At 41.1% G+C, this 59,302-nt stretch overlaps 4 protein-coding genes across 5 annotated transcripts in view; 3 read left to right on the forward strand and 1 right to left on the reverse strand.

Moving 5' to 3' along the window:
* Positions 1 to 7,003: 7,003 nt before the first annotated feature.
* Positions 7,004 to 39,144, forward strand: skap1 (src kinase associated phosphoprotein 1). Its single transcript, XM_068736811.1, has 13 exons — positions 7,004 to 7,280; positions 8,336 to 8,441; positions 9,026 to 9,054; positions 9,216 to 9,332; positions 22,679 to 22,759; positions 22,844 to 22,927; positions 23,016 to 23,140; positions 24,675 to 24,738; positions 26,820 to 27,041; positions 29,613 to 29,666; positions 29,788 to 29,897; positions 37,960 to 38,062; positions 38,396 to 39,144. Exons 1-12 carry the CDS (start codon positions 7,241 to 7,243, stop codon positions 38,050 to 38,052), a joined length of 1,125 nt encoding a protein of 374 aa, XP_068592912.1. The 5' UTR covers positions 7,004 to 7,240; the 3' UTR covers positions 38,053 to 38,062; positions 38,396 to 39,144.
* Positions 39,145 to 39,252: 108 nt separating this feature from the next.
* snx11 (sorting nexin 11) lies at positions 39,253 to 46,467 on the reverse strand. 2 transcript variants are annotated; one of them, XM_068736810.1, is made up of 7 exons: positions 46,313 to 46,467; positions 45,262 to 45,296; positions 44,816 to 44,902; positions 43,281 to 43,381; positions 43,020 to 43,115; positions 42,711 to 42,935; positions 39,253 to 42,197 (listed from the first exon to the last, which is right to left on the reverse strand). In XM_068736810.1, exons 2-7 carry the CDS (start codon positions 45,283 to 45,285, stop codon positions 40,946 to 40,948), a joined length of 1,785 nt encoding a protein of 594 aa, XP_068592911.1. In that variant the 5' UTR covers positions 45,286 to 45,296; positions 46,313 to 46,467; the 3' UTR covers positions 39,253 to 40,945. The 2 variants fall into 2 exon arrangements, with proteins under 2 accessions (XP_068592911.1, XP_068592910.1); XM_068736809.1 differs by having other exon boundaries at positions 45,262 to 45,301.
* A 2,339-nt stretch (positions 46,468 to 48,806) lies between these two features.
* LOC137891935 (oocyte zinc finger protein XlCOF22-like) lies at positions 48,807 to 52,407 on the forward strand. The gene is made up of 2 exons (XM_068736798.1): positions 48,807 to 49,272; positions 49,873 to 52,407. The coding sequence occupies exons 1-2, from the start codon at positions 49,095 to 49,097 to the stop codon at positions 51,738 to 51,740; spliced, it is 2,046 nt and encodes a 681-aa protein (XP_068592899.1). The 5' UTR covers positions 48,807 to 49,094; the 3' UTR covers positions 51,741 to 52,407.
* Positions 52,408 to 55,595: 3,188 nt separating this feature from the next.
* LOC137891910 (chromobox protein homolog 3-like) overlaps positions 55,596 to 59,302 on the forward strand; it is a 5,277-nt gene continuing 1,570 nt past the window's right edge. The window contains exons 1-2 of the mRNA XM_068736725.1: positions 55,596 to 55,881; positions 58,913 to 59,161. Of these exons, the coding sequence (XP_068592826.1) occupies positions 55,762 to 55,881; positions 58,913 to 59,161 (369 nt within the window). The 5' untranslated portion in view covers positions 55,596 to 55,761. The remainder of the gene's footprint in view (positions 55,882 to 58,912; positions 59,162 to 59,302) is intronic.

Raw genomic sequence — 59,302 nt, forward strand, 5'->3', positions numbered from 1 at the left:
CAGGGCATGTTTCTAGGAAATGAAAAACAGCAATCATTTGAAATGTATCCACATGCAGTTTTCCTCCAACTATATTAAAAATGAATACAGTAGACATACCACACAGCCCATTACTGTAAATTAGAAAAAGGGCTGAGAGGTTTGTTTTCGTGCATTTCTTTGAAAGCCAAAAGCTTACAGAAGAGTCACAAGGCCAAGGACTGGGGAGGTGATGATCGATAAGGTGAATAGTGACAGATCCAACAACAAAAAAAGGGGGACGGTGCAGAAAACAAGTGTGGGACTCCATTCCAGAGGTGTGATCCCTGCCATCTCTGTAGGTAATACCTCAGTGCTCCCAGCGGGCTCTCCATCTGGAGGTGTCAGAGTCGGTGCTGCAGCCAACACTGCGGAGACAGATGTTCAGCATGGGGGAAGAGGAGGAGGATGTTTTTCACCTTCGGATTCAGCTCTTTGCCTTCTGCCGGTAGAATGTAGGGCAAGGAGAGGAGAGGAGAGGAGAGGAGAGGAGAGGATGGTTAATGAACACTGAGGGACAAGAGGGAAGATCATTTATGATGGCAAAAAATAATCAAAAGCTCTGCAGCACGATCACCTGACTGCACAAACACGAGGGCTATTAATACATACGGCAGCCAACCTCTCTCTCCTCAGATATCTTACGCATCTTTAGCCGGCCCGCCTCCCTCTGCACTCTGTTTGAGGTCAACCCGATGCTGTTTGTACCCCATGCTGCTCGCAGTTGTTGCAGGCTCTTTTACAAGTCTATTGCCATGCTCACTTCCTTGGTTTTCTACCAGTTCCTCTGTCGCATGTCACTCTGCAGGGTCCCAGGGCTTCAAAGGGGAACTAGATACAGTATTCATGGGATAACGGGGGGCTGGTCATCTAAGAGATACAACAGTCACTTTTATTGCTAGTTATCAAACACAGCTATTTATGTTATCTATCATATAAACAGTAGATTATTTATGCAGAGCATTATTGTGTTAAATTCATGAAATAAAACACATCAGATCTGATCAGCAATAGAACGATAAAGTCATATTTCCATCATTGTTCCAGTTGCTATATTATCAAGATGGAGAAAAGAATTTAATGGCTGACCAAGAAAAACTGGAACGTAAGAAGCAGAGCTTCAACGATTATCTTCATCATCAATTAAATTAGCAGATTCTTTCCTTGATTAGTCATTTGGTCTCTAACACACCAGAAAAGAGTGATAAAATGCCCATCGCAAAATTTATAGAGCCCAAATTAAAGTCATGAAATGTCAAAAATCCAAATATATTCAATCTACTATATCATAAGATAATTAAAAGCTGGAACCATGATATGTTTGTCGTTTTTGCTTGAAAAAAATGGAATGATTAATCAAAATAGTTGCATATTAATTTTGTGATTACTTGAGTTATTGTAGCAGCTCTAAAAAGAAGTAAAAACGGTACAATTTCAATCAAGAAATCAGCAAATTATTGTTTTTTAAGAAGCTATGCGAGACTCTCAAACCCAACGGTAGCATGACACTGTTCACGAATCGATGGGTTAAAAGGTAAAACACATGATAATGCATTTAGATATCCATATGCTTTATATTATTATTAATTTTAATGGAAACTATACTTGTGGTAAACTGTTGGAAATTAGAAGTACCTAAAGAAATGATGAACAGTCACATATGTGACTTTTATTCTGTAGATATTTATCAATATTAATTTAATATCCTCTGTTGAAGCCTGGTGGAGAGAAATGCTGCCTAGTTATGAATGGCACGCTCTCTTCTTCCTTTGTTGTGGCACTGAGGCTCTTTTTAGCCGAGGCTGGGAGATTCTTGACAACCATCCCCCATCCGAGTTAGGCTCTATTGGATCTGGAAGCGCCGTCCGACCTGAAGCCCCAGCCTCCTGGGTCCCCCCCCCCCGCAACTGCATCCTTTCCCCCTCTCCATCAGCATAGTAACTGAGAGAGACAAGTGACTTGGCCAGGGTTAACGTCTTAATACTCGCTGGGATTGCCTCCAGGATCCAAATGGCTACCCCTAATAGTTTTCCTCCTCCTGTGTGCCTGTCAGTCCGCCATGACTATATGGCGTAAAGAAAAACAAGAGTAGCTGAGAGGCGGCGTAACGAAGCAGCACAATGAAATAATGAGGGGTGGTGAGGAAGAATAGGGGCACCCATGAAAGGTTTTGGTGTGAAGGCTGGAAGACGCTGCCTGCTGCCCACACGCTGACGTCCTGGACACTTTGCATGGAGAGGCTGTACACTTGAAATTAAACTGGCTTCTTCCTTTAGAGCCCAGGAGAGAGGAGGGGGAAAACCAGAACTCAATCAGTGTCACGTCACATGGTTCAAAGCGGCCAATTCGATGCTGCCAGGAGGCTGAGAAATGCAAGGTGACAGTTCATTTTACCAGTGACAGTGTGTCGGTCTCGCTTGCTGGTTCCCCGAGTCAATTCCCAGCGAGCAGTGAAGGTTGAGCGTTGCTGGAGACAGACAGCAGCTATACCCCCCCCCTTCTTCTTCTTCTTTTTCCTCCTCCTCCTCGTCCTCACCACTCTCTCATCGACCCCGCTCTGCTTTGTATTCCAATTAACTGGACAGAGGGAGAGGCGGCGGTGTGCAGGATCACAAGCACAGGCAGACACACTCTCCTGGCGTCCTTCCAGTCTCTTAATCCCTCCGATATCAATAGTGCTGCGCTTCCCTTTTCCCCTTCCCTTCCCTTCTCTTCCCTTCTCTTTTCCCCCCCATCTAGCCGGCTCCTGACAAGGGCCAGTTGTTCCAGGGGGATAATTCACAGATTCTTCTTTAACAACCGCCTCTAGGGACAATGTCTCGGTAATGAAAAATAGGTCCCTCTCCCACATTCATACATCACGTGTAATAGAGGTGTGCAATCACTCAGTCAAGTCAACGCACTGCAAGCTCTAACTGCTCTCCTTAACAGACACCTCAAATAATGCTGAATTAATATTTTGAAATGGCTCATATATCCTAACATAATACAATTTGAATGATTTTCTATTCAATGCTCTCAGGGCTAACATTGATCTGAGTACAAGCTGAGGTAACCCCTTCCGAGTCAGTCAATATGTGGCTCACTGAAGGTTGTAGATTTAGCGCAACACATTTGCTCCTCTGTCTTTTGTGTCCTCAATCTATCATCACTTTTTTTTTTTTTTTACCTCGCCACCACCAAAGCCCCCCCCACCTTACACTGACATATGTTTGAGCAATGGGTGGGTTGGGAATACAATGATACTGAGGAAATCCGAAAAGTAAACTACCTCTTTTTATCTCCTCGAGCAACACAAACATTTGCGACTGACCCTTAAGAATCAGGACAAACACCTTTTTTCTTTTTGTATCAAGGTTTTGAATATGCTGTGACGTGTTTATATTAGGGCCACGTTTGAGCACCAACTTGAGATATTTGCTGTTGGATAAGGTGACACCTATTCTTACTGAGTGATTTATGCTCTTGGTTTAAAAACAAATGGTAATAGTATAGTCTGCAGCCTAAATCTTTACACGATTTTGAATCTTTTAACAGAATCTCGGATGCAAATTCCTCATTTTAAATGAAAAACTTTCCCCTCAATCACATCACTTTCTTTTCTGAAATAAAGATAAAGACAGACAGAGCCTGAAAGACAGGCATGGGTGCTTCACTATTTTTAAAAGAGTTTCTAACTATCTTGAGAATGCAATGTGGTGTGTGTGTGTGTTTTGTAGGACAGGATACACACACTCAAACACACACTCACCCGTCATGCCCTGAGGATCCTCCTGACTCTCTGTCCTGGCTCTATATCAGATCAGAGAGACCCGGTGTCCCTCCCCACACCGCAATGCAAATGAAAAGGAATGCGCTGATAAAAGGCCAGATCCTAAAGATGAGAGGGCAGAAGGAGGACAGAGGCAGCGAATGCTAAAGGGGGGGGGGGGCAGAGAGCCTCTTGGGGAGATGAGAGGTGGCGGAGGAGTCAGTGTTGGTAGTAGCGGGAGATCATAGCCTCAGCTGCGTTTGATACAGGGCTTTTGTCGCTCTTTCAGCGGTGCATTGTTGGGTGGTGTAATCCCCGTCGGATTACAAAGGGCTTCCCTTTTCATATGGGGCTGACCCAGCAGGCAGGTGGCTGGGGCTCTGTGGAGCTGTCAAGGGGAGGGAACCCTTTTTTCCTGGGGAGGGGACCCCAGTTCCTCTTACCTTCACAGGGGCTTTTTGCTGGGAGGCCAGTCAGGCGCAGGTCAACGTGGGGACAATTCTGACATGGGACTCAACTCGCCCTGACCCTGTGGCTTCCTGTAGAGAGGTGACAGCGAAGGAGACCATCGTGAAATATCGAGCAGTCAACACGAAATACAGAAAAATTATAAAAATACGACTATGCACTAAAAGGAAGCGGCTGTTACTCCTGCAGATTCTTTGCTACGTGGGAAAATATAGTTTTATTTGTGAGTAATGCAACACAGGGTACAGTTTAGCTCTAATTCAAGATTTTAAGATTAGTGCAGCACCTAGAAAACATTTCATGTTTCAAGTCTTTTGCCTGCAGGAAAATGTGTTTCAAGCAAATGTGTAAATTATCCAAGCCTTTTATTTCATTACACTTTAGATGCAAAATGTTGCAATCAGACCAATTTCTGTTAAAATACTCAGGCCTGTTAGTCTGTGAAATAGCAATTACTGTTGTGTATGTGTGTGTGATGTTGCTTAGGATATGAAATAATTATCTTACAAGCTTGAATACACATTAGTTCAACCTAGCCTTGACTGATATCCGGTGTATTCTGTCGATGTGAACAGTGTCTGATTGAGCTTTGGTTCCTTGATGGCTTCTCTTGTGTTTCAGTAACACGTGGATCAATAAGGCGATAGTCAGACCCACCACTGTTTCTATTAGTATTACTACTACCACCAATACCTCCTTTAATGTCAGCCACATATATAAAAGCCCCGTCCAGTACATCCGATTGCTGTTCACCCTCTACTGGTAATATAAACCATTCATCCATGCCCTGTCAGATATAGTGAGGGACCAATTTAGTGATGCTGCATTCACGTGCTGTCTGAAATACCCTAATTAGTTTTCAAGCTTAAATCAAAGACCCATTAAAGTGGAGATTGTTGTAATTTAAACAGTGAAAGTGAGAATTTCTGATACCCAATTTGACAACGTGTGCTATTTAGCTATGTATTTATCTGATTTGGTAATTGAGCATTAGCTGTTACATCCTTTTTTTATATGTATAGCTTTGGTAAAACATCAGTTTTATGTATTTTCTTATCTTTTATGCAGCGGTTTGGTTGGATTTCTATTACAGGTTCCTATTACCTTATAATTCTTTAGCGAAACATCACTTGCATGTGAATAACAACACATTCATACCTTAGCATTAGATGTCGAAGTCGTAGAAAAACGTAGTAAGTTTACCATAAAATAGAAAGTCTGTGATTTACGACTTTACAACTTCATTAGCCGGTTGGGACGATATGAGTACTTGAACGCAGCAGAAAGGTAGTGGAGAAATGTATTTAGCTAGTGTACACTCAAGTGAAGCCACTTTTAAAAAACACATAAACTAATTTCACCCTTTGTGTATCGTTAGGTGGTAAATATGAACCTTATGAAGCCGTCAGATGCCAGGTGGTTTAACCTTAAACAAGCTAAGCGTTTACGAGCTAACTTAGCTAATTAGCTAACGGTTTCCAACAGTCAGATAATGCTATGTATGCTAAGTTAGCTCAGCGTTAGCTACAAGTCAGCCTAACGTCAATGTTAAACCGTTGCACGTTGTTTTAATGGTAGACCAGTTCAGGTAAGTACTTAACTATGTTCCAGGAAACCTACACGGTGAGTTTAAAATAAGAATAATATCGCTAAGAATTAATTTCTGGGCTAACGGTCATTGCTAATTAGCAGGTTAGCAGCGGTACTAGCAAGTACTCCTTGAATTAACATTAGCCACATGAAGCTAGCTTAATGTTAACCAAAAGAGGGAAATTATTATGGCTTATAAAACATTACTCTTACCACTGTCAGACGACTTAGTTGAATAAACATGTTGTATTTGTGGCTGTATGAATAATGGTGTAGTACTACTAGTCAAATAATTAATTCAGAACTCCAATAGACCATTTGTTGCACCACAAAACTGGGACATTCTGTATAAACCGGTCACCATTGTGAGAGTCTCTCCACTATTAATTCTGGATGATTACATTTGCACAGACTAAACAATAGTGGCCAGAAGTTTTTTAGGCTAAAAAGAAAACATTCAGGAGCACCTGACAAAAAAACACTAGTTTGTGTCAGAGGTTTTTGATATTATTTCAACAGTTTTGAAGATCTAAATAGGTTTTTTTTCAATACCTAAGGGGCGTCCAATTTTGCTGACAAGTATTTTTCCTTTAACATAATGTGGGACTTTATTGATCCCTGTGGGGAAATGATCTGTTTGGTCTTCCCACTACTTTGCAGGGAGGTCAGCAGGCTGCAGAGGATCAGCAGCAGAGCAGCATATCTGGGGCTGTGTTGCTCAAGGACTCTTCAACAGTCCAGATGCTCTCAACCTCGACATGTGATCCCAGATCATTTGGTTAAAGAGTTGAAGGTATGACTGACGGGATTTTTTTGGGATCATTTAAAGCACTTCTAAATGTAGCTGGACATGGAAAAATGTTGACACAGGGATACATTAGTTGGCAAGTTATACAAACCAAAATATGTTGATATCTTTTATCTATTTCCATTTGATTACGTGGCAGATTGACACGCTAATACAAAGGAAAGCGTAAAAAGAGAGGCAGAGATACATGTTTTACTCAGCAGCAGACAACAGTCATATTCAAAGTTGTCACAATGTTTTTCAAGTGTTTCAGGCCAGACAGAGGGGCTTTCTCTGTGTCAGTCAAACCTTGTCATCAGCCCTCGACTGAGAAACAAGAGTGCAGAGAGGAAGTTGTCATCTGTGCACCTGCTCCACCCCATTTTGTGCAAATCTAGATGCATGCACGGAAGTCTGGTTTCAGAACAAGAGGACACAGGTGGTTAAATGCTAAAAGGCTTTGCCAGGCTCTTCTTTCCGTTTCGGAGCTGTAACAGTATGACAGAGTCTGGGTGCACATAGGCTGCTTTTGTGGAATACGAACCAAAAGAGTGAAGGGACGGAAAAAAAAGGGTGAAAAGTCGGCAAACCGAAAAGTCTGGGAGTTGGACAGGTGAAAGTTAGGGATGGGAACAATACCACCTGACATTAGGCGGCTTTTGGATGGTAATGTCTTTATTTTTTACTGTTAATAATCCTTTTTTTTTACAGTACAGTTCTATCCTTCAATTCTGTGATTAAATACGATTTTTACAACAAAATTACATTTAAAATGTACAAATGATATGATTCTACTGGTTGAGTTGAGAACACAGGGACAGTTAAGTAAGCTAAACCTAAAAATACTAACGTGTCACATCTTTCTTTTTTTTCTTTATTTTGTTGCTCAGAAAAGCCTCGCACCTGCTGTTATTTGTAGTTGCACAAATGGAAAAAACTAGAACATAAAGAAACATATTTCTCCACACTTAGACTGTAAACTGTACAGTAATTTACTACATTTGCATTTACTGCTGCCAGCAAATGGGGCCTCTGGGAGAACATTTGCATGTGTCAGTCCATTTGTGTAACATGGGAGAACATAGAGAAATGGAATCAGATACGTGATGTAGACTGACCAGTTTTACAAACTAGGGTCTTGCTTTACTGGGTAATATTATTATGACTTAATGTATATTACTGTGATCAAGTCTACAGTTTATTACCACAGTGAAATAAAGTAATAACCATGACTTCATCCGTTCTAAAGACATTTGAAAGTGTAATGTCTTACCTCTCTTTGTCTTTGGTTTTCACTTTCACAGGTCACAAGCCACACAAAGAGTAGTTTATGTTTTTAGGCCCTGAAGAAGCAACGTAGTAGTAAAGCTAGTAACAGCCTAAATATTTTAGTCACAAGTTAGCGTTACAGAAACAACCACCAACCACCGCGCTTAATGAGTTTTCGTTTGAATGATGTGTTCAGTACAGGCAGTGGACACCAAAACAAGAAGAAGAAATGAGTTGTGATAATAACTGCAATGTTGTGTCCATCTGCTTTATACTTTTATTTTTAATATTATACTCCAGTGTCATGATATTCAGTGACCTGAGGACAGACAACTCCTAATTATGGGATTTTATCTACAAACATTATAAACATGATCATACAAAGTATGTAGTTTGAATCCTTCAGAACTGTGTCCATGAATGCCACACTCAGTGTTTTCTGTCCTCTTCAGACTGTGAGCTGTTTGTATCAGAGATCCTTCAAGACGAGGTGCTGGGTGAAACTGCCCAAGAGACACGGAAGGTGTTACTGAACAACTTCAGGGTCGTCCACGTCCGGTAGGATTCTCCCTCCAGAAGCAGCATTGCATGAGTGTTTAGGAAAGCTTTACTAGTCAAGTGTCAAAATGTAATTTCACGGCACCGTTATCTAACTTTTGCTGTTAATGCCACACAATAAGCTTAATTATTGCTGTAATTGCTTGAAACACAGTTTGCAAAATTACATTTGAAGGAAGTAATTTAGTGTAATGGTGTCACCTTCAAGACGTCATGCTCGCTCTTATTTATTGTTGTTAAAAGTGTTTAAAGATCTCTGTTTTGATCGGGATTATTAAATCCTGATGTGATATCATTTACAAGCATGATGAACGGCCCATGAACCCCCCCCAAAAAATGGAAACTCTTGCATGAAGTGCGATAGTTCACTCCGGAAACAGCTTCCTGCTCTGCTCGGTATGAGACGCTTGCTCTGGTACAGAAAACTTGTGGTTTCGTGGTGTTCTGTGCAAGAAAAATATTTTTTTCTTTTTTTAAAGCAATACTTTAAAGCTGACGCGTCTGACAAATGAAAGCACAGAAAGCTTTGCAATTCAGTGCAAAAAGATTTTGATATATGCTTATTCAGATTTTTGGTTTTACAGAAACCCTCAAGAATTCCCCTTCCCAACATGTAAGTGAAACTACCCAGAATCTCACATCACACACTGCTGTTTCTACACTGAGCTGTTTCAGCTGTGAGTGTGTGTCTGTGTTTGATTACATACTCTGATAGAATTAAGTGCACAAATTATTTATTTATCATATTTTCGTGTTTTACACACACACATTCAGCGGACTTTAGGGACGACGACGGTTCTGATGACAACCACAGTTCCAGTCTGGGTCGCTCTGCCCCATCGGACGACGCCTCAGTAGCCTCTGATTACCAGGACGATGGAGCCCCTGAGTGTGAGTTAACAATAGTCCTGATTCTGATTCCCTGTGTGTGTGTGTGTGTGTGTGTGTGTGTGTGTGTGTGTGTGTGTGTGTGTGTGTGTGTGTGTGAGAGAGATATATATCTTAGGCTATTTGTGCAGTGCAGAGATCTTAGCTCAAAAAGGCCTAATTCTAAATGTGCGGCAAAGCAGCACTGATGGCTTTTTCTTCACAACATCAAATGAAAAGACAAGAATATTTAATTTGAGCAGCATACATGAACCTAGATTACATTTATATATATATATATATATATATATATATATATATATATATATATATATATATTTTATACCATCTACTTTAATTAAGGACATTTTAACCCTAACAAGGGAACAGACATGTCTATATTATCTGTGTGTGAACATGCTGAAAGGCTACAGCGTGTGAGGAATGCTGCACCAACAAAGGAGAAGGTAAGAAGGAGGTGTCGGTGTCACAGGAGACGATGCGGTATTCCTCTGAGGAAAACTAAACAAATGCAGTTTTAACAAACAACCCTCGCCCGTCCTCGCTGGCACACCTACACCTCGCCACAGGAAGCGCAGTGGAACCCTTCTGCTGTATATTGTTGCTCGTTCTCTTAATTTGAAAGAACAGACAGACCACATCTGTGAACCCCCCCCCCCCCCCCCCCCCACCTCTTTCACTGGCCTCCTACCTCTCTGCCTGGCTCCGGTGACATCAGTGACTCCTCCTCCTCCTGGCCAGTGTAGGCAGGTAGGCCGTCCTGATGCCGGTGAGTTCTCGGAGACCGGATTGGGGACCTAGAGCTCCCTCCAGTGGCGGATCCTCAGCTCCTGATCCGTCCCCTTAAGCTGTGTGTGTGGACTGTGGGAGGCCGGCCACACAGAGAGGAGGCTTTGTAGCTGCAGGCTAATGCCGTGATTGATTGACCCCGAGCCCCTCTATTCTTTCACAACCGGGTTTGAAATACAACACTGTACCTGAGGGGCCATGTGTGTTCCATCCCTCTCTCCCTTTATCAATCTTTCTCTCTATCTTCCCTTCTTGGACTTGCCCTCCCTCTCCCGTTCAGACTTTTTGTATTTCTGACTCTATGTGCCAGTTAATAGCCCTTGACGTGACATGCCTCAGGTGGGCATTTATTGACCCGGCTGCCTCAGGTGCCCGTCTATACCCTCTGCTTTCTTTCTTTTTTTTAAGCTTCTTTCCTGAGGTAAAGCTGGAATCATGTGGAATTTCTCCAATAAGGAAAAAAAGAACATGTCACCTTTTGCAGTCGTTTTGTGATACTGATAGTCGATGCCAGCTGGATGTAGTAAAAAAAAAAAAAAAAAAAAAAAAAAAAAAAAAGATTTCTCCTTTTTTTGGAAATGTCTTAATGAACTCTTCGGTCCTCTGCCCACAGAAGAGTAACTGCTGCCTTTCTCTGCAACTTTGGAAAAATAGAGTAAACAAATCACGGCAGATGGTGGGAAGATAGACCACAAGACAATGCTAATTCATTTCTTTGAATTGTTCATTTTAGAATAAACAAGGCGAGATTTCCTTGGGGAAACAAACAAAATCAAACAATAAAATGCTTTAAAAAAATTCCCTTAAGGCTATAACGATAACATGCCCAACCAAAAACTACGCCGTCTGTTACTGTGGATGCGATAGTTGTTAAAGCTCGAACATTGTGTCGCCCCGTTGTTGGCGTTAAACGTGAGAAATAGCCAATTATGCGCCACTTCCACAATCTTTTTTTTTTCTTTTCATTTGCATTTTGCTTTGAATATCGAATGCCCCTCGACACTAAACTAACTACGAAAAACACATTTTTATTGTTGGATCAATAATCATAACATTTGATTCTGTAAGACGAATTCACACCTCACAGCTCCCGTGTCTTTTTATTGCTGCGACCATGTTGGCGTAGTGAATGGCCTGTGTCCTCACTAAAGAGGGCATGTGGAGTTCATAGTTCATTCTCTGTTCACTGCCGGTTGAAAGAATCGGCTCACACTTCTTCTCTGCTGGGCGGTCGCTTTTCAATGGAAGAGGGAGTGTTTGTGGAAAATAATGGTATGACCACTTTAATGAAATCAGTCGCATTTTCTTTTTGGAGGAACAATCATCCATGGCGACGATTTGAATTTTCTTTTATTCCTTTAAAATGCAAAAATCAGCACCTTTTTGTTTGCTAAAAATGAAAGGTAATTTTGTGATTTAGAGAAAAAAGCATTTGGCTTTAAGGAGAAGGTAGAAAATTGAGGGTTTTTTTCCCCTCTCAAGTTTAATTGTCTCATTTTATTTGAGGCTACTGTACACAAAAGAGACTTTGTGAGTGTGAGAATGTATTATCCGTGGTAATCGACTGCTTGCCTTTAGCTGCTCTCTGTCCCCTAACCAGAGAGTGAGTGAGTGTGGAGTCGATGGCTGCTTCTACAGGAGGAGCCTGTGCCGTTTGATTAGATGCGGTGGCCTGTTGTCTTCAGCGGACTGGGTGACACCAGATTTGTAATGGCTGACGGGAACAGATGGAGCCTCCATTGTTAGCCCGGGTGTCTGCATGGTAATGTGAACTGAGTTTCACCCGCCGACCGCACCGGTGACCTGACCAGCGCATGCAGCCTCACCCCAGCCTCGTCTGCCCCCTTTACCACCCTCCACCTTTCTCTCACTGCCATTCCAATACACTTTACATACATCAACAAATATGTACAATTTTATACCTCCGGCATGTCTCCTTTAACTCACACACACACACACACACACACACACACACACATATATAGACCCCAGGAGACAGCCGGAGATGTGGGGCTTTTAGCCCTGTCATGCTGCTTGCAGGTCAAGTTTACGAAGTTGAAATGGCCTGTTTGTTCTTCTTTGATTGGTGGAGCACTGCTGGGTGCTCGGGGATGTTTGCTTGGAAGCTGCAGTGATGACAGAGCACCGCATGAAAGTGCTTTGTTTCAGGAGGCGTGCAGAAAAAAAAGATGATGCTCTTGATGCGTCTCCCTCGTCTTCTTTGTGATCGTAACGATTCTATTATGGTCTGTGTTTTGCTCAGGTGTGGATGTAGTATTTATTCAGAAAACCTAGATGCCATGTGCATGTTGTGTTCTGCCTCACTCATATCAAGTGACTTTATCTGTATCTGTATATAATCTGGCATATGTTCTCTAATACTTTAGATTGATAAGAAATGTCTTGGAGATCGTTTAATTTGACGTATGGGCAGGTGGGGCTGCAAGTAATGATTGTTTTAATTATCTTCTTGATTAATCATTTCACCAGGTCTATAAAATGTCTGAATATAGTGAGAAATGTTTTCACTATATTTTACATTGCTTCTTTTTGACCCAAACATTTGCAGTTTTTGGACAAAGAAACGCATTTCCTTACATTTTGAGAACTGGGGAATGTTTGACATCTTCACCATAAAAATGACCGATGTGTTTAATCAATGATCAAAATAGTTGCTGATTAATTCCTGCTCATTACTCAGTTAATAGCACCAGCACTAAAGGCAGGTGCGGTCTGTTGTGTTAGCCTATTTAAAGAATGCAGGAATGGGACTCCTGTCAGTGATTACTTTGCCGACCCAATTTCCTAAACCAATTACTTGCAATAGAATGCAGTAGGATAACCAATTTGAATTTATGCCTCGCTGTTGCATATTTCTCATTTGAATATGAGGAGCCAATGCACAGTAACAACATTATTACGCAGTGCTGGTAAATAGAATATTAAATCTAAATTTTTGTCATTTTGGCTGCAGCTTTAAAAAGCTGTATAAAGTGAAGTGCTTTCGAGGGTGCATGCCCGGGTCTCTTGGCCGGTGAAACGGGGGGGAAAGAAAAGTTGCCAGCTGAAGGATTGGTGCTCCATTAGAAGGTTAATCAGCAGTGTTTAAAGGGCCAACTAGCCCCTTGTCTGTGTTTTGAAGGCACAATTAAGTCACGGAGAAAGAGTGTGTTTCTAGGTGCTTCACGGAGGAAGAAATTACATTAAAAGCACAAAAATGTTGAAACATTTATCTCATTTATTTTCTCATTTGCATGCAGCACCTGGGCAGTATTTCATGTCTGCTTAGATGACCTCTTCGCAGGTTTGTTGACCTGTGGTCGTGTTGTCTGCCCATGCGCTGAACTCTCGACTTCTGACCTCTTGCGCGACCAACCTGTGACCCGTCTGCACTCAGTCCAGAGTTGTGTGATTGATTTGGCCTTCCTGTCACACAACGCCCATCAGTCAGGAAGTTTCTCTGGAGTTTCTCTGATGGCTGATCTACTGTATCTACCCGTCAGAAAAATCCGCCTGAAGTGGAGATGAATTTTTCACGGCATTCATCGGTGTATGGATTTCTTGACATTTGGATAGCGGCAGCTCGTTTAGGAAGCGAGGAATATGTTAATGACCTCCAGTTTTCCTCGTTCTCCCTCTCTCCCCTTTCCTCTCCTCTCTCTCTCTCTCTCTCTCTCTCTCTCTCTCTCTCTCTCTCTCTGTTACACACACACACACACACACACACACACACACACACACACACATTACGAGGCAGGAGCAGGCTCTGTGCATCGCTGCGACTGCTCGCCACCAGGGTTCAAAAGTTCACACTATTCCCCGAGGGCTACTGTGCTGCTGCAGATGCTGATAGTCTTTTCTTTCTCTCTTTCCCTGCTGCCTTTCTCTCCCTCTCTCCCTCTCTCCCTCGCTGTTTACACTATTAATCTTATACACTCTCTCTCGCACACTCACTCACGCTGCCTGGCAAGAAGAGAGCGGCTTGAAGGGGGGATTTGGACGTATTTAACCGAAGGGCATCCATCACTCTCATCTCCGGCTTCACCCCCACCACCGAAAGCCACACCGTGTAGTTTTTTTCTTTTTTGCATCCTCTCGTTTTTTGTTTTTTTTAAGCCCCTCTGATGCAGCTCTCCCCTCATTTGCTTTGTTTTATTGTTGCACTGCATATAATTACATCCCTCGGTTGCCTCTGGTGTAGCGCCGTTGTTGAAACCCAGGGAAAACAAGGCGATGGGAAATGTGCAGCAGTCCATCTGTAAAGAGGCACATAGGCAGAATGCAAAGTGGGGAAGCTGGGGCAGGGTGGCTCCTAATCTCCCCCAGAGCTGTCAATGTCACAGACAAATAGCAAAACTATCAGATGTGGCGGGTTCACCCAGAGGTTAGCGTTCCCAGGTACCTCCTGCATTCACTCCCTCTCTTTCTCCCCTTGCCTTGCAAATGAGAATTTGATTTTGCCCTCCACTGGAATCCATTCCTGGAGATGAATGAAGTTTCGATGCCAAGCCCAGGTGGCCCCGCTGATTTCTTAGGGAAATAAATGGAGATGGGAGAGATGTGTTGGCCTGTACACAGACAGTGACACGACGGCTCCCAATGCCTCTGGGATCCCTCTGTTTAATTGTTGCTGTAATGTAGCACTTTAGGGTCATTAACATGCCCTTGTGGAGTTATTTGAGGATGTTGAGGATGCATCCCTCTTTGCGCCGGGACCTCCGCACGGCTGGAAGTAGTCAGAATTGTGTGTGTGTGTGTGTGTATGTGTGTGTGTGTGCCAAGTGGGACAGGGCTGCCGAGGGCTTGTAAGCTGTTGGGAGAATCCTTATCTACAATATATATATATATATATATATATATATATATCTATATATATATACATATATATATATATATTTTTTTTTTAAAATGTTTTTTTATTGATTTGTAGACTAAGTTAGCTTATCTCAAAGAAATGGATTCAGACGCCAGTTGATTGGGGAAACAGTGAGAGTATTGTTAATACTGTTTTGCGATACTAAAACTGTAATGTGTTGTATTTAAACAAAACAATTATGAGATAATTAACTTAAAAATATGATAACAGTTAAAGGGACAACTTAAATAAACTAAATACCAGGCTTAAGTAAACATGGTTGTATTATTGATTTTTATATTTAGTAGGTCAATTTATATTAGTAAATTAAATATCTTCAGTGATGGTAGTTTTTTGCATCTGGTAAAACTGTAAAAAAAAAAAAAAAAAGACGTGCAAACATAATTTAAAAAACTTGAGTATTGTGATTGTTTTATTGTTCGTATTATGTTATATTTTTCTATGTATTTGTATTTTGTCATAAAATCAGGGTTAAATCGCTTCTGCTGCAGTTACTGTCATAGTAACCGTTAAAACGCTCCAACAAAGACTTTATTTTACTTTTTTCAGGTTTATTTATTATTTTGAAACTAATAGAAAATATTAAAAAAAGCTTATGAATTAAAGTTTCTAAATTATAAAACAAATTGTATTGCAATGTCTGTTGTTTTTCCCTCAATTATTAACTTACTTGTGGGTAAATTTCAACCGGTTATAACAAGTAAAATAATATATGTGTGAATTTTAAGTAAGTTAATACTGTTAATACTCATTCTTATTTCCTGTTAATAGGAAAACATGCAAAACAGAATCACAACATTTTTCTGAATTGTTCCAATGACGCCGGATGAAGTAATTTATCAGCTATTACTCATCTTTGTTTATTAAAAACTAAAATGTAAATCTGCTAACATATAGTCAATATACCACAGTATGAATACAATTTAAAGCACAGCATTTAAATACAAAAAAACTATTAAAACTACTAAAGTAAAATGTGTGGTGCCATTTAATGGAAAAGAAAAATCATCTCTAACTGTTGTTTTATTATGTTATTTATGGTTATTTATATGAATCCCAATAAGTAAAAAAAACACAACTTGGCCCACTAAAAATAACATAAATTAGATAAATAATAATAAAAAAATATTCTTATTTTTATGCGAAACCACCTGCTTCAGATTTAAACAAGACTACATTTCGTTTCAGCGTTTTGCTTTATTTTCCTGGACAGAATCATTCTTCTGAAACACCTGTTGCCCATTGGACTTGCTGGTGATTTATGAAAGGTGTCAAAGAACGATAGCATCATATAATTGTTTATTGCCATAATATGTAACAGCAGTGACTATAAAATAAGACCAATTATATCAAAAGATAATAGGCATGTTGCATATTGCTCAGAAAGCACAGTGCAATAACGTGGTCCTCGCCAACATACTAACTTACCATTATTGCTGAAATTATATTTAAAGCATTTTAGTGGAAATAACAGAAGCATTTTAAAGTTGCAATAACTGTACATTCAGAGAGCGAGTGTGTCGATTTCCTCCAAGTGTTCCTCCCTCCAGGCTCTGTCGTTGATTGTGTTATATCCCGCTTTTATCACAGATACGTAGGCTCTCCTGTGGGCCCCAACTCCTCCATTGTTGGTGTTTATATTCTTACTACTGTTTCCTTTTTGTCTGTCTCTGTCAGTGAAGCAGCTGAAAACCATCCCCAGCGATTAGAGGATCATTGTATCTGCAGTTAAGCATTTGAATAGTGGTAGTAAATCTAGAAAAGGGAAATTCAGGGTCGCTGTATACGCTGCTTATGGCTGCCCAGGGGGAAGCCGATGTCACATAGTAAATTTAGCCCCTTAGTGTCTTTACTGTGGCCGGCCTGTGTGCTTGAATGTAGGAATGGAGCCAAACGGAGCCCACAATGACTTGACATCTAATCCTGCGAAAGACGCACAGAAATGTAGTTATTTGATTTTTTTCCCCTTCCAAATTGCATCAAGCGTAACAGAGTAAGTCAGACAATAAAAGAGAGAAACACCAGTTATCTCTGCACTGCATTAAAGCTGCAATACAACCGAATCTCTAGAATCCAACTCTGCAATATCAAATATTTACCTGATCCTCTCTGTGAGTGTATTAAAGTTTTTATCCTTCGCTCAGTCGTAAAGCTTTTATCTCGAGCCAGAGATCTGTTGTTTAACCTGATTGACATCCCTGATCCAAAAACAGAAATCCTTAATCACTCCTGCATAAATTCCCGGTCCCATTAACCATTATGAGACGAGGATACAGGGCATCATGCGGCCTGATATAATGCACTGCATGTTTTCTTTGGTTCAAACACATGCATTAGGAGGTTCTAAACACGGTTTATGAATCGATGACTGAGGTCCTAATCAAATCATGGAGAGGAGAGGATGACATTCTGCCCTTAACCTCAGTTCCTCTCAGTCTCTCTCCTCCCGTCTGTTCGGCCGCCTCGCTGGAGGGACGCGCCGCAAAGGCCTCCTGCTCTAATGAGGAAAAATGTTTCAATTTAGCTCTGGCTTGAGCGCAGATTGAGCGCCGGGTGGGTGAAGGTGCACTGAGTGAGTCCTTTTTCCTAATCAAAGGACAGTATCGAAGAGGGTTGCAGTGTGTCTCTCTCTCTCTCTCTCTCTCTCTCTCTCTCTCTCTCTCTCTCTCTCTCTCTCTCTCTCTCTCTCTCTCTCTCTCTCTCTGTAGAGTCAGCAGCATTCCTCCTCGTAGTCCCCTCAGGAGCCTCTCGCTGCCTTCTGTTTCACCTCATCAGCAGAGTTCACGAGGGGGTCAGGTCCTGCCCCCCTCGATGCTGCATTCAATGCAATACCCCCCCCCCCCCCCCGCACGCTCAAGGAGTCCGAGGACTAAGCACCGGAGAGAGAAGACATATGATAACTCGCTGGTTTTGATTTCTACCTGCGCTGAGAAAAAGGGGGTCACCTCTTCTGCTCGCTCCTAAATACAGAATTTATATTGATCCCATAGAGTGTTAACTGATGTGTTTCCCTATCGCTTAGTTTTGTGATTTTTTGCTGCAGTATTTTGTGTTTTTCTCTGCATAAAAAAAAATCTTTATTTTGTTCATTTATCTACGAGGGACAGCAGACATTAGATAACATTTAAATTAGCCAGATTTAGCCAGAAGTATGATGTCCATCCTTAGTCCTGAGGCGGGATGATGTAACTAATTATAAGAAACAAATAAACAGGCATGATAAAAAAACACAGTGTGGAGCTAAAACAGTTAGTATTAATTAGTGGATAAAGAAAATTAATCAGAAACAGTTTTGATAATCATTTTCAAGTAATTTTGTAATGCAAATATATTTAAAAAACTCATTTATTTGCTTGTTTTCTTCATTCATTTTAATAGAATTATATAAAAAGTGAATATCTTTAAGTGTTGGACTGTTGGTCAGACAAAACAAACAAAGCTGTTTTAGTATGCCAACACAGGGTTAAGGAACCAGTGACATTTTTCACTATCAAACGACATTTTATAGACCAACGTTAGCTGCAACCCTAAAGCAGACATAAAACCATCAAAGCACATGTAGGGAAATATCACATAAAACGATAAGTAGCCCAATAAAAGCTGTTATAGAACAGACGTATATACGGCACTCATGACACATAACTTCACAACAACACATGAGACTAAACATTACAAATATACAGTATAACCTTACAAGCACAAAAGGAACACATAAATATAGACTTCACTCAAAGACTGAGGACACATGACACATTCACTACAATGAAAAACAATGTCACAGACATGCAAATATAATAGAGAGACACACAATTCCTATTTTCATGTCTTTCCAACCATCATAAATACAGCAAGACATCTTCCACATGTGTAGTGTATAATATATTATTAGCATACATCAGCATGATTTTTAGGTAATTAATTGTGATATACAACATTTTCAAAGCATGAAAAAGTGGCGCAGAATAGGAAAAGAAGAACGTAAGGAAAAGCTTTTGTTTCAAGCTTTTTATTCCGATAGCGCTCTTTATTTCCTCCCTCATCTCACTGTCTCTCTCCATGTAACTGGCTGACTTAAATGTGTCTATATGGGGCTTCGATAGTGGTTCAAACCCTCTGGAGGAGCATGTTCCCCTGCCATGGCCGTCGTTCCTCTCACAGAAAAGACACTAAAGCGAGCGCTCACGTTCCATCTTCTGCAGCTCCCATCAACATCTTCAGTGCATTTTTGTGTTTTTCCACAACATCTTTGTTGCATTATGACCGCCGTTAGATCTAATGTAACATATTAGTCCTCCCACCCGACCATTTCCCTTCACTTTGATTCAGTCTCTATCCAGCCTTTGATTGACTTTCAGCCTAAGTAAAGTGGATTTTAATGAGAGAATACATTAACTCCCTCTGGTCATGCTCACATAAATCAGCCTTTTCTTGCGGGATCAACTGCTGAGCTCATAACACCATGCTGAGAGAGTGTGAATAACCAAATGAGAGATTGAGTCTGTGGCAAACCGCTGGCAGCTCAGATGCATTGTTGTGTACCCCCCCCCCCCTCTTCGAGTTTAAAACAAGTTCAGAAAGGCAACAGAACGAGAGCACTTATCAGCACCCAGGTCAGCTCGCTTATGTTAATACCACTTTTGTCCGGATCAATTAAACACAAATCTCCAGTCACTTTCTATTGATTATTTCCTTTCATTTGGAAATGGGGTGACTCGCATCTTTTGTTGCTGATGACCACCGAGAGCAGTTAGATTCAGTTAGCGCAGCCTGCAGCAACTCCTCACCTTGATTTACAAAAGCACGTGACGCACCTCTAACGCCGCATCTATCTGCTTCTCTTTGTTGGTAATTGCACTCAGCTAAATAGGTTACGCTGAAATATCAATAAATTGCCATCAAATTAATGTCAATACCAAAGCTGTGGATGGTGCTAATTAAAAACGCAAAAGGGATGAAAATGAAGTCGTGGCATTGCCCTGAATAATTGATAACGCAATTTATGATTTTTATGAAAGAGTGCCGTCTGTCTGCGATTTTGATGAGGCCTTAATTAGATGCATTAATGTGTCTCTCCGTGCCTGTAGTCAAACTCAAAACTCAAACACCATGATGGTTGTTGGGGTTTTTTAACGCCTTTAATTACACATTTTCAAATAACATTACCTCTTGAATTTCCACTTAAAGCTGCACGGGTCCCAAAGAGGTGTTAGTGTGTAATTTTCATTAAAGGAGGAATGGTTAACTCAGGACCAATCAGGAGTCTGCTTTTGTTTCGGGTGGGATCGGGCACTTGAGCGAGCAGCTTTAAGCAGACGTGATGTTCTCAGGTTGTGCTGCTACCTTGTGGAAGAATCCAGAACTATTGTGCTCATGTTTCCAGGTTTTTTCACTGAAGTCGTACTCATGTTTGAGATTCACACAAAAAGTGGGACAGTGAAGTGAGGTCAGGTCACGCGGCGGTAAAGTGTTAAACACGCATGAATGTGTAATGTTTATTGACTCAAAGCAGATCAGACTGATCCCCGTGTTGACTTTGTACCTCCTCGTCTATTAGCTGGACTCGACCTTTTGAGATAAATGAAGAGCGAGGGAAGCAGACGGATGAGGGGATTAGAAGTGGGCCGCAACAGGGAAGCGGGCCCGGGGAAAAGAAATGGACGGACTGCCGGCGGATAGATGAGGTGGGGGAGCATAATGACCGCTGTTTGTTATGATGTACTGAATCAGGTTCTCTTTGACAAAACAGTCCTTAGCACCTCTGTATTTATAGTGTCACCGGTCAGTCCATCCACAAAGGCAGGCCGATGAAATGTGAGCGTGTTAGTGCCACGAGGTGTCTGGGGCTCTGCTCTGGAACGACCCGCTCATCCGTCAGGCCCACGGGCTGAAGCGCTGCGGGGTTATGGGATCACAGGCTGGATTGTTGTGAACTTAAATCTCTGGAATGTTAGCCAACCACACAAAAAAAGAAAATCAGCTTTATTTGGCTCTCTGGATCAAAGTTATACAGACAAAACCCCCTCAAAACAACAACTTTCAGAGAGAGCGTTGCATAGTTGGAGCGGACATTCAACTGCCTTTTCATGATTTTTATGAATGAGAAAGAGGTTCCTGTTTGTCTAATGTTGGGGGACACTCTTTGTTTAAACCAGAGGACCCAGATGTGGGATGACATGTTTGGTTTTCAGCAGCAGTTAAACGGGGATGGACTCGAGGCATTCCCCTTGTCATCAGTGGTCTGAATCACACTGACTAGTGTAAATGGTCTTTAAATTGTTCCTGTGTTTCAGACTAAAAAGGCGGTTCCTGCTCTCCCTTTGCATTTTTTTTTCTTCTTCCCTGCAAGGCTAATGCCTGTTGAGTAATGCATTCAGGGGAAGCTGAGCTTTGTTTTTGACACATGGAAAAGCTAGGTACCCCATGTTGAAACACGGGGCGGAAGATGGCCCTCGAGGCCGACCTGGGGTCAATTCTACGAGATCCCCTCTAATGGCTAAAGGCTAGAAAACCGGTCAAACAAACTGACGTCTTAAAAGAACTTTGAAACTAACTTAAACATGCAACAGCTGGTTAAAACCAATTCTCTCGAGGCGTCCTGGTGGTCGAGTGGATACCATGTAACGACTGTACAACGTTTCCGGTTAGATTGAGCCATAAATGTGAAAATGCCAAACAAATTCCTTTTAAAGGATAACTACACCCTCATCCCCTGCTTTATGGTCTATTTGACTCTAAATGGACCATAATTTACTAAATGAACATCATGCTGTATTGAAGAAGACTTGAAACTAGAGATTGAGACCATAAACTCATGTTTACAATGTTTACTGAGGTAATAAATCAAGAGAGAAGTAGAGTCATTTTAGACTAGACTTCTATACAACCAGAGGAGTCGCCCCCTGATGGACACTAGAGAGAATGCAGCTTTAACACATGAAGCTTTGACTTCACTTGTCAGAACCAGAGGATTATGTGCATTGTTGGGGAATTTTTTATGTATTAAAATCATAAATCATTGCCAACTGGATTCTATGTGATCAAAAACACTGTTTAGTGCGGACTTCCTCTTTAAAACTTCTTCTCCTCCAGCACAAATGGCACAGTAGGCTAAATACTTTACGAACTGCATTGTCTAAACAACTGCACTAATTAACCAAAGCCTCTTAAGTCTTGCCGTTGCCCTATCATGTTTAAAATTTGACTTTGCAAATTGCAGAGAGATTTCCACAGGAAGGTTGCTCCCATTAAAAGTGCAATGTGAGCAGATGAATGGACTGCAGCGCTCAGCAGCACTGTAAATGTATTGATCCCGGCTTTCTAAAGCCTAGCGGGGATGCATTTGATCCACAGGGTTGGAGACTTTATATTCATGGTGTGTGTTTGTGTGTGGTAATGAGGAACCTTTTAAGTGCAGCTTATTAGGAGTTAGTGCTGAAACAATCAGGCGCTGAATTGATTGGTTGATTGACAGAAACTATTTCGATTATTTTAACTCCTTAAGCAAGAAATATGGCAAACCTTCTCTGGTTCTAGCTTCTCAAATGTGAGGATTTGCTGCTTATCTCTTTTTTTTACATCATAAATGGAATTTCTTTGGTTTTTGGAATGTCAAGACATCTGAAGAAGTTAGTTTTATATTAAAAACTTCCCTTTTTATAGACAAATGAACTGCTTCTGTTCACAGACTTTGGTGACATCCCTCCTGTAGCAGCCCAGGACCTCGGCAACATCTTGAAGCAAGGCCACCTGGAGAAGAAGCGAAGAGGTACAGCAGCATAAAGAGACCAGTGATTGATTTTAAAAATATATTAGAACAATTGTTGTTCATGTGAGTAATTTTATTCTGCAGATCACAGCTTCTTCGGCTCGGAGTGGCAAAAGAGATGGTGTGTTCTGAACAATTCAATATTCTACTACTTTGGGAGTGAAAAAGGTTTGTTTGAAAACGCCAACGAACAGAAACATCACAGGTTCATAAATTAAATCCGATAACATCCTCCCACTTGTGCTCTTCCCGACAGATAAGCAGCAGAAGGGTTCCTTTTATATCATCGACTACAGCGTGCAGCTGGTGACCAACCTGAGAAAAGACTCCAAAAAAATGTCCTGTTTTGAGTTTTTTTGCCCCGGACGGCGATCTTTCCAGGTTTGTATTACCACAAACAAGCCTGTAGAGATTACTAACTAAAAGTGTGTGTTAAGGAATCCAAATAAAGGAATAACGTTTGATAGATATTCTTTTTGAAGACTTTTTGAGGCAGTGGTAGTGTCTTTGTGTACAGAATTAGCCCGTTTCTTATGCAGAAATGTCAATACATCAGCAGATTTCAGCTTCTAGAAGATGTTTTGCTATCTGTGTTTAGTTGTCCAGTAAGTAACAAGACATTGCAGAACATGAATGAGAAAAAAGATTATTTTGAGGTAATTTAAAAACAGTGTCTCCATTACATAGTTGGTCCACTAGAGAGCACTGAGTTGGTTTTCTTCTCTAAAATGTCGCACTCAGTTCATTTCTTGGTCGCAATTCTTTAAAAAATGAATTTAATGGATCCTGCTGAAATAAATATATGTAATGTGAGGGTCATTGTAATTAAAAAATAAATAAATTTCAGGGAGAAGGGTAATATTCTGCGGTCGGAAAATTTGAATATTCTCTGAGATTATCACAAATTTACAAGACATAATAAAATTGTGTTGAAACACATTGCTTCCTTTTTCAACGCTAAACTTTATGGTAATGTGAGTGCAAAGTATATTATTTATATTAGTATTTATTTATGTTACAACATGAAAGAAAATACAGATTTTTCTGGACCTTCGCCTCGCTGAGACCTCACCTCACCGTAAAAACACTACTTGATTGCGACGGCGGCTAGAGTTACCACAGTTTTACATTCGGTGGCTCACGTTTCTCTTAAATTTGTGACTTAAATCTAGAAATATTACCCCTCTCTCCCCTGGCTCTGTAATTACTTTTTTTTTTAACCTATAATGGCTCTAATATGGCGTCATACTTAATCAATTAATCGATCAAAACGAAAATTAACCTGTTAATTAACCTAGTTTGACAGTCGATTAATTGCTTGTCATTAATTAAGCAAGGGTGCCAAAAATGCAGTAGTTCAGACCTTTTAAATGTGACTATTGTCTGCTTCTGTATGTCCTCTATGATATTAAACTAAATATTTTTGGACTAAATATATTTTAGACTGTAGGAAATTGTGATAAAGATTTTTCATTGGTGTGTAAAATGTCAGAAAACAAACAAGTAATTGATTAATTGAGAAAACAATCACCAGATTAAACAATAATTTATATAATAGTGATTGAGTTTAAATGAATAAATATTGGTTATCTAACACTCAAATATTTGCATTGGCTTCAAAGATGCATTATCAGTCGGGCTTTAATCTAAATTTTATCCAGATTTTTATATGGCACATTAGTCATACTGTCTGATTATAATACAGTTATGTCTTAATTGAATATTTTAGATCTGATAATTTTATAGCTACATCAAGAGGGAACATTTCTATTTGCTCTTTTTCTTGCTTGTTAGGCAGCGAGGAGGAGAGTCGGTGTACTGAAGTGAAGATTAAAAATCAGGACTCTTATTTCCATATAAATGCACATTTAGATGTGATGATAATTGTGTGATTATTGCCACTGTTTCCCATTAGTTCACTGCCAGCAGTCCTCAAGAGGCCCGAGAATGGGTGGACCAAATCAATTTTGTACTTCGAGGTAAGCCAGCATCTCTTTGTAATCTCTTCCGGTATTTATTGCAGAGCGTTCTTCGCTTCATTGCTTCTCTTAAAGTTTCTTTTCTGCGTGTCCTTATTTGAATCAAGAGTGTAAGGTTAGAGGATGTCACGTGTTGTTCTGATTCTCAGACAAATTCATTTTGGGTTATAGAAATAAAATTGACTTGAGTTGACTTTTTAAAAGCCACATAGGTTAATTGGAAAATACAGTTAAAGCAGTTCAAAGCGTCCAGCCCTCTTCTTTTCTACATTTTCCACTAAAGTTCTCTTGTGTGTTTTTCGAGGGGCAGAAAGGTCAGAAATGAAAGGGAGCTCTTTATCATCTCTGACTCAGATAAAAAACAACCCGATCCATCACACGCTGCACAGCCGAGTCCTGAATCTCCTCATTCGACATGTCATGTGCACCATCATGTAGCTCTAGATCTACTCCACCCCCCCAACCACTCCTCCCCTAACCCTCCTACCGAATTCCAACTTACAGGAAATTGATTGGTAGATGTTCTGGTTATCCTCCAGTGACATTGATTTCTGCTCGGCCGCTGGTGCACGGCGGAGGACCTGATACCCTGTGTTAGAGCTGCCAGTCGCCTGCAATGAGACGGCTCCTCCATCTGAGCAGGCAGTCCTGTCTTGTCTCCTCTAAAATGGGCCCGGGCCGGGCCACTGATTTGCGGGAAGTAACAGACACTCTGCAGTTTGTCTTACTTCCTTCCAGACGAGTTTTTACTACGAAATGCAGTCCTGATTCAGAACATGTAGATGATTATTATTCACCCTCTTCACCTCCTGAACAACGCTGACCTGTACTCTCAACATGTACTCTCATTTTGTGGTCGCTTCTCCAAGAACTTTGTGGGAATATTATTCTTGGCATTTTGCCGTTATTTAATATTGATAGTAGAGATATGCGTATGCAGGGAGAGAGAAACGGCTTTGACGTACAGCAAAAGATGCCATTAATCACTACAGCGACAGACAACCCAATATTCAGATAAACAGAAGATAAAGAGGAAACATGGGGAAGCATTTTTAGGTTTAAAAAGTAACTTTTCTGCATTAAATTGTCTCAAAACGACTAGATCATCAAACTGGAGAAAAACTGTAATTTTAATCACGGTAACGGTTTCATTTGGCCGCCTGTTTGCGACATCATAACCCCTTTGTGCACGCGTCAGTGTATCAAAATAAGCCACATTATTTTGTTACACTTATTAGATCTTGGTGGTTTTTAACTCTATATTTTAACCTGGATGAAGGATTTTATCTGTCAGACTTCTTGATCTTGAGTTATCAGCGGTAGCTCGGTTGTTTTCTGACATTTTATAGACCATCACAATTTCCTGCAGCCCAAGTTGACGTGCTAAAATATATTTTGAACGTGAAATTGCTTTCTTCACTGTTTTACCAGTTTTAATCACAGGGTCCATTTGTTTTGTAGAGTAAGAGACCTCTACGGATAATTCTGCTCCCTGTCATAAACTGTGAAGGAATCATATCTGGGAGAACATGATGTAAAATGGTGGTGAAAACAACAACTCCCATTATCCCACACTTCTTCCCCGACACCACCAAACTCTGTCTTTCTAAATAACTTAAATGCAATAAATAAATGCAAATATTGTGCGTTATTTGTCAAGCAAAAAATGACAAACAGTTGCTTGTTCTGACTTACCTACATTTTTATAATTTGCTGATTTTGCGTGTTCTATACTGTATAATTGTCCATTAACAATTTTTTAAGCTGTGACTGTTAGTCAGACAAAACAAGGAGTCTGAAGACGTCACCATGGGCCATTTTTCACTCTATTAGACTTTGCAATTAATTGCTTAGTCAAAAAAAAAAGATAAACACATTAATAGATGATGAAGATAATCTATAATTGCAGACAGAATTCAAGCCTCCAGCTTGTCTTTGCTGCTCTGCGATGCGTGTTCTCGCCTGTTGTGCAGTCAGGACCCTTTGAGCATTCCTCTCACTTTACCCTTTAATGTACGTGTGTGTCTTTTGTGCCACGCCATGCTCCATCTTCACGCTAACGCCGCTCCTTCCCTCCGCAGATCTCCGCTCCACCTCCATCCCTTGCGAGGACGACGAGCAGGAGGAGCAGGAGGAAGAGGAGGAGGGGGAAGAGGAGACCTATGATGACATTGATGGGTTGACCGGCCCTCCCTCGTCGCGGCCCGGCGCTGCCCAGGCCTTTCAGAGCGGGAAACTGGGAGGGGGGCACGAGACGGGGGAGGTCTACGAAGAGGACGACGACATCTACGAGGTGCTGCCAGGTATGAGGACGTGGTTACACACACACACACACACACACACACACACACACACACACACACACACACACACACACACACACAGATAAATAGACAGGAGGGCTGCACACAAACTCTCATGATACTCAGTCAGACAAATAAACACACACTCGAGAGCCCTGAGGGATTTTTGCAACAAGAAATATTTGTGATGATCTCCCCTGGCTGTGAAATCTGTGTTGCCAGGTACCTCCCTACCACCGCAACACCCAGACCGATCGCTCATTTTAAATCAAGCAACACTAATAAGCTTGTCAGGACCGAGGTGGCTGCTGCAGGAAGGGAAGACTCTCCTTACACTAGAAATCAGCTCCCTCCTTATCTCACCGAGAGCCATCTGTTGAGAAACAGTTATGTTGTTGAAATCAGCGAGAGCCGGTTGTTCCAAATGCTCCGTCATAGAACGTCCAATTAGCTAATGTTGCCAGGCAACAAATAGCCCACAATTCAATCCGCTAAGCAGAGTTTGGGGCTAAAATTGCCTGGCAACAGCAATTTAGTTGAAAGGAAGCAAAAAACGGCATCTCGCCCGGGCTTAAAATAGTTCTGGAGCTCTTAATGTCACATCTTGAATAGAAATTAGAGTTTGATTGAGAATGTTGCGAGTCAGTGTGTGTGAGTCTCTACTGAGGAGGGGGGGGGGGGGGCAGCCCCAGCCCCAGCCCCAGCCCCATGTGTCAGGGTGGCTACTAGATCCAGAGAAGGACAAAAGGGGTGATCTGATCTTCTCAGGGCCGTCGTCCATCACTCTTTCTATTAAATAAGATACATCAAGATTCTGTTTCACTCACTGAGTACATTACCTTTGCCAAAATCACTGGCGAGAGGGGAATCAGTCTTCAGACTGTCACGCCGGCGTTCACAGCCATCTGGGAAGAGGTACAGACTCTGACCACAGATGGCATATCGAATGACGGGCTCTTTCGTTCACTTTCTCACCCCTTCACTTATCAATCACCCTGCACCTCTCTTTGCTCACTTGCAGCTCTTACACAGTGATTCGACACTGTTACATTATTCGATTTTATGGTTAATGTGACAAAAAAGACGTTTGTATTTGAAGAATCTTCCTTTCTTAACAAATAGAAATATTCCTGGATCGTTTGTCAGACTTTACTTTATTCATTGCTCATATAAACGTTGCAAAAGTTGTTTGAGTTTTCTTTGGATTCCTAAAGTTGTTAAAGGATCATTTTTGCAGATTTTAAACCAGCTTTGTATCGTTGCAAATGAACCGTGTTCGGTTTCCTTCCGTGAAGCCAAGCATCATTCATTTTCACATACAACTCACATTGCAAAGATACAAAGTTTCCCTAAAAACAATAAATGTCTGGAAAATATCAAGAATTTGAAAAATTGCACATCAGATACATTTTAAATGTGGAGTATGAGTGAAGCATCATTCTCCCTGTGATGAGCTCCCTCTGTTTTGTTCGGAGCAAAACTCCAAACATGGCTCAGTTGCAGGCAGAATGCAGAGCGACGGTGGTATCGGCTCTGATGCTGATGACTGATTTTATTGACTGGAAAATTAAATCACATTGATATAGAAACCGTTGGCCCGTAGCGGCGGCCTCTCCACTGAAGGATGCTCTCATGTGCTGCAGTTAAGGAGTGCTGAACAAATGTTTGGACCCTTTGCAAGCAGAATTAAAATCACCCTTTTTTTCCCTCTTTCTGGTGTCGTAACAATGCACGACATTTTAATATTTTATTAGGTAAGCCATAACGTTGAGATTTATAATGATATCTTTTGCATTTTTATATTTGTTTTATTCATGAAATGTGCAACAACCTGAAAGAAAAGCAGCAGAAAAAGATCACTCTTAACCTTTACACATAAAAAACTTCCTGCATCCAAACTGTACACATAACCACAAATATGCATGTGGATATACAGTATGCGTGTGCGTGTGCGTGTGTGTATGTGTGTGTGTGTGTGTGTGTGTGTGTCGTCCGTCCTGGTCTTCCTGGAAGCGGAGGCGCAGGTTGTGCTGGAAGGTGGATAGTGTTGCTGGGTTGTGGCGTGGCTGTCAGCCGGCTGCTGTTAAGGATGGATGTGTGAGACAGAGGGCGTATCACCGTGTCACCTCTCAGACCACCGAGGGCCACGCCCCGCAGTCAATGGCACGTCTGCCTCTGCGACGTCTTTTTCTTCAACTTTTCCTGCCTGCGTCTCTGATGAATGTGAACAAATTGATCCTCACCGAGGAGTTCAGTCTGGTTAAAGGAAAAACAGACGTCTTTTATCTTGTGGAAACACATTAGGCACTGGCTGATGATCCGTTTTATTTATTTATTTATAGTTTTGTTTTTTATCATCATGCTTTTTTTTTTACCCCACATTAGTCCTTAATGTGTGAAACAAAAAGAAACCCTCTGTTTTACTTCAGCAGCAGGTTATGTTTCTCGTCATTATTTTAGATTTTCCCGTTAGATAATGAAATTAAAATGTTTAGGACTTAATATCTATTTATAATGTTCGGTCACAAACCTCATTTTGTTGTGTTTGCTGTGCTTTTTTTTTTTTTTTAGAGGAGGATTTTTCAGATCCGACAGATGAGAGCAGTGAAAAGAACAACAAACCAGGTCAGAACCTCATTACAGTCTACTAATAATGAGGGAAATCTCCAGCTTAATAGTTCGCTGTGGGAAAAGAACCTCTTCTCGCTCTTTTACTTAAATCTGCGGTCTGCATTTCCCATTTCAGCTCGGTCATCAGATTACGCTAATTTCTACCAGGGTTTATGGGATTGCCAGCCCGACGAGCCGGACGAGCTGCCCTTCCAGCGAGGAGATCTCATCTACATCATCAGCAAGGTCAGCAAAAAATAAATAATCCAACCGTTCTAATCAACCTTTTTTTTAAAGTTCTCCCAGAATTCTGTGGTTTCTGGACACACTTTCTCCCAGTCAGTTGAAATGGGAGACCGCCGTTCACCTCTAATGGAAACCATTCCTGATTGCACCCTTGACTCAGAGACATAATTACAAGATCAGTTAAAGTAGTTTGAAATGTGATGCAGATGTGTAGAATATGTAATTATTTGAGGGTTAAACAACATCAATGCCAGTAATCACTTTGCCCCTCGTTTACTCTCCCAACATGCTGATATCCCCAACGTCTTCAGTTAGTGAGCGCTCGTGACTCGGTGCAGCAGCGAAGCACCAACAGCGGCATTGTCTCTTCCCAGGCCACTAGGGTGAAGTGCCATTCGGGCGCTGCGTAATGGTGCTGTTGTTCATTACGGAGCCTCTATCACAGGGGTTAATTGAGTAGGCAGCCATGCGAAGCCCTTCCTTTCTGTTTGACATAAACTGCAGGTGAAGCCATCCTGCATTTCAGCTCTTTTCCTCTCTCTATCTATTTCCTCGTGTTTTATGGCCGTCTTGTAGTTACATGCAGAGTATCTACCAGTGAAAAGCCACCCTACTGGAAATCAATGGCTTGTAATTTGGGCACTTTTGCTCTGCTGCGCGCAGGGACTTGTTTCCCTGGACTGTTTCCATTGGTCGGTTTGAGATTGAATCATCATGTTCTGTGTTTAGGCTAAATTATCTGAAGAGTGGAGGGAGGAAGAATTTACAGTGTATTCGTTTGTTTTTTTTTTGTTGGTAATTATGCAGTAGAGATTGAGAAATGATGTATTCAACCTCATGATTTTCTGCATCTTTAATCAGCAGCTGCAGCCCTTGAATTTTAATTATTTGTGGTGTTTTCCAGTTTTAGTGCAGAAATCAATAATGTTCTCACTTTTTATTGTACATTAAAGAAGTTTAAGATAGATAAACAGACGGCATTCGTTTACGTGGGAGGATATACAGCTCTTTTGTTTGTAAGAGCAGATATGGCACAGGTGAAATATGCTCTTCACACAAGATGGACTTTTAATTGAGGCTCTCTTGGCAGTGCCAGATTAATGAGATGCCAGCCTTCGCTGTCTGTGCGTGCTGGTTGATAGGGGGAAATGTCAAAACAGCCATGTCCATTTTTCACGTAAGGATGACAAAGGCAGCGTACTTGGGGAAACAAAGGGGAGCTGGCTCTGCGCTGCTGATCCGCCTCAGACAGCCTCAGCCTGTATTACTTTTCACTGTATGGATCAGATTATTGCTTCTCCGAAGACCTTAAAAGCCAACTAAGTTCCAGGTTGTATGCAAGACTAGGTGGTAGTATCTCACAATCTTAATGACACAGATTACTCTTGTTTTGTCGAGCTGTACGCTGAAGTCATAACATAGTGACAGACTACGAGAGAGTATTCTAGCTTTTCCTCTAATGGATTTAAAGCCAGGGTCTGGTTGTAAATTATTCAGAGGTGATCTCCGGACGGCTTCCGACTCTTTGGTCCGGTGTGACGACATGACTCCGCCCGCGTCCCATTTTGTCGTCCTAAAAGCGTCACATTTCCCCCCATGAATAGCATTATTTGGATTATAGCCTGTAATCGGCTATTTGTTTTAATGAGCCCTCGGGGAGGGCTTCCCCGCGTCTCCTGTGTGTACAGTCACGCCCCTGTCCACATTCGGGGTTTTTTTTTTTACGGGTGGGGATTCCTGAGAACCCTGACCTCGATGAGTGAAATACGGGCCCTTGGCTAGAACTCAAGTCTGTCGCTTAACTGGGGACCTAGACACATGAAATGGCCGTAATAAAACCAGGGCCCATAAATTCTCTTAGAGGGTGGGAGGCCTGGTTGTCTGTGCTGTTATGTCAACACTGACCATAATTACAAGGTAATAAGGACACGCTCTAAGTGCTAAATCAATGGTGCTAACAAACTGTTATTTTTAAAGCTGGGATGTGATTGACTGCTGAAGTGCAGAATGGGATAGCCACAGGCGCGGTGTCATATGGCTGTGAACTGAGGAGAACATGCCGATTGTATAAAAGGCCCTCATCCATCATTATTGATCTCTCACTTACTGTAAAGTGGGAGCATTTTTACTGTATTTGTGTTATTTTCCCCCTTGTGTGTTGCTCTGTGTGTGTGTGCGCATATCTGTGTGTCCCTGACAAAGTAAATAAATTAGGAACCTCACAACTCATATGAATCCCATTAGTTCTAGAGAATTAATCTCGTCGTGTGCCTCCGCCGCCGCTTCCAGCGATGCCTAACTTGCTTTCCGCAGAGCTCGACGGCGATGCTCAGCGCGCTGATACATGAGGTACAAACACACGGTTGAATCCATCTTGTGAGTTTTGCTCTGGCATTTCATTTCTGAGAGCTTGCATTTTTCTAATGCGCATTATAGCTTATACTCTGACGTTTTAGTGTGTGATGACAAACACTGGCGAGCTCAGTTTTCTGCCACGTCACGCGCTGATATTTTTTTCTTAACTGGATTTAAATTGTTACGGTGTTTCGCTCACATTTTCACTGCATCATGATATGCAACAAGATATCTGTTGTAGGATTTATAACGTGAACGTGGGATTCATTTGTCACGGCGGCTTGAAGCCGTTGTTTCACTTCTCCCTGACACGCGTAGTGCCTGTGTACTTAGTCGGCCATGTTCCACACTGAACCATAAGGTTGTCTTGCATTCTTGCCCTCTAATTTATGTGTCCAGAATCAAAAGGCATGGGCTCTACAGGTCAGCTGTCACATTCCTGTATTCCCACAGGCACTCATGGAGAACGGCGGGGATGGAGTGGGAAGAGATTTATGGCACAAACCCATCCAGGGTCCTTAAAACTCTGGCAAGCGCTGCTGCCACCTCTTCCTCTTTCTCTCCATCGCCCCCGCTCACCTCTCCCCTCTTTCCTACCCGCTGTCCAACCGAAACGCAGAGAGAGGGAGACGAGCCAGCCAATCCCGTGCGTCCCCGAAAGCCCAACGTCACACATCACATTTGGCCAAAGTGTTCAGCTGCAGCTGCTTGTCAGGGAGGAGAGGAGCGTGGACACCACTGACACCTTGTGGCCATTTCTAATAGTTTTTTTTATTATACAACAACTTCTACAAACACCAGAAGCTGATTTACAGCCTTATAGATTTACTTGCTGTGATTTATAGCCTCTTATAAATACAAGTTATGATGTTAAAGATTGAAAAAAGAGATTCTGAAACTCATTGCGCTTAAATGGCCACTTGTTTTCTGTCCGGGCTACCTGTGACAAGGTCATAACAGGCTTCTTCTCTGTTTAACAAGCCGATTTCGGGCCGCTGCCCACAGGTCACATCGACTGAATACAGCCGAAGAAAAGAAAAAGTGGGCAAACAATCAGATGGGAAAAGTCAAGCAAGAGAGACAAAGAGGGTGGATCCTTTTCTTCTTTTGTGTGAACCCTGTCTCCCCCTTCTCCTTTCTCCTTTTCTCTGTCACACCCATTTAAAGACCCCTGGCTGCTATTGTGGCCATAGACACCAAGACGCTATAGACAGGCAAGACATCCTATTTACCACCCAAAGTAGCAGGGGGTGAGTCTGGGGTTTGGGGTCATGCAGGAGGCAGCGGTCAACTCCCGGTCAACTACAGTAGGTCATTATTCAGCCCAAGCCAATAGCCCAGAACCGCGTCCGAGCAACCCACCCCCAATCCATTCTGCCTAATTATTATAAATGAGGGGCGGCGTAAACAGCCATCATTACAGACACTCAGTGGCATACACAAATCCACTTTAAATTGCTATTAAGTTAAGGAGCTATCTGTAATCCCAGGCGTGCATTAGAAAGGAGCGAGTAGGTTTTCTTTTTATTAAATCTCATCGTCCCTGAGATATTTTCAAACGTTCTTATGCTCTGTCATGTTTCCAATTTGAAGCCAATTCACTGATTTAATTAAAAGCCCACTTGGAAAAAAATGGACACTAAGTAGCCATTTCGATCTCTGGTTGTGCAGAATTATCGTCCATATTTCTGGATGGATTTCGACAAGATTACTTTTGGCACAGAGTCCTTGTAACAGCCCCAAAATAAGCATTTCCCCCCCACAGTTTCAGGTCTTATCTGGTCAATTGTTAGCCGTTACCTGTGTGAGCGGGCAGGAGAGCTCGCTAACCTAATAGCGGGTTACAGATCTGTGTTAGAGGTGTCCATGTTTCTTTGTTACAGTGACCAGTGATGGAAGAACTGCAGAGAGCTGCAGTGTATCAGACGAGTCTGATGTAGAGGAGAAAGAAAGGAAAAAAAACAACAGAGAGGATGCAAGTGGAAAGGCTGCTACAGGAGAGATGGAAAGAGAGGATGGGGGGAAAGGAGGGAGGGAGAGATTGTAACACCCAGGCGGCGGGTTCAGCGGCAGGGCAATGAGAGACTTCCTGCGCTCCATCACGCCCAAGGCCTGCCTCAGTCAGCTGGTGGCCGAGGAAAGATGCCTCATGTGTCAGGCTTATTAGCACTCCCCCTAGTTTGTATGCATTTGGGATTGTGTGTGTGTGTGTGTGTGTGTGTGTGTGTGTCATTTGGGAGCATGTGTGTGAGAGAACAGGATGAAGAAGGAAAAGAGGGAAAGAAGAGGACATCTGTCGAATATTTTATATTTTGTCCCCCAAAAAAGCGGTGCTTTTGTCTATTTTCTGATTTTCTTTAAAGCTTGTGTTTTCTTTCGGTTCACGATGGGGATGATGGCGTGTGTCCCCCCCCCCCCCCCGCCACGCCACAACACCCCCGTTGTCTTTTTCGCCGCATCCACCCCAACCCTCGACTCACCTTCTCCCCGCTTCAGGCTCGGAGGGTAGCTGTCAATCCGTCCTCCGGTTTTCGGGAGCGTGAGCGATGGGCCCATCAGAATGCCACCATTAGCCAGCCCCCCCCCTGAGTGGTAAATAAACGATCGCGCCGGTACACTGCAGGTGTTGTCATGGCAACCCACTCTCAGCGCCAGCCCCGCCCACACTCCTCCACCCCTCCTTTTCTCTCGGTGGAGGAGTCACCGGGAGGTCAACGAGTCATCGCGCCGCAGCCGCCACGACACGGCGCTGTTTGGCAACACACACACACACACACACACACACACACACACACACACACACACACCCTCACAGAGTGGGTCTGATCTGCATCCAGGTTGCAGATATGTGTCACCTCTCAGACGACACACTGGGTATCGTGCTACATCTTGTTAATGAGATAAAAACCAGAACTCTCGGGGACGCTTGGCGTTCATCACACAAGCCTGTTCTCTGCCCCTGACGTTGGCATTTCACAGCTCATGATGCAAAATCACACAAAAAAACAAATCAACCTAAGAGAGGAGAACAAACAGAAGGAAGAGGACATTGAGGAGTTTGCATAGTTTTTGTCATTTGGATAATTTACTCTGCGCGCCTCGTGGAATGTCCCTATTACAGCAGGTGTACTCTGGATGAACCCATTTCAAGTATGAGGAAGATGGACTCTGCACGCCTGACAGACTTCCACCGCCATTGGCACCCACTCTGTGATGTAGCAGTTGTATTAAAATGGCGGCGCTGATAATCCAAAAGACCTTTCTCAGGGAGAATTTGAGACCGACTGCACAGATGGGCCGCGGAGATAAATAAAACTCTCTGTCACTACGGTTGGTGGAATAGTGCTGCGACGCCCCCAAGGGAGAGAAAAACTGTTTCGCTCCCTCTCTCTCCGATGCCTCCCCTCCCGTCCGTCTGTCCCCCCCCCCCCCCCCCCCCCCTTTCCTCCTCCTCTGTTCACGTTATCACGAATGGGAACCAGAGCCAGCTTTCCGCAACCGGGCTTTTCCCCCCTCTACGGTCTTATGGGGAGCATAAAAAAGACCATTTCGGACTTAACTTTCTCCTGCTTTATGAGCTCAAACACACACTGAATAGTCAGTCAGAGCCAAGCACACTGGAGCGTCCCACCGTGAGCTGTCAGCCAGGTTTCGTGGGTTAAAACGATGAGGCCTGGATGGACAATCTGCTCGTTGTGGGTACCTGTTTGTGCTGTAAGAACACTTGAGTCTCGCGGTTTTATCACTTTCCTTGAGCGATCCATTCATCGCCGCTGTCCAAACACTTCTCATTAGCTGCAGGCCTCATTCCTCTGGATGGAGGGAGGCTCAACCTTTGACAAAACAATGTCCATCATGTCACAGAATGTGCGTGTTTTCACATCTAAAATACCTGTTAAAGCTAGAAGTGAAATCTGATTTCAATCTCAAGACATGTAGAATGTAAACGTAAGTGTTGCTGATCGCACACACACTTAGCATGTAGCATGTGTGTGTGTGTGTGTGTGTGTGTGTGTGTGTGTGTGCGTGTGATAGCCAAGCGGTTCATCTCCTCCTCAGGGCCGAGACAAACTGTTCACGCAGCCATTCCCAATCTGCTGGAGAACAGAGGAGAAAGATGAGTTCAGGCTCCTCGCTCCATCCAGCTGGTGCCTCCTGTGCTCCCACTGCTGGGCCTCAGCGCCCCTCTGGTCTCTGGCCAAATATTGATCCAGAACAGATCTGGTTAGAGCCCAACTGCTGCGATCGGATGATCACGTTGTTGTTGATGCGATTCCAGTTCCCAAAACGCTTTAAGCACTTTGAACGAGAATGAACGGAAGATTTTGTTATCTCAGTTTTACGTAAAATATCTGCAGGTTTTGGATTCTTTATGAGCCGTAATTGTAGAATTCAATTAATGTCTTGATTATTTAACATAATAACCAAATAATTGTGTATTAGGAGTGTTTTAATTTTATGTGACATGGACTTGATTGTGATTCCTTCACTGATGATTACATGCAACATAAAATCTCACCCACAATTTAATTCAATACATTTCGATACCTCCAAAATGTATATGACGAATGTAAATTCAAAAAAAAGATTCAGCCAACAATAATGAAACGTTAAGCATCTCATTTAAAAGAGTGATATTTATATACAAGGTTACATTTTAAAATAGAAATGTTCAAATTACATTTTAAACATCTTCTTGGAGGACTTTCCTGCTATTTAACTCACAAATTAGTTTTTATTCAGTCAGTTAAAACCAGGACTTTTATTGTATTTTCTTTCTTGTATTTCCACATAAACAGAAATGGAAGTGTTGGGTTTTTAAATGAAAATATATTATTTTATTTTATTTCCTCATTTAATTGATTGGTAGAACTCTTAAATCCATACAAAGAACGCTTTATTTTTAGCTTTCAGTTTATCAGGAGCTTCATCAGAGCATTCGTGGTTCCTAATTTAATTTATTGTGACTATTCAAATTGGTGCATAATGCTTTATTGTTGTTTTTTTATGCCCCTAACATTTAGTCTAGAAAATGTCCAAAATTATTGCAAATGCCCACCAGGAGTTACAGAGAAAAGTGAAATGATTTGCTGAAGCTGCTTATTTTATTTTATGCCCTAAATGTTTTCTACTTTAGATAAAAGTGAGAAACAAAATTTGAATAACTTCATTTAGGGATTTTTTTTTCTTTTTTAAGTAACAGAGCATTTAATCTTAGTTTCCCGTTTCCTTTTTAATCACAGTGCAGAAATGAAGTCTTGTTATAATTAGTCTGACCACACAGGCTCTTGTCATGGCTCTTGAGCAGTAAAAGAAACAACTGTTTTATTTTAGACATTGTCTCAATAGTCTTGTTTACCTTCTTCTCCCATCTTAGAATGAAAACCCTGGAGGTAAAAGCACCCCGGTGTCTCTTAGAATACTGTACGTGGCTGTTTGGTGGTGGGATCTGGTCCCTCCTGGATTTCCTTTGTTAAAGTTGAGTTTATACAGTTTTTAACCGTATTATTTTAGCAGCCACTGTGGGGGATCAGCGCCACATGTAATTGCAGTTCAAATCATTCGAATGGTCGCTCTAATGTTAATAACACGAGACAAACGGGGCGCTCGGATCAAATAAAAATGTGAGATCGGCGCTCCATCCTGCTCGGTTTACCTGTCCCCTCGGAGACTTGCCGTTGTTTTATTTCTTCATTTTGGGTTCCAGGAGTACAACATTCACGGCTGGTGGGTCGGCGAGCTGAACGGCACCGTGGGCATCGTCCCCAAGGACTTCATGCACCCGGCCTACATCCTGTGAGCTCCAACAGGTACTGAGGCACTCTCTTATCATCAGCATTATGGACCATTACTGTGGCCTAATACACAGAAACGGTCCCCCTGGTACTCATCCAGACTGCCATTGAGCTATATTCAGTCGTTGACCTGCCATTTATGGCATCTGCTGGCTGGAAAAAGTACTGCGTAGAGCAATCTAAAGCGGGGCAACGGGTGACAATAAATATGTGCAACAAAAGCATGATTACAGCGTCGGTTGTCCTATTTAAGAAAATGATTCCCTAATACTGTTAGATGGCCGCAGCTTAGAATGAACACTGAATTATTAATGCGTGTTTCTCTGATGGTGTGTTTTTATTTCACAGTGCTGCTGCCGAGGCGTCCGGCCATGAATTTTCACAGATAATCTTTTGTAATTTGAAAATGATTCTCCCTCATAAGACTGTAAGTTGTATCATGTAAATCAGTGGTGCTTATTTCTGTCCACTATTAACCACGTGTGAAGCGCTTATCTTTTTATATTAATGTACAAACCACAGCTAAAGCAGATTAATCAGTTAGTCAACCGACAGAAAATAAGGTACATTTTTGATAATTGTTTGTCATAATATCAAGAAAAGCCTCTCAAATGTGAGGACTGTCTTCTGTTCTATTTTATATTATTATAAGTTCATCATATTTGGGTTTTTGACTGATGGTTTGACAAAAAAGTAATTTTAAGACGTCATTGGGCTTCTGGTAAAAAAAAATGTAAAAACGTTTCATAGACTAAAATATTAACTGATTAATCAGAAAAATAACAGAATAATCAATCATGGAAATAACGTAATGTTAGCTGCAGCTCTAGTGCAAACTGATTCATTATTATGGATTGATACATTTATCAATTCACTGGTTAAAATGAGAAATATGGAGATTGTTTGTCACTTTTTTGTCATTTCATCACTGAAATACTTCTTTTTTTTTTAAACAGATGTATATTATGCTGAATATTTTAACTACATTGTAAGTGGGTTTTTTCACTGAAATATCCAAAAATGTCAACAGCCTTTACTGCTTGTGTGTGATTTCTGTGGGGTCATTAAACTGTTTCATCTTCAGCCACTAGGCGGCAGGATTGCTCTAGTGTCTTCTCTTAAAACCATGAACTGTGTTTGATGAGAGAATATAATAAAATCAGTTCAATGAAAACACTGAAATAAATCACATGTAACGCAGTAGAGAAGAACAACTCTTTATTTGAAATAAAATGTAATTTACATGGACACTCAGGTTATCGTTGCCCGTGTAGATCCATGTTATAAAACAAACAGCTGTACTCATTTACAGTGCAGGAAGATGTAATACCCAGTATTCTATTATCCACCTATAGATGACACGGGATGAGGCTCGTTTCTGTGTGCAACAGGACAAAACACCAATTAAACTGGGTCCCTTTAATAAAAGCAACATTTATTTGAATCACAAGCAGCAGCAGCAACAACAGTAGTGTGAAAACAATGTTGAGATCAAACTAACTGGAATTAAGGCTGTTTTCATAAAAAGATCACCTTGAAGAGATAGTTTGGATTTTTGAAGTGCGTTTTTTATGACGTACTATTGTTTTAAAGGGTTGTTTCTGATTTAGTCACATAAAAACACAAACTAACAGATGCAGCGGTAGATCAGCAACTCGCATGTTTTGTAAATGTCGAGTGTTGTGGCTCTGAAGAGAACATAGAGAACTTTAATTCTCCAACAAAGAGCTGTTTTACGGCAAAGTAAAAAAAGTGAAAATATTCCACATATAACGCCCCCTTAAACTGTTAGCTGGTTTCTGCAAACTCAAGCTACTGTAGATAGTACACCGACTTATGAATAAGTACTTCATACAAAAAACACACTTCAAAACAACTATACCCTGAAACCAGTTGTTAGTTTGACTAGAGGCAGTATTACAGCCCCTAAAGTGAACTAAAAATGTAAACCTCCAATGACAGAGTCAGTGTATTTAAACCACGGTCCAGTAAAAGAGCAGAATATTACAAGAATGCACATTTATTATCATCAAGATCACGAGACTGAGAAAGGTGTCGGTGTCTATTGCACAGGGTTCAGATTATTACTCCGGTCATAATTAATTTTAATTTAATTAGGATTGTGGTCTATATTTTTCAAGACCAGACACTTTTTAAATGCATCATCAGGACTCCATAGGACACAGTGGTCAACTTAAAACAGTGATTTGAATGAGCTTCACATTAAACGAGAGGAGGATGTGCATGACCGTACAGACGGATTCAGACTGTTTTTGGTCGAAGTGATTGTTTCTCTCGTCCAAACCATCCTTAAAGTTTACCTACAGTTACTGTGAAGCTTCAGAAGTCCGAGTTAGACCAATTAACTGGATGAAGTTTGTTTTTTTTCTTTTTCTAACTGTCTCTCCTCTGCAACTCTGCAAGGAAACAGATAGAAATAGATACTAAATCAAACAGAGCGTTAATGTAGACTTTAAAAGAAAGAAATGTGCATCTCTCCTTTAATTCAAGTGTGTATTCCTGTCACAAAGTTCCCTACAACATTAAACTAAAATGAAATCACATTGTATGTTCACACAACAATAAAACCTTTATGGATTAAAAACAACAAAATAAAACCCGAAGCTGCTTTTGTGAACTAGAGCGCCCTCTGCTGGTCCCAATCATCCACCACAGAGGAGAGAGTATTCACTTTACCTGAGTGTTAATGGAGATGAGCATTTTAAAATTAAATATACAATATCTTAAAACAAAAGAAGCTCGACCGACCGGATCATCTGCATTTCAACGATGGTACAAAATGAGCAAATTTTTTTAATGTACTTCCTTGTTTATGTGTGTGTGATCGAATGCATCTTTGGGAGACGACAACTCCCACAATCCTGTGCTGTGCTGTGTCTAACTAATGCTGCTGCTCTCTATGATGCTGAAGTCACTATTTTCGGTTAAATCTCCAGTTACAGTCAAATTCAAATCCAGAGATTTACTGGAGTCACTGATGTCGGTTATGTGTTGCAGGTCCTCGTCCTCGTGGGCAGAAATGTCCTCTTTTTCCACTGAGTGTCCGTTCGAGTGTAGCTCCAAAATGTCTCTGCTGGAGGCCTCTACTGGAGACCAGTGATGGACCTCCTCAGGAGGCATCTCAGTGTAGCCGTTAGCGGCCTGGATCGAGTCCTCGGCATCGTCACAAAGGCTTTCTTCATCGCTGACCTGGACGATGCTGTCGTTGGAAGACGAGCGTCCGTCCTCGTCGCTGTCGCCTGTGATCCGAACCACATCCACTTGTTGAACGAGGTCGTCGCCGCTGCCTTCCTCCTCCGGGACACTGAGCACATCGCGAGTCTCTTCGTGGATTCCCGACTGAAGCGGCGTCTCCGCTTTGCTCTCGGATTCCTCTTCTTTTTTGTCGTCTGGCTCTTTCTGTCCGTCCGTGTTCTTAAACTCTTCCGGAGAGCTGGCGTCTTCCTCGTGAACCTCCGTGTCGTCGACGTGGCCGAGACCTTTAACTTCAGAGATGACGTGAGTTTCTAAAACCTGCCGCTCAGAGCAAACGGCTTCCAGAACTTCCTCCTGAGATCCGGCGTCGCTTTCTGTTGCCTGTTCCTCAAAGCCACCGTCCTTAAAATCTAAAATTGCCGCAGAGTTCGCACATTTTTCTGGCTCAGATTCGACATTTTCCTTCTTTGCTTCTCCAGAACTTTCCCATTGATCAGCCTTCTCCTCCTCTGGATGAGGACCAGTCTTTTCTGCTGTATCTGATGTCGTAACGCTCTCCTCTCTTACCGAACACTCCTTTAACAGGCCGTCCACCCCGTTTCTCTCAAAGCCAGCCCCCATGGTGGAGTGCACCTCCACAGGAGTCTGTATCTGCACCTGACAGCTCTTCTGCTGGATCTGTTCTGGAAGGCCGAGACTCTCGGGAGCAACCCGGCCGTCACCCAGGAAAAAGGTGGCCTCTGTCGGGCCACAGTCCTCAACGATGGCCTCCAGGTGGTCGCTCTTCTGGACGACCCTGACTGAGGATCTCTCCTCGTGCTGAAGCTCAACTGTGTCTTCATCACAGATCTCCAGTATGTCTTCAGGAGGATTAGAGTCATCGCAGGACAAAAGCTCCGGGCTGAAGATCTCTTTAGGTTGATGAGGAGCTGGGCTGCGGAGTGAGGAAGAGAAAAAAACATTTACTTTAACTCACTTTTTCAACAGAACAGGAACTTGTTTATATAGACTGGAAACAGGGGGAAACAGCTGGCTGGCTGGCTCTGACTAACAGCAACAAAATCTGCCTACCAGCACCTCTAAAGCTTGTTTATTTAATCTACACAAACACAGAAGTCCAAAAAAAAAAAAAAACAAGTTGTGGTTTTACAGATATGCATCTTACTATTTCTTAAATTCAATACATACAAAAAAACACCCATGTGGGGGTTTAAAACTTACATTACATACATCTAATCTACATAAAGCAATACTTTCTACATCAAGATTCAATCTACTGAAGGTGTAAAAGGGTTGTTGGCAGTGCTGAACACTTGAGAATCAACATCTGACTATGCAGCACATTTTTTATCTTTGCAATAGCAGATACAGCCTGAATATCCTTCAATAAACAGAAGGAAACGGGTTATTTCCACACCATTCGGTCGACAGTTTGAATCCCTCTTACCTCTCCATGGACTCATAAGAAACGGTCAGACTCGGCTCCTTGATGGAGTCTTCCTCCTGGGCCTGAGCGTAGCCCCGATTGGACGAGGCGTACGTGAGGATGGCGTCCGTCACGGAGTAGGGCGTGTGACCCTGCACGCAGTCCTGGATGTGACCGACCGGCAGCTGGGTCTGCAGGAATAGGTGGAGCTGGCTGTCTGACAGACACACCGTCATGTTCACCACACTGCCGGGACAAAAGGTGCTCGTTATCAAGGTGGCTTTCTTTGTAAAAATTTACTTTTATTACAGCAGATCAACAAGAACGTACTGGTCCAAGAAGGCCTGAAGTCCTTTCCTTCTCTTCTCCAGGAAGTCCTCGTTGCTGAAGAAGAAGAAGGACTTTCCCGGAAGTTCTGGGACTGGCCTACAAGGATGAAAACAGGTTTGTAGATATTTGATTCAATAAATGATGGTGAACTTTAGAAATGACTGGTGACATGCAGACATGTTTCTCTTTTACCACAGCGCCATAAGACAAAACATTCAAAGAATAGTAAAAGAGCTGCTCTCACTCTTCACAACAACTTACACCAAACCAGCGTTCTTCTGCAGCTTCTTCTTGAGCCAGGCGAACTCACTGTAGCGCCGACGCACACAGGACGTCTTGGCTGTGAAGGCTTTGCTGTTGGTCTGTAAAGTAAAGAATATATATACTTATATACCATGAACACACACTGTAGTTTATTCTGACTCAAGCACACACTGTCCTGCTGCCACAAATACTCACTAAAGAACCTAATGTGGATCAATCCGCCGCTGAAAATAGTCCCCAATAAATGCACTACTTCCTACTGTTTGTTTTAACTAAACTGAATATTAGTTTTAAATGATTTACATCTCCAGTAGTCTTGGTGTTACATTTTGGTCTTTTAATGGGATTTGTTGACAAGAAGAGTAAATACACAATAACACCAGCCTTTTCCTTTAATAATTTAACATATTACAATTTATTTACAATCAATCCTTCCAACGTGATGCTGTAACTGAAATGACTCAACTGCTGCTGAGTTTATAGCAGAACTAAAACATTGTCACATGTCAGATTTGTTCCAGTGACGTGTGATACAGTCACTTATTTAACGTGACTCCCCTGTTTCAATCAATTCACTTCATTCTCAAACAGAAAATAACTAAAGACATTGTCTAGTTCCAGCTTTTAAATGTGAGTGTCTGATGCTTTTCTTTGGGTTTTAGAGAATTGGTAGAACAAGAAGATGTGCTTTTGGGCTGTGGGTAAAAATAACAGACATGTCTCACTATTCTCTGACATGTTATAGATAAAATATTATGGAAATAATCTGCAGGATTACAGATAATGAGTCATTGCTGGATGCAGACTTACATATTGTTAAGACTGAGTAAACATTGAGCCAAGTTAAGGTGTATTTTTACAAATATCTGACAACAGGTGAAATAGTTAACTGTTGTGCAGGTTTATAGTTTCTGTACAGAGATAAGTTACAAAAGCACTGAAGTGTTTTTCTAAAAAGGTTTTTGTGGAGCTGAAATATTCAAAAGCTACTTGTTTGATACTTGATTTATGATTCAAACATTCACCCGTGAAAAACAAAAGCTTAATGATGACAACCACAATGATAAAAGATCATGTGACGTCACGTGATTTTAGCCAATTTCATGAGTCAACACCCTCACAACATCCGTCTAGACTCGGCGCTTCGCTGCTGACACAGCGTTCTTTAACACAACATCGACTCCTGTCCAAACTAAATGTGAGGAATCCACACTGCTGCAAACTCAGCGGTTTCTACAGATCGGGGTTAGGTTCAGGAATCCTTTCTCAGTAACATCCCATTGTCTCGTTCTCAGGTGAGGCTGGTTCATGTGTGTGGCAAGAAATGCTGTAAAAATTAAATAAAACCCGAAAAAGAAGAAAATCTTCACATCGGGAGAAGCTGAAACCACAAAATGTTGAACATCTCTGCTTCGACTTTTACGATTAAATAGACAATTTGTTTCAGCTCCCAAGTAGCTCAAACTGAAAGTGACCAGATATGTTGTAGTATTAATGTATTGATTAATGTAATGTAAAGTATTAATACTCACATGGAGGAATATTTTATAATCCACGTATGAATTCCACGAGCCTTCGTTCTGCATGCGGGGATCTTGAACCCGCACCGCCACAAACTCCTGATGGACAGAAACAGAGTCACAAGTTTAAAACACAACTGTGCTCTGTGTGTGTGTGTGTGTGTGTGTGTGTTTTGCAGCATCGTGGTTAAACCAAAGATGGTAGATTACAGTGTAGAGAAGGCATGTGCCACCTCTTCAAAGAGTTCCTCAAATGTTTTAAAACACATCAATGGAGGTTTTGTTCTTTGTTCTTTGTTAAGCGGAAGTTTAAGTTAAAGATTCACCAAAAAGAGAACTCACGTTAGATATTAATATTTTAGTATTATGCATGTGTGTGTATATATATATATATATATATATATATATATATATATATATATATATATATAAAAATAAAGGAATGGGAGATTACATACATCTTCTTCTTGATTGCTGATCATCCTTCCGAGTGCTGCACTGCAAAGAGAGGAGAAATCAATGAGAAAGGATCAAACTGTGTCTTCTGTAGTTCTGTCATGAGCTGATGACTCATCCTCCAAAAAGAGAAGCTGGTCAGCGAAAATCCACTGAGTCACTGGAGCAAGCTTTCCTCTTCAGTATTCAGAGGGTGAGCGTTCAGAATCTGAAGAGCTTTTTAGAGCAGCGTTACCTCTGGAACCATTATTTTCATCATCAAGTGATCAGCTGACTGCTTTTAAACAATCAATTAGTTGTTTAAAATCAAATAATTCGCAGTACAACGTGTACAGAAAGCAACTAACAAAAAGAGATATAGAATAGACTATTATAGAAGTTATTAAATTAAGAGGAATGTATATCAGTATGCTTCATAGAAATGAAACTGTGGAACCAATAAGCATGAATGAGCTTCATAAAATGTAATCAATATAGTATATGTGATGTATGGCAGGTGGGTGGAATTATGAATTATAAATTATCTTTAGTGTATAAAGAATAAAATGTCTTAAAACTGACTACAAACATAAAAAATACATGAACAAAAATGATAGAAACAAAGCAAATCTTCACACTAAACACAGACCTAGAGGATATAAACGTAAACGATTAATCAAATGTCAAAACAACTATATTTTAATGCTCAGATAATCGACTCTTATGGATCTCAGACAAAGGTGATAATCAGTAACAGACTAACTTCCTCCACTACGTCGCTGTTACTTAATTTATTTCCCATCAAAACAAAGTATTTAAAGCTATGATGTTTGATAATTTATAGTGCTTTATGTCCTTTATATCTGTAAAGAATGTTGACGGGGTAAAGACAGTCAAAGTAATACAAAATTGAATATTACATATTAAAATATTAAATCCCCACTAATTCACATTTGTATGACCTTTAATAACAGCTGACGACTTTGTTTACGTTAACTTTAGTAGTTTGGCCTGAATGATCACACTTCTATGTGACTCCAGGAAACTCAGCTAAGCTAAATGCTAACTACTTACTTTCAAGAGGTGTTTATCGGCCAATGTGTTGGTGTTCATCGGCCGTTGTCGATGTGGTTGTTGCGTGTCGATGTTTCTCTTTTATTTAACCACAACAACCCTCAAATGAAGAGGCTCCTTTCCTTCACACAGCTCCTATTCTCCATTTCGCAAGTCACAAGCTGCTGATACGTCACACGTATCTGCATCCGGTGTGCGCGCGCGGTTGTAACCAAAGTGCGGGAGGGGCATGGAACTGATTATTTATTATTATTTTTTTTTTTACAATTTACCAAACATTAATTATTTTTGCAAAATATTTAGCTGAATCACGTAAGGGACAAATTAAAAAATGGATTTTTTTAAATAAAAAAAATATTTCTTTATTTTGTTTTAATTTTATTACACTTTTAGAGCTGGGCAAGTTAACGCGTTATTATCGCAGTAGTGGATGACTTTGTGGAGTGGGCCGGTAGAAATCACCTGCTTCTGAACGTGGCCAAGAGAGATGGTGGTTGACTTCAGGAGGAAGACGACGGCTCCACAACCGCTGAGAGTTCTGGGACAGGATGTGGACATGGTGGAGGAGGACGAGTTCCTGGGTGTCTCCATCGACAACAGACTGAACTGGAAGACCAACATCAACGCTGTGTTGACGTTCGAATAATAATATATAAATAAAAGGATTCGTGTTAGTTAATATATAAATATATAATACATATAATGATATATACATATATGGGTTAGTGTTAGTAATATATAAATATATATAATATATATATATATATATATGTATTATATATTATATATATATATATATATATATATATATATATATATATATAAAAATATATGGGTTAGTGTTAGTTTATATATATATATATATATAAATATAAAGGTTGGGGTTAGCTAAAACAGTCAGATGTAAAGTTTAGTTACTACGTCCTCTTCTGTTCTGGGCTTCACAGGAATAATTCCCACTGTGTTCAGCTCTGAAGTCAGTGATGATGAAGATCTGTCCTGATGCCTTTGGTGAGTCTTCATCCTCCTTGTACCAGGTGTAGTTAGCTGCTGGGTTAGCATCACTGCTACAGGTCAGAGTCACTGAACTGTTCTTCATGATGTCACCAGAAGGACTCATTGACACTAAGGGAACCCTCGGAGAATCTGGAGGAGACAATGTGAACATACATTGATACTCACCCACTTTCATCACAATAAAAACATGCTTGCATCAACGTTTGCTTTATTTTATTGCTACACTCGTTTGAGTATTACCTTGGCCACGTGTCGAAAAGCCAGCTTGAATGTTTGCATGTTGTTTTGTTTGCATTTGCACAAGAACAAACTCATAAAACAAATGATTCTATAGCGCTACCGGTGGTCAAAAACTCCACAGGGTACCTTTAACTTAGTGTAACATGCGGTTATCTACTGATGGAAAGTAACTAACCACATTTACTAAAGTAAATCTCCTTTTTCTTTGCAACCAGAAGTGACATGACAGGGTGGAGCTAAGTACAGCCGCACTCTGAATAAGACATTTGTAGGCTTCCAAAATGTTAACTTTCATAAAGTAAAACACTGTGAAAGGGTTAGACCAGACCAGACAGCACCGGGGTAGCAACCTGTCAATCACAAGGCAGCCTAAAGCATACCCTGCTTTATGGTCTGTTTGACTCTAAATGGACCATAATTTAATAAATGAACATCATGCTGTATTGAAGAAGACTTGAAACTAGAGATTAAGACCATAAACTAATGTTTACAATGTTTACTGAGGTAATAAATCAGGAGAGAAGTAGATCTTTGCACTACTGTTATCTATCTATCTAATAGCGATAGATAGAGATAGATAGATAACCCTTGTATTATATATATATATATTATATATACATATATTATACATTTATATATTATTATATATATATTAAATATTTATATATTAACTAACCCTAACCCTTATATTTATATATTATTATATTGCAACGGACTGAGTGACATGTAATGTTAACCTGTTGTGTTATAAGCGTTATTGTGTTTACAAGAAGAAGTTCTAGATAAGATTGGTTATTGGATTTACGGAGGTCAGTGAAAGTCTCATGCCCTGTGAAGCTGTAAAACCTGTCAATCATCCTAGCTACCTATGGGGGTGGGTGGCACACATGAGCGTACCTGGGATTGGCAGAGAGAGTGTGGGTGGATGTTGTTCTTTGTGCTGCTAGCCAGTGGAGAAGCAGACTATATGAGCGGGAGCAGATTGTTAAGCATGTTATTACGTTTAACGGTGTTGACTGTTGTTTTGGCGTAGACTACGGCCCACAGTAGCCTGTGTACTGCCCTCAAATAAAAGACAACAAGTACGGTAATGTCTCGTAGCTTTCCTTACCAAGGGTCGCTACAAAATATATATTATATATTTCACCAAACCCGCGAACCACTTTCTGAATCAGTCACGTGGTACGGCCGGCTTGCGAGGCTTCGAACGTCACCACATACGTCATCAACACGACCCTCGATACCTGCTTCACAAAAATCTTCCTGATTACGCGACGCACGCTTCGAAGCCTCGACACGTGAGGAACCATCACTAGTAAACGGTGTTTTTGACGGAGTTTGTGTGGAGAGAAAGTTTGTGTCGCTGGTGGATTGTCTCCTGGTGTCCTACGGAGCTAATGAAGTTAGCATGCTACCAGGAAGTAGACGGACCCGAACATAACCTAGCAACACACCGCAGCTCAGAGTGAGCAAACCGTTTTTAACGGAGTTTGTCTGGAGGAAAGGTTTCTGTGATTTCGTGAAAATGTCTAAAGTCCAAATGCTGAGATGTTTAACGTTAGTCAACCAGCGACTAACTGCGGCTGATGGTCTGTTTGAAAGAACGATAGCAGAGTACGAGGAGGAAGTTTCTCCTTTAAAAGAGCAACAACGGAAACTACTGGACGCTGTTTTCAACCCTCAGCTCCGGTTACACAGAGCAGGTTGGTTCACTTTATTTCTTCTGTTCACGCTCCGGCTGATAATGTTTCAATGTAGTTTGGAGTGAGACTCGTTTGATTCAATGAATCTTTTTCTTCTTCTTTCTTCTGATCTGTTCTCTCAGCTTCTAGATGACAGAAATATTTACACTTGAAGTAAAGTTTGTTCTCTGTGATAACACCACGTGGATTTTGCAGCTTGTTGAATTTTAAAATGGTTAATATGTTCATGGTCACATAAGAGTTGATTAAAATATTATATTATCTGGGTCCATTGATACACTGGAAAGGGGGTGCAGCGTACATTAGTCAACTATAACTGCCCACATGATCAAATCTTACCCGGACTTTATGCAGGATGCAGGTTCTTTGAATACTTAAGTTGGGTAGTGCCACACTTTTTTACCATGTAAACTATTGATGACCTCATTGCTACTGGTGAGTTGTGTCTTTACAATTTGTGTCGGCATGTCTGTTTGGTAACTGTGCACAGTGAGTGTAAGAGGGAATGATGGCAGGGGAAAAAATGTATGTACAGGAGACTATTTGCTCAATACTAATATTTCTTTGTAACGTCTCTGTGTGTTTACTGTTTTCCTGCAGACGTCCAGCAGCTGTTGGTGGTTAAAGAAGAGGTTCCTCCTGAGCAGCAGGAGTGGAGCTCCAGTCTGGACCAGGAGGACCAGGAGGACCCAGAGCCCCCACACTTTAAAGAGGAACAGGAGGACCCAGAGCCTCCACACTTTAAAGAGGAACAGGAGGACCCAGAGCCTCCACACATTAAAGAGGAACAGGAGGACCCAGAGCCTCCACACATTAAAGAGGAACAGGAGGACCCAGAGCCTCCACACATTAAAGAGGAACAGGAGGACCCAGAGCCCACACACATTAAAAAAGAACAAGAGTACCCAGAGCCCCCACACATTAAAGAAGAACAGGAGGACCCAGAGCCTCCACACATTAAAGAGGAACAGAAGGACCCAGAGCCTCCACACATTAAAGAGGAACAGAAGGACCCAGAGCCTCCACACATTAAAGAGGAACAGAAGGACCCAGAGCCTCCACACATTAAGGAGGAACAGGAGGACCCAGAGCCTCCACACATTAAAGAGGAACAGGAGGAACTCTGCACCAGTCAGGAGGGAGAGCAGCTTCAAGGTCTGGAGGAGGCTCATGTCAAGTTCTCATTCACTCCTGTGAAGAGTGAAGATGATGAAGAGGAAGCTCAGTCCTCACGGCTTCATCAAAGACAAACTGAACAGATGGAAACAGAAGCTGATGAAGAGGACTGTGGAGGACAAAAAACAGACAGGAACTCAGATCCAGATAGACATCCAGATACTGATGAGAAGACTGGAGACTGTTCTGACACTGATGATTGGAAGGAGACCAGAGAACCTCAGTCAGGTTTAAACTCTTTGAAACCTGATGAAGTCCTTGTCAGTGTTTCAATATGTAGTGCTGGTAAGAAACTATTTAGATGCTCTGAGTGTGGGAAAACATCTCGCCAAAGTGGAAGTCTGAAGATACACATGAGAATCCACACAGGAGAGAGACCTTTCAGCTGCTCAGTCTGTAAGACATCTTTTTACCAGGATTCACATTTACAGATACACATGAGAACCCACACAGGAGAGAAACCTTTCAGCTGCTCAGTCTGTAAGAAAGCTTTTAACAGTTCTTCACATTTAAAGACACACATGAGAACCCACACAGGAGAGAAACCTTTCAGCTGCTCAGTTTGTAAGAAAGCTTTTAGCAGTTCTTCAAATTTAAAGACACACATGAGAATCCACACAGGAGAGAAACCTTTCAGCTGCTCAGTTTGTAAGAAATCTTTTAACGATGGTTCATATTTAAAGACGCACATGAGAACCCACACAGGAGAGAAACCTTTCAGCTGCTCAGTTTGTAAGAAATCTTTCAGCAGTTCTACACATTTAAAGACACACATGATAATCCACACAGGAGAGAAACCTTACAGCTGCTCAGTTTGTAAGGACTCTTTTAATGATCGTTCAAATTTAAAGACACACATGAGAACCCACACAGGAGAGAAACCTTTCAGCTGCTCAGTCTGTAAGAAAGCTTTTAACAGTTCTTCACATTTAAAGATGCACATTAGAACCCACACAGGAGAGAAACCTTTCAGCTGCTCAGTTTGTAAGAAATCTTTCAGCAGTTCTACAACTTTAAAGACTCACATTAGAATCCACACAGGAGAGAAACCTTACAGCTGCTCAGTTTGTAAGAACTCTTTTATCGATGGTTCAACTTTAAATTCACACATGAGAATCCACACAGGAGAGAAACCGTTCAGCTGCTCAGTGTGCGATGAAAGATTTTGGAACAGGTCGAGTCTGAAGTCACACATAATTACTCATACAAGAGACAACCATGCTTCTGTGTGTATACAAAACGTAAATCTGACACACCACATGGCACATAAGGCAGGGAAAGAAATATGGTGATTTTTTTTTTCCTATCTTTATTCAAAAGCATGTTTTAATTTGAGAGCATTGCTTATTGATTCCATGTTCAGATTTGGAATTGTTTCCCTCAAAACTCTGTCCTCACACACAATTAGCCCCTGCTTGCGATCAGTGACACAATAAACCTCGACTGCTCTGAGAGATCCATGTTTTGTTTAAGGTGACGCCTCCTCACATTGGCAGGGAGCTTAGTACAGTCGTTAGTGTGATCCAGTAGGCTAATTGAGTTTTTGTTTTCTAGTTAGTGTTGGTTTTCTAGAGGGGTCCGGGGTACGCTCACCTGGAAGAAAATGTTGTTCCTTTTGAAGTTAAATGCATCTTTATGATCTTGTAAACAATTTTGTGCTCTTCTTTTAGAGGTGGTGGAATGTACCTGCTTTGTTGTCAATTATTGCCAATATTTACAGCTGATAATGCCATTCCAAGCTTACTATTGTTAGCTCTGTCTGCACTGTTGTTGTGCGAACTGTTGCACCCTTGTTGCCATATTGAAAGCCGTGCGGAGGCAATCCTTCAATCCTTTTAAATTTTTATTTTTTTTTATAGTTTGATTTTGTACTTAATTCACACTGTTTTCCTGTGGCTACAGTTTGTTAAATGTATGTGATAGTACTGATTTGTATTGTTTAAATAACTTGATTGAATAATAAAGGTATTCACTTAGTAAATTGTTCCAGCTGTCATGTTTATGCAAGGTGGTAAAAGTTCAATTACGAGGGAACCAGCTCAGCTCTCCTGAACATAACAAAAGTTTAAGTTTGGCATCTCCAAAAAGTGTTAAACCATCCACTCTGAATGTCACAATGTTAATTTGTCATAACCCGGCTCTTAGGCCACGACAAATACGGAAAAGAGACAGAGAATGATGGTAAAGTATTTATTTTAACTAATGAAAGAAAGAGTTGCCATTGTGAAGTGTGTCAGTTTATAACATCAGTAATGTAAATGTGAATGAGTGTGTGATGAATTGTGGGGTGTTGTCAGCAAAACAAACTGGTACAGATCACCCCATGTATGCAGAAGAAAGGCCGCGCCGAGCAACGCTGGAGCAGGGCTTTTATGCCCTAGCACAGGGGTATTCAAGTAAATTTCCAAAAGGTCCAGATTGAGAAAATCTCCTCGTGCAAAGGTCCGGAATATTACAATAATATCTAACTTGCACTATTTAGTGCCATATATATGTTCAAGAAGTCTAGTAGTAACGTCTCTGTGTAGTAAACAACTGTCAAATCAAATAAAGAAAGTACACATCAATTATATTTTAACAATGATTATTCTCAGTTTTCAAATTGAACTGGATGGATTATAAATAATAAATAGAAATACATGTTCTTCTCATTTCAAGTAAAATAAGGGCTGGATTAAAGAATAACTGACATAACAGAACTTTTGTAAAATGTACTTCTTAAAATAAATTACTTAATTTTAGTAAAATTAATTTCACTGAATTGCCCTGCAGCTTTCAATTCAGTTAATTCAGGTGTGAAGTGATGTCAATCAAAAAAAACATATGTTTCTCATCTTCTGAAAAGATGCATTTGTGTGCATGGACTTGATGTGTGGCTATTGATCCACTTGCTTCAGCTCTATTGTCTCTGTTTACATCATCGTTAGTCAGTGAATTAATGTGTAGTTCTGATCATTGTGGACTGTTATGGTTATTTTCAGTGTCTTCATTTCAGATGTGGTTGGATACGATTGCATCAATTAAGACGCACAGTTCCTCATCAGCCCGTGGGAAGCATTCACCTGTACGAGTCTGTTATGTTCCGGTCAAAGACCCTGTGCTTTTGGAACAGTTCTTTCTTTTTTGTAATCGTGCTCTGATTTGACTCCACATCATAATTAATTGTTATCCTGCTCTGCGATCTCTTTCCTCGTCTCTCAACCGTGTGTCACGATGTGTGTACATCTCACTCGAGTCAGGAAACTTGTCACAATACCTATATTTGATTGGCTAAACTGCATCACGTGACGCATTGGTCGGTGTGTTTCCTGCACCGCTGAACAAGTGCCGTAAATAATGGAAAAGCCACGCCGGTTAAAATAGTAGCGCTCCGTCAAAATTTTATAATTCTCAATTATCTATCGGTTTTAGGTCCTGGGTCCGGCTAAAACGACGTCTAGGTCCGGATCTGGACCGCGGTCCACCAGTTTGTGACCCCTGTTTTAGAGGAAATGGTGCATAGTTACGAAATCATTTCACCTCAGGTTGATAGCAGACCACCTCAAGGTGTCACTCAGAGAGAACCAGGACATTCCGATGTAGCATTTCAAAATTAAAGCCCTTCAAAATCGCATGCATGAGCTAACTTCAAATCACATTCATGAGACAATTTGCAGTATCAGAAACACTTCCCCCGCACACCAAAAACGTTGTGAGCCACAGAGCCCTCTCTGAAGCTGTTCTTATGAAGCAACACGTACTCAGCTGTCACAGCAGCCTCAGCAGCAGTCGTGATTTTTCGTTCGATGATATGTCGCAATACGATCTGGGAGAACATTTTTTTAAACTGCTCCACAATCATCAAATCACACAGATCTTCATAAGTACCTACTGTATGTCAAGGGCAGTTAACCATCGCTTAAAGTGAGTTGACAGGTCTCTTACCAACTCTACATATGTTTGGCCACTTTTCCTCTCCGAGGACCTAAAATGATGATGATACGCCGCACTGCAGACTTTATTTTAGAATAGCTAGAGCTGTCCTCCAGACTCAAAGAGGAATGAACTTCCTGTGCTTTCCCTGTTATCAGACACCATGAGAAAAAAAACAAAACTAGTCTATACTGAAGCCTCCACCAGTCATGTGACTCTCACCTTGCAGGTCGTAGCGGCCTGTTGAGAGTCTCAGCAGTTCTCAGGATCCTTCTATTTTTTACTCTTTACAAAACCAAAAACATGAGAAAAAGCTCAAGGACTGAATTAAACAGCCAGAGATTTATTTTAGTAAATGTGGTTAGTTACTTTCCATCAGTAGATAATCGCATGTTACACTAAGTTAAAGGTACCCTGTGGAGTTTTTGACCACCGGTAGCGCTATAGAATAATTTGTTTTATTAGTTTGTTCTTGTGCAAATGCAAACAAAACAACATGCAAACATTCAAGCTGGCTTTTCGACACGTGGCCAAGGTAATACTCAAACGAGTGTAGCAATAAAATAAAGCAAACGTTGATGCAAGCATGTTTTTATTGTGATGAAAGTGGGTGAGTATCAATGTGTGTTCACATTGTCTCCTCCAGATTCTCCGAGGGTTCCCTTAGTGTCAATGAGTCCTTCTGGTGACATCATGAAGAACAGTTCAGTGACTCTGACCTGTAGCAGTGATGCTAACCCAGCAGCTAACTACACCTGGTACAAGGAGGATGAAGACTCACCAAAGGCATCAGGACAGATCTTCATCATCACTGACTTCAGAGCTGAACACAGTGGGAATTATTCCTGTGAAGCCCAGAACAGAAGAGGACGTAGTAACTAAACTTTACATCTGACTGTTTTAGCTAACCCCAACCTTTATATTTATATATATATATATATAAACTAAGACTAACCCTTTTATTTATATTATATAATAATACATAATTATATATATATTATATATCTATATATTTAAAAACCCTATATATATATATATATATATATATATATATATATATATATATATATATATATATATATATATATATATATATATATATATTTCACCAAACCTGCGAACCACTTCCTGAATCAGTCACGTGGTACTGCCGGCTCATGACAACTTCGAACGTAACCACTTACGTCATCAACACGAGCCTTCTTAAAAACGTTCCTGTTTACGCGACACACGCTTCGAAGCCTCGACATGGAAGGAACCATCACTAGTAAACGTTGAACAAACTAAATGAGCACCGCTCTGTGCAGCAGCGCGCGGAGCTTCTAAAGCTCTTGACGAGCATGTCTTTACCTCGGTCCGCTGCTGGGCTCTGCAGGCCGCGGCTCATCGGCTGCATGTAAGATGAAGGTTTTCAACCAAAGTCTTCTTCACTTTGTTAAGAGTCCACTAGCACGAGCGGATAGCCTATATAGGAACAGCGCCATTCTGCCAATGCAACTCAAGTTGTGTAAGTACATTGAGGTATAATTCATTTTATTGAAGTTAAATATCTGAATACTATAACAGTTTAACATTTTACAAAGTAAAGACACCACGAGTCATTCTGTGGTATTTTAATTTACTTTAATTATTTTGATGTACTAATGTAGGATATTAAGCATACAACACTAGTTATGGTGTGCACTGCTTTCATAAAAATATAAAACCAATAAAATCTTTAGCTTTTTGTAACCCACTCTATTAAAAAAAATCCTTACTTTAAGTTGAAAAAAAAGTACTTGTTGGGCAAACCCAAGCATCAACCTGAGAAATGAAGCCAATGAGTTTGTGGCCAAAACTGCAGTTTCTCAAATGACCACTTGAGGCTCCAACAGTGAGTAATTCCCCATAGACCTCTATGTTAAAATGACCTTTTTAACATAGACTTTACAATAGAAATAAACATGTTTACAGCCTGGTACTAAAACCGTGTTGGTCTCCATAGATTATGACATAGATTCATGACAACTATACAGGGGATGAATTTTTATACAAATGATATTAAGGCGCAAATTAAGCATAATTGGGGGCGTGGTCTATTTGAGTGACAGGTGGGTGCTGTCTCAGGTTTCTATCTAACAGACAGATGGCGACAACCAGAGCTTTAAAAACAAAAAAATATGATTGAACAAATTGCGCATTTAATAGTTTTTATATACAGTTCAACCACTTTATAAGAAAACACAAAAAAACAGGTATTTGGCTTTTAAACTTACACTTATGTTTATAGAATTTGGCAAGAATAATCAACAGATTTATGATATTTGTCCTTTCCTCAAAATCTTCTGTCATAGATAAATAATCCAAATATAACATGTTCATAGAATAATGCAGTATATTTGTGCTGACAATGTTAAAAAAATATGAGGCACAGTTTCATGTGGCGACAACCAGAGCAGAACAACTTTTAAGGCTAATTTCGGTCCGTCATGTGATGCCATGGGCCTCAAAAATACTTTAATAAAGAGACTTCTGTAACTGGACTGTGGCATCTCAGTGACTAGTCAGTGGCACTTCAGCGGCAAGCGTCAGTCAGGCGTCAGTCAGGTGCCACAACTGTGGCAAGCGAGCGACACTCGTTCGGCACCCGTCAATAAGCTGCCGAGCTGAGCCACATTTCCTGAGAGCACCCATTGTTGTTACGATAGGTCAGCTGCCATAAATCAGTTTTATCATCATAGTAGATTCTAATTAACTGGAGAAAAAACTTGTTTTCTAACACGTAGATCATAAACCCCTGAATATAAACAGCACCCATTGAAATCGGATGGGAAATGTAACTCAGTAACGGTCCCAATAAGTCAATCTATGTAGCTGGCTTATAACGGTATGCCTGTGAGCAACCAGGTTCAACTTTTACTTTATTTAAATACTTCCGCCATCAACGTCATGATTTAGACCGATTTGAAATAAAAATACAATCTTTACTATCTTTATTATTAGGCCTTAATAGTCAAAGATTACCAGCTGCAATAATCAATAACTAATACGTTTTTCACTTTTTTTTGTTTGTTTTTCACTTTTTCGTGACATCCAAGCATCTACAGACCCTGACAAGTGGTTATGCCTAAATTTTCGAATCATTAAAAAAAAAAAAGTAATATTTTCACTCTTCCTCTGCTTATATGTAGGTGTCATTATGTGCCACAAGCTGCCAGTGCCAACAGTTGTCACAGGAGTGTCGCCAGTAGTCAGAGCAGTGCCACTAGGCGTCAGAGGATTGTTGCCCCTCTGGTCCGTGTACGTTTTGATAGTCTGTTTTATGGATTATTTGTTTTTTTTTCTTTTGAAGAGCGACGCAAAGTAAGACAGGTAGTCCAGAAGTAAACAAATCTCAAAATAAAAGTGAAGGCAATAGAATGACCGTATGCAAGTCAACTGTTAGTCTATGGTGCAAGTACACACCAAGGTAACATTAGAAGAAAAAATAAATAAATATAAATAAATAAACGTGGGCCGATGGGAGTATGCTAGCAACAATAGTTGACTACTTGCGATTTAATATTAATGTATCCATTAATTATTATCCAATAATAATCTTCTACTACTTTTCGATTAATCTGTTTATTGTTTGATGCAATACAGTTCGTAATATAGTTTAATCAAAATCCTATCGTGACAACAATGAGTGTTATCAGGAAATGTGGCTCCACCCGCTCAGCTCGGCAGCTTATTAACGAGTGCCAAACGAGCGCCGAACGAGCGCCGAACGACTGCCACAGTTGTGGCACCTGACTGACGCTTGCCGCTGAAGTGCCACTGAGGTGCCAGTGCCACAAGGAGGATCTCGCTGTCTCTCCAGTTCTCTTTATACATCCAGGCTTTACAACGGCTCTTAAGAAACCTGAAAACAATGGAATCTACATATTCAACATTTATATAAGTGTCCACAAGTGTTACCAATGTTGGACAAAATAGATGCTCCACATGCTATAAAAATGTAACATGTTTACATCCTCTACTTACAGCCTCTCAGTGTTCAGCAGCCTGCAGTTCAGTCGACTTCACTGAATTTGTGTCACATGACTGTTGGTCTCAGATGAGTCAATCATGCTTCCCAGATGCGCTGAGGAGCTCAGAATTTAATGTTTTTTTTTACAGAATCTGATTTATTCAAACGGTTTATTTGGTACAAGATTTTAAATGAGACATGTAGAATAAAATCTTTGGGATGAAATTTCACAATTTTAAGGATTGTTTTGGCTGCTTTCTCTGACTGAAGTGTTTGTTACATCGGATGCATTCATGGACCGCCGGAAAGATGAAATTCTGACAATAATGTTGTTTTTTACAGTTTCTGGCTGAGATAAACGGTGTAGATTTGATGAAGTTTTTCAATCCCGCCGGCGGGTTTTCAGGTTTAGAGGGTAACAGATGACATTTTCTGTTGACTGCAGTTTAACAATTTGAAGTGATTTTATTTGGCAGTTTCATCTTTCGTTGTGTAACATGGACTAAAGTGTGCGTGACATCAGAGTCTAACCACAGACTGGGACCTTTAATCTTGTTGCAGACCACCTTAGCGGATGCTAACATGCCTAAAGATAGCCGCGCCAGGCGAGAGCGGCTGCGCAAGGAGAGGCGGCGAGCTCGAGCAGCCGAGTCCGACGAAGATCGAAGGGCACGCCTGGCGAGCAACGCGGCGCGCATGGCCGACAAGAGGGCGAAGGAAACACTGGAGGAGCGAGTGGAGCGTCTGGAAAGAGACGCTGCACGAGCCCGCAACACGAGGAGGAGAGGGAAGGATTCTACTGCTGCTCTGGTGAGATCAGCCTTCTACCCTCAATCCAGATGATGGTTTAGGGGGCAACACTACTTATAGTACATAATTAAAACTACTAATGCCAAGAAAATTAATGTCAATATATCAATAAAAATACAATCTTTTATTTCATAATTCTTT

Source organism: Cebidichthys violaceus, unplaced genomic scaffold (assembly GCF_023349555.1).
Source record: "Cebidichthys violaceus isolate CVI_PGR_0920_01 unplaced genomic scaffold, fCebVio1.0.p SCAF_72, whole genome shotgun sequence".
Lineage (NCBI taxonomy): Eukaryota > Metazoa > Chordata > Actinopteri > Perciformes > Stichaeidae > Cebidichthys > Cebidichthys violaceus.

Excerpts from the sequence above, each read along its gene's own strand:
- LOC137891935 (XM_068736798.1), top strand. The coding sequence starts at position 49,095 with ATGTCTAAAGTCCAAATGCTGAGATGTTTAACGTTAGTCAACCAGCGA. Across the intron at positions 49,273-49,872 it reads GCTCCGGTTACACAGAGCAG|ACGTCCAGCAGCTGTTGGTG; the intron begins GTTGGTTCACTT and ends GTTTTCCTGCAG.
- skap1 (XM_068736811.1), top strand. The coding sequence starts at position 7,241 with ATGGGAACAATACCACCTGACATTAGGCGGCTTTTGGATG. Across the intron at positions 27,042-29,612 it reads CATCTACGAGGTGCTGCCAG|AGGAGGATTTTTCAGATCCG; the intron begins GTATGAGGACGT and ends TTTTTTTTTTAG. Across the intron at positions 29,667-29,787 it reads TGAAAAGAACAACAAACCAG|CTCGGTCATCAGATTACGCT; the intron begins GTCAGAACCTCA and ends TTCCCATTTCAG.
- snx11 (XM_068736810.1), bottom strand. The coding sequence starts at position 45,285 with ATGATCAGCAATCAAGAAGAAGAT. Across the intron at positions 43,382-44,815 it reads ATTATAAAATATTCCTCCAT|ACCAACAGCAAAGCCTTCAC; the intron begins GTGAGTATTAAT and ends TTTACTTTACAG. Across the intron at positions 43,116-43,280 it reads CAGAAGAACGCTGGTTTGGT|GCCAGTCCCAGAACTTCCGG; the intron begins GTAAGTTGTTGT and ends TCATCCTTGTAG.